The sequence below is a fragment of the Girardinichthys multiradiatus genome, chromosome X (assembly GCF_021462225.1).
Source record: "Girardinichthys multiradiatus isolate DD_20200921_A chromosome X, DD_fGirMul_XY1, whole genome shotgun sequence".
In the NCBI taxonomy this organism is placed as follows: domain Eukaryota; kingdom Metazoa; phylum Chordata; class Actinopteri; order Cyprinodontiformes; family Goodeidae; genus Girardinichthys; species Girardinichthys multiradiatus.
In genome coordinates, this window is record NC_061817.1 from 20,832,052 (window position 1) to 20,883,600 (window position 51,549).

General features: G+C 40.5%; 1 protein-coding gene across 1 annotated transcript; it reads left to right on the forward strand.

Moving 5' to 3' along the window:
• The first annotated feature begins 293 nt into the window (after window positions 1-293).
• On the forward strand, window positions 294-51,102 carry LOC124862693 (delphilin-like). The gene is made up of 23 exons (XM_047356754.1): window positions 294-741; window positions 3,085-3,338; window positions 3,439-3,771; window positions 3,860-4,014; window positions 21,827-22,105; window positions 23,519-23,604; window positions 23,735-23,804; window positions 24,268-24,564; window positions 25,308-25,459; window positions 25,621-25,788; window positions 27,564-27,670; window positions 27,769-27,916; window positions 28,067-28,395; window positions 29,140-31,455; window positions 42,614-42,701; window positions 43,436-43,525; window positions 43,621-43,817; window positions 43,924-44,079; window positions 47,007-47,093; window positions 47,176-47,305; window positions 47,381-47,499; window positions 47,592-47,756; window positions 50,432-51,102. The coding sequence occupies exons 1-23, from the start codon at window positions 660-662 to the stop codon at window positions 50,510-50,512; spliced, it is 5,889 nt and encodes a 1,962-aa protein (XP_047212710.1). The 5' UTR covers window positions 294-659; the 3' UTR covers window positions 50,513-51,102.
• The last annotated feature ends 447 nt before the right edge of the window (window positions 51,103-51,549 follow it).

The window sequence follows — 51,549 nt, forward strand, 5'->3', positions numbered from 1 at the left end:
TAGCAGGAAAACATTGCTCCAGTTGTTGCGTGTAACCTTGAGCCCATCTTGCCGGCGACATCTCTAACTGGTGCTCCAGTACCGAGGTTAACACAGACGCTATAATCAGAAGTGTCCCTGACTGGCTGGTACGCGGCTCAGTTTCTGGGTCACTCCTCAGCCCTCTGAGAGGGCTTCATCCACACAAGCAACAGTGGGAGACAGTGAGAGAGGGTGGGAGAGAGAATGAGAGGGGAAGGTATTTATAGAAAAATGGGGCTTCGCAGTACCTTTCCTTGCAATGAACCATTTCAGGACCAAGTTACAGTGTCCCAGTTTCATGCTTGCTGCTCAGCCAGAGGGTTTGGACCGAGGCTGAGGTTGGACAGCCTCACCCAGGATGGAGAGCCTGACTCTCAGACCTTGTCAGCTCCTCAGCTTCCTACAGCTGCCTTACTGATTCAGGGCGGAGGGAAGAATTGGCCCTCACAATCTACAAATGTGACCTTTTGGGGGCCAGTTTTTGTGTAGGTGGGTAGAGGATTCAGGGAGGAGGTGAGACAGGTCAGGTGGAGGAGCAGCACGAGGGTGTCTGAGGGGCACTCTTTAGCTGCATCGACCCCCTGGCTGGGGGTGCAGAAAGGCTGGCTGGAACGTGCCCTGCCGCAAGCCGGGCAAGGATGAGACGCTTCCTGAGCAGAAAGGGCCGCTTCTCCTTGCGCCAGAGCAAGTCTGGGACACGGAGTGCCGCCAAAGATTTCTGTAAGTATTGTTTCTCTGTCTCGATCTTTTTTGCATGATGATGTTCCTGAAGGGCTTTGTGTGCATGAGAGGAGATAAAGAGAAGCTCCAGTGGAGCACACTATCTGGGACGCAGGGTGGAGAAAACAGAAGAAAAGTCCTGACAATACTGCTTAATGTTCCGGGAAGGCAAATAGAGGATCCTTCCATGATATCTTTATCTATTTTTAAATCAATACTTTTTTTTTTATTCTCTTTGTTGAGCTGACACTAGCTTCTCCAGCACTGATTCTTTGATTTATTTCTTATACAGTCGGTCTGGAGCCTGGGTTACTGCTGAGATCTGTTTTGCCCTTCAGTAGATATGACATTATTTCCAATTGAGACTTCTTTTACTTGACTTTTAAGATAAATTGCTTGTTGCATCCATTTTTAGTCCTTAGTTTTCTTTGGCCAGTTTTCATGTCTGGCTTTCTAAACAATTAAAAAGGAATAAAACAACTTGATGCAGGTTTTACACTTAAGCAATTCTGCCATCATGTTATGCATTCAACTTGTCTGACTCCTTTCATTTTACTTAGGTGTTAAAGTTACCGAATGCACAGATCTAAGGCACGAAATCTGGTTTATTTTAAGCAAATCTACCAGACAAAAATAAAAAACAAGAGCACAAGTCCAAGAGACTAGAACGAAAGACTAAGCATGTAAAACCAAGAAGGCGCTTTATACTTTTAAGGGCTAGATCTAGTCTAGTACACAAAAAAATCTCTAAAATGTACTGACCTTTCTCTGTGCTACACCACATAATGCATGTTTTAATATATCCAGATCCATGTCCTGTACAGATAAAGTCCTGTGTCTCTATTGGGACACTTTGTGCAGCAGCAGAATGAGGTCAGTGACCAGGGGAAGGCCAGAGGTTCAACATGTGGTCCAGATACCGACCGTCACAAATAATCTACTTCTCTTTTGAACTTTTCCTCTTGCTGTGATTTGTTCGACTTACAAAATCCCAGACAGTTCTTGAACATTTTATCTGCTGTTCCAGCAAGTAGACCTGTGTACCTGCTCACCACCCATTAGGATATGTGTCTTAACTGGCATGGCTCCTTAATAATTTTGGTGCAAACAGACATATTCTTAAGGGGAACACTAAACACGATATTTGACACTGTCCTTTACTTAACGTATGGTTTGCTAAAGAACAGTGCTTATACAATGCTGAAGTATTCCTACCAATTGAAATTTTTCACGTCATGTCAAAACCACACATTTCTGGGTATTATGTTGGGATTTAATGTGATATTATTTGAATATGAAGTGCTACATATTTGTAAAGTGGATTTATGAGGTAGAATAAAAATAATTAATGGTCTGTGATTTCTTTTATAAATAAAAATCTGAAAAGTGTGGCATGCATATGCCCCCCTGTGTCAATATTCAGTAGAACCTGATTTTACTATTATTACAGCCGCCAGCCTCTTGGGAGTGTGCCTCTACAAGCTTTGGACATGTGGAGAATATCTTTCTACTAATTGTTCTTTGTAAATGACCTCAAGCTCAGTCAGAATGGATGTAAAGCATCTGTGAACACCATTTTTCAATTCTTGCCACAGATTTCCAATTGGATTTATGTCCAGACTTTGAATAGGCCATTCATACACATGAATATACTTTATGCCTCCTCCCCAGTCTCAAGTCTTTTTCATCCTTAAATGTGTTTTCTTCTATGATGGCTCTGTATTTAGCTCCATCCATTTTCCCATCAACTCTGATCAGCTTCCTTGGACCTGTTGATAAAAAGCATCCCCACAGCATGATGCTGCCACCACCATGTTTCAAATTAGTGTGTTTAGCATCATGTGGAATGTAAGTTTTAGTGTGGAGTGCACAACTACTGTTGTCCTTTTAATAGATTCTCCCAAATGAGCTGTGAATCTCTGCAGCTCTTCCAGAGTTACAATAAGCTTTTTGGATGCTTCTCCTTTCTTTGAACATCAGACGTAGGTGAACAATAAAGCCATTAAAGAACAGTGGGATTTATAATGAGAGTAAATTACACATAGATGGAACGTATTTACCAATTAGATGACTTATCAAGGCAAGCGACTCTGAATAAAAAAAAAAGGGTTAAAAAAATAAAGAGGGCTGACAACAAACCCACGATGTACACAGATTTTTATTTGTAAAAAATAAAACCATGTATCCCTTTTCTACCACTTAACAAGAGTCCACCTATTTGGATTGACCTATAAAATAAAATAAAATGTGAAAATATTTAGGGAGTATGAATATTTTTGCAAGGCACTATACTTAGACCATCTCAGCAACATTTCAGTTTGAGCCTCTCCAACTGTCTTTTAGACCTTGGTCTCCCTGCCACCAACCAGAACTGGCCAGAGGCCTTTGGCTTCAGGCTTGGAGGCACTGGGCCCAGCTACATCCTGTCCGTCATGGAAGGCAGCAGTGCATTCCTTGCCGGCTTGCAGCCAGGTGACCAGGTGGTGGACATTGAGGGCCAGGATGTGACCAACCTCAGCACACCAGCTCTGATTGCTCTAGCTCAAACCCTCAAGACTGTACCACCCAGCATTGGCGTTGTTTCACGGATTGAACAGGTCAGCGGACACCCAAATATTTCAGATTTTGTTTCTACTTTGTAGAAGTAGAATCATTTTTGTAGAATCATTTGGCAAACATTCATTTACTGTTCTTAAGATTGACATCACCCCAGGCCCAGACGGGCGTTTTGGCTTCACCATCGTGGGGGATAGCCCTCTGATGGTGGAGGAATGCATGCCTGGTGGTCCAGCTGCATGCGGTGGCCTCAAAATCAATGACTACGTCATGGAGGTCAACGGCATCCCGGTGAAGCATCACGAAACAGCAGCAGCCATGATCAAGGCAGCGCAGGGCCGACCCCTCCGACTGGGCGTGCTCAGCATGGCCCGCCGACCCAAGCGGCTGAGCAGCAGCATGAGGGTACTGTCACAGAGCGGAGACAGCATCAGGGACAGTCGTGCTCACAAGGCAATGGAATTCAATAAAAAGGTAGGTGTGAAGCTGTGTCTTTCATCCAAGTTGCTCCATTTTTATACTGACATCATGTGTCATTTTAACATCCTCTTCATGAAATCAGGTTGAGGAGGTTCTTGGAGAAGAGCCTGATGTGAAGGAACAGCTGTTTGAGGTGCTCAAGCAGTACGCTGCTGACAGGGATGTGGAGAGTCTGGCTGAAGCCTTGCCTGACATTTTGATTACAGAAGATCATCAGCAGCTGATCGACAGTGTCAGGTAACTACTTACTCATAATATGGTTGGAGGCATCATTCTCCTCCACTACTCTCATTCCTTTTCAGGTTTGTACATTTTTTGTTTTGTTTACATGCCCTATAAACCTAATCTAATTATTACCTTTAATTATCTAATTAATACTATTTTACCTTTAAAAAAAGATGTGTTCAGCTCTGCAGCAATCATTTATTTTAAACTGCAGCTTTTACCTAAGGTGCCTGGTACAATTGCAGTTGGTCCAGAATGCTGCAGCCCATCTTCTGTCATGAACCTAAAGGCATGAACATATTTCCCCGAGGCTTGCTTCTCTTCACTGGCTCCCTGTTCATTTAAAATTGATTTTAAAGATTTATTGTTGACTTATAAGGCACTGAAGGGACAGGGTCCTGGGTATCTGTAGGACCTCCCGGAGCCTTATGCACTCTCCAGATCCCTTAGATCTAATACTTACTTGCTTTTCGCAGTACCAAGGCCAAGGCTGGTTCACAGAGGTCACCAAGCGTTTAGGGTTCTAGCCTGCTCCTACACATCAGACAGGCTCCAACTGTTTATGTTTTTAGGTCTCTTTTAAAAACACATCTCTACTCTCTGGCTTTTATTACAGCATGAGAGATATGGGGAATCATAATGTTGAACCCTAACTCTGACTTTGCCTTAACCTTTAACACAAACTGAAAATAATTTTTAAATGATGTATTGCTGTTACCCCACGTGCAGTCGTTGACCCAGAACAGAACAGAACAGAACAGAACAGAACAGAACAGAACAGAACAGAACAGAACAGAACAGAACAGAACAGAACAGAACAGAACACAGGTTTCCCTTAGTGCATGCTCCAGCCAGAAAGAACGCGGTGCATGAACCCAATGGTATTTCGGACTGTGGGTCCTTAGAGTGCAGTTGGATCTTAGAGTGATCTTGAAAGGCTGAAGCTGTGTATTATTCTAAATAAGTTTTCTATTGCCTTTTTCCATGTCCAGTCAATGGGAATGGGTACCCCGTGTAAGTGTAAGCACTGGACAGTAATGCTGGTGACATTCCAGTTGGGAACTGATTTGTATCCTATGATGATGTGCTAAATTAAAGGGCAATTTCTGTGTTTTTTGTGGATTTAGGTCTTCATTCTTCAGATGCCCACATAGACAAGCCAAATGGCTTCTAGAGAAACATTTCCTGGTCAGGGGAGACAAATATTGAGTTATTTGGGCACAATGACAAGAGGTGTTTATGGAGGAGGCATGGTGAGGATTTCAAATCTATGAACAATGCACCAACTGTCAAGCACGATCGTGGCAACATAACGCTGAGCGCATTGGTACTGGTGCAATCATGCCAGAATTATGGCAGGATCTTTCTGATGGCCAATACAATCATGTGGTTTCTCTGGAACTCCCTAAGGGAGATGAGTGGGTGTATGAACTGTATGTAATTAAGTCTGTATAGTGCTAATCCAGTTAGAATTAGTGAAAATCCATAAGAAATGGTAATATGTGTACCAGGTTATTGTTTTTTCAAATGTATTCAGTCAGTCAGTCATTTTCTATACTGCTTCTTCCATAGCGGGTCGCAGGGAAACTGGTGCCTATCTCCAGCAGTCTATGGGCGGGAGGCGGGGTACACCCTGGACAGGTCACCAGTCCATCACAGAGCAACACACAAACAACCACACACACCTAAGGGCAATTGTTTTAGAGAGACCAATTAACCTAAGATGTATGTCTTTGGACTGTGGGAGGAAGCCAGAGTACCCGGTGAGAACTGGGAAGAACAGGCATGCACGGGAAGAACATGCAAACTTGATGCAGAAAGGACCCCGGCCAGGAATCGAACCCGGGACCTTCTTGCTGCAAGGCAACAGTGCTACCAACTGTGCTGATTGCTTTAATTACTACCAAGTGAGGATTATACCAGACCTGTTAGATATATAAACTGTATACAAATAAAAAATTACGGAACGAAATGAGCCTCTCCATCAAACCCTGTACAGATTATAAGAACTACGTAGTTTGAAGTTACATTGTTGTTTTGCTTCATTTGTTGTCAACAGTGTGCATGAGTAAAGCAAAAATCTATTATTCATGTTTTAGTTATGAATATTTGGCAAAAACTCACAGCTTCCTCTAATAACAGATGTCTTTCCTGGTAATCCAGTGTTTTTTCTGAATAAATGATCAACTGATTTTGAGGTGTATAAAATATCAAAAATATTTTCAACAAACCTGTCTCTTATTTCCTTTGCCTGGACTGTCTAGCATAGTGCTTTCAATGATAGTATAGACACAACAGTGGAGCTCAGTGAAGGCACAAAAACTGCTTAAATCCACAATGAAATAAATAATTTAGACTCACCCCACTCCTTCACGATCTGACTGTGAAATTAAGCTGTCCAGTGAATGAGTTTGCCCACATATAAACCACTCCCTCTTATCCTCACCTTTCAGGAAATGCACAGTCTGATTAGAAATTCTCTGCTGTATATTGCATTTCTTCTTCCTCAGCACTGATTGGAAAACCAAACCCCTAAACACAACACCACTGCTCACGTTTGCAGTTTTTTTGTGTGTTACTTTGCCTCACTCCGTCTTCTTCGCTCTCACTTTGACTTTCTCTTAGTTGATGTCTTTCTTCCCTGTTTCTCCCTGTCAGCTGAGATTCTCTCTCTGTGAAACACTCTAGCTATTTTTTTTTTTTTTTGTGGATCTCATCAGTAGATGTTCATATTCCCTCCTCAGCACACAGCTCATAGCTGCTGCAGCCAGTTTGCTGCTGGTGCTTGAGATGTGCAGACGTATGAACGCAGAGAATTATGCAGATGCTTCTCACACACATGCAGACGTACTGGCTTTGAAGTCCCATGCTGGGAGAAATTATGAACTGCTGCCTCAGGTGAGCACTGGAAAACAGTTTGGCATTGCTTGGTTTCAGTTATACAAGCTGTTAAATATAACCAATCGTGAAATTTGCTGGTAGAGCTTTCTATTTAATGAAGCGGTTTATAGATTTTTATCAAAAAAAGCTGTATTTCTATTTTATGGCTCATTTTTTAGAGAGTAATCTTTTCTATCTTGAGCTGAGGGACATGGTAGCCAATGCATCTCAGTTTCTTACAATGTTCATTGGACTATCCTTTTCCTCATAAAGCAGCCTGCGAATATGGGTTGCGTTCTTTGTTTTGCACATGATTTAATTATGCATAAGCAACACAGGTTTTTTGTGTGTTTTTTTTCGCTCTGTAGGCAGTTAGAAAGCACAGAAACTCTCCAGAAAGGAGTCCCAGTTCCTCTGTAGAGAAATCAACAGTATATTCAAATAGCTTAGTTCTGCTAAAATTGTGTGTTGGTTTGTTTTGTTCAGATGTGCGGGGCCTAATTAGCAATGTTCTCCTCTGTTCTCCCTTTGTGGTTCATGTATTTGTCCCAATTGTCCCAGTTCCAAACTGAGTATGCAGATTTTTAGGATTTTGCTAAATGTTCCAAATAAACAAACTTTATCAGCATAAATTTGATATTGTTGTAATCTGCCATATTGTAAAACGTTAGGATTCCAGGATGCCCACAAGCCTTGCCTCAGGGTATCGTTTTGGTGTAAAGGGTTTCTTCTGCATCTCACACATGTTGGAGACTATAGTGAAATGCTTAACATGAAAGTATTCTGTATCTTGGGGCTAATTACATATATAAAGGCATGTTTCAGGTCTGCTTTTTTTTTTTTTTTAGCAAAAAACAATGTTCTGGGGATGATGTATGTTGATTTGTTGATCACTTTAAATCTGAAGCCTTCAAGAAATGTTATAGAGAAGATTTGCACACAGCTTCCCAAAGAGGATTCCCCAAAAATGATGCTTATTCCCCAAATATTCATCTAGTATTTCAATCCATTTATTCATATATCGCCAATTCACAACAAATGTCAACTCATTAACAGGTCCAATTATGTCCATTAATCTGGAGTCAGATTCAAACCAAATGCATTAATCCAATGGTTTTGCAGCAGTTTTTCATCTTAAGCAAGATGTGGCGACAGTAGAAAGGAATAACCCATTTCTAACAATAATAACCCCACAGAGTAACCCAGGCTCAGTGTGATCGCCCATCAGCTGCAACTGGCTGGGTTGGGAGGACAAGAGGAAATAAAAATCCCCCAAAAGCACTGGTCTTGGATTATTTTTCCTGTAAGAGAAAATGAAACATAACACAGAGTCAATGGCAGCAATTGTTCATTCAGTGGCTACAAGTGTGACATTGTGATATGATACAAAGCAAAGACAGCAGCCACAGCAGCACAGAGACACAGAGACATTAGGGTAATCCTCCAATCGGAGAAATACAATGATCAGCTGAATCTGATTCGGATAATAAATAGTTAAGGATGGTGCACAACTATATTTCTTGTATTTAAAGCACTGAACATATTTGGACAGCCTGCATGAGGTCAGGGCTACAGAACTCAGTCAGATACAGGGGAAGTCCAGCACACATATTTTACACATGTTGGATTGCTGGGAGTTCTAGGCCAAACCGCTTTGATTCAACAATCCAAGCTGCATACTATGAAAACATAGAAAGCCTGTGATCTTGCTGGACTGACGATAAAAAGATCTGGAAGGTGGTGTTCGTGGTTATGTATTTGTTGCTGAACAATGATATGACAGCGGCTATATGCTGTGTTCCATTAACCTTGGAAGTCGGAACTTGGAAGTTGGAGTGTACATCCTCTTCGAGTTGCAGCATTCCTATTCCAGTTTCCTGCTTGTTCTTGTTCGTATTGCAACTGTAACAGCAGTCTTACAACAGCAACAATAACACTGTTCTAAACGGTATTTTGTGCATATAAACAGCACTGAAACATCTTGTTTTATAAACAATGGCAAGTAGTACGTGTATGACTGGCTAAATGTTACATAAATAATAAAAAAATGCTAAATAAAGGCAAAGTAAGAAAGTTTTACTATAATTGATGCAAGTAGCAGCCATCTTGAATGCAGAAGTCGGGTATGGTCATGTTGTCACGACTTTCCGACTCATAATTCTGACTTTCGGTGGTGTTCCAGTTGAAAGTTCCTACTCTGTGATTGGAAATTCTGACTTCCAAGTACAATTAGGACGCACTGTTGGTTTGTGTCATTCATCGCTATGCCAGTTAATCAATACAGGAAAATGACACAGCTAAACATAGATGCAATCAGCCAGGAGTACTTTCTATGCAGAAGAAAAACAAAGAGAGTACACATAGCTAATGGCAGTAATAGCTTTGACTGAATGAATTTGTTAAGCAAAGAAACAGATTTAAACAGAATTGCTGGGTTGTCAGTGGACTACTTTCTCTGGGAAGAAAAACAAAAGGTGCACTTAGTTAATGGCAGCAATAACTGTGTCAATTCATTTGTCCAGGGAAGAGACAGAGCTAAACAAAAAACAAAAGCAAACAGAGTTAATGGAATAGAATAAATCCTTAATCATTTTATATAGAAATGAGACACAGCTAAACACAGAATCAAGTGTATCCTTATTGGAAAAGACCATCATGTTTTGTTCCTGTTGGGAGAGACCATAGAAGATAACAGATGATCTGGCTCAAATTGTTGTGGACCGATGATCCTTAACCAGCAGGTTTAGGTGAAGATCTCTTTAAAATGGTTTACTCCACACCTCAGGAACCTGCGCAGGGAAAAGGAAGAAGCTCACAGCAGTGGAGATTGGGCGCGGTACAGGCAGGCCAGGAACAAACTAACAAAAGAGATCAAAGCAGCTAAGAGAAGCTACAGTGAGAAGCTGAAGAACAGCCTTTCTACTGGTGACACTTCAGCTGTATGGACCGGTCTGAGAAACCTGACTGCCTACAAGAGCCCCTCCACCCATCCTGAACAGAGTCGTCTCCTGGCCAACTGTCTGAATGGCTTCTACTGCAGACATGACAAGAAGCCATTCACACCTCAAATCATCCCCTCTACATCCCATTCAGGAACAAATTCCTCCCATAAAGCAACCAACCCCCCACCATCAGCTCCTCTGCCTGCATTAAAGATCTCCGAGGAAGATGTAAACAGGCTCTTTCAGCGCATGAAAACAAAGAAAGCTGGAGGATCTGATAACATCTCCCCATCATGCCTGAAAGCCTGCACACATCAACTCGCTCCGATCTTCACAAGAATCTTCAACAAATCACTGGAGAAATGTGAGGTCCCCTCCTGCCTCAAACGATCCACCATCATCCCGGTTCCCAAGAAACCCACCATCGTAGGATTAAATGACTACAGGCCTGTAGCCCTGACGTCATGGGGTCATGAAATCCTTTGAGCGGCTGGTGTCGAAGCACCTGAAAGACATCACAGGACCCCTGCTGGACCCCCTGCAGTTTGCTTACCGAGCAAACAGGTCGGCAGATGATGCTGTTAACTTAGGTCTACACTTCATCCTGCAACACCTCGACCGTCCAGGGACGTACGCCAGGATCCTGTTTGTAGACTTCAGCTTGGCCTTCAACACCATCATACCAGACATCCTCCACCAGAAGCTCACCCAGCTCAACGTCCCAGCCTCCACCTGTCAGTGGATCAACAGCTTCCTGACGGACCGACAGCAGCAGGTGAGACTGGGGAGCATCTTCTCCCGATCCAGATCAATAAGTACTGGTGCCCCCCAGGGGTGTGTTCTATCCCCACTCCTCTTCTCTCTGTACACAAATAACTGCACCTCATCGGACTTGTCCGTGAAACTCCTTAAGTATGCAGATGACACCACTGTCATTGGACTGATCCAGGACGGTGATGAGTGCATACAGACAGCAGGTGGATCGGCTGGTACACTGGTGCGGTCAGAACTACCTTGAACTGAACCCACTCAAGACTGTGGAAATGGTGGTGGACCTTCGGAGAACACCACCCCCATACACCCCCCTCACCATCCTCAACAACACTGTATCGGCCGTGGACCACTTCAGGTTCTTAGGAACCACCTTCTCTGAGGACCTGAGATGGTCTTCACACATAGACACTGTTCGAAAGAAGGCCCAACAGAGACTGTACTTCCTGAGGCAACTCAAGAAGTTCAACCTTCCACAGGAGCTGCTGGTCATCTTCTACACTGCCATCATTCAGTCTGTCCTGTCTTCATCCATCTCAATGTGGTTTGGATCATCCACAAAACAGGAAAGGTCCAGACAGCAACGAATAATCAGGACTGCAGAGAGAATAATCAGGGCTGACCTTCCCTCCATCCAGGACTTATACAGGTCTAGGGTCAAGAAAAGAGCTGCCAAAATCTCTGCAGACCCCACACACCCTGCACATAAACTGTTTAGAGTTTTACCTTCAGGCCGCCGCTACAGAGCACTGTTTACTAAAACCAGCCGCCACAGAGACAGTTTCTTCCCTCAGGCTGTTTCTCTGATGAACATTCAATAGAGTACAAAACAACAGCATACAGATGTTGCAAATGCTCCTTTTTTATTAGATATGTGTAAATTGTAAATTTGTATATTCTGTAATGCAAAAACAGAACAAAAGAGCAAAGTGTACCGGAGGCAAATTCCTTGTTTGTATGTACGAACTTGGCAATAAAGCTGATTCTGATTCTGATTCTGAAAAAGGAACTGGTCTTGGCAGGTTAACAGTGGTAAAGAAAATTACCACTGCTAACATGCTAAACCGAGGTGAACCATTTGCTCTCTCTCACTTTGAACATTCAACTAAAGCTCACTGCTTCTAAGTGTGAATTCGCAGACCTCAGATTGTTAGTCTCAATAGTTTTTTATGATCAAATTGCAAAACATTCACTTATAGATCAAATATTGCAACTCCAGCATAATGATTTAGAGATTATCGGGGTGCTTCATCACCATCTGGATGAACTTGTAAGTTGTACAGGTCCTTCTCAAAATATTAGCATATTGTGATAAAGTTCATTATTTTCCATAATGTCATGATGAAAATTTAACATTCATATATTTTAGATTCATTGCACACTAACTGAAATATTTCAGGTCTTTTATTGTCTTAATACGGATGATTTTGGCATACAGCTCAAGAAAACCCAAAATTCCTATCTCACAAAATTAGCATATTTCATCCGACCAATAAATGAAAAGTGTTTTTAATATAAAAAGTACAGTTACAGTTATGCACTCAATACTTGGTCGGGAATCCTTTTGCAGAAATGACTGCTTCAATGCGGCGTGGCATGGAGGCAATCAGCCTGTGGCACTGCTGAGGTCTTATGGAGGCCCAGGATGCTTCGATAGCGGCCTTTAGCTCATCCAGAGTGTTGGGTCTTGAGTCTCTCAACGTTCTCTTCACAATATCCCACAGATTCTCTATGGGGTTCAGGTCAGGAGAGTTGGCAGGCCAATTGAGCTCAGTGATACCATGGTCAGTAAACCATTTACCAGTGGTTTTGGCACTGTGAGCAGGTGCCAGGTCGTGCTGAAAAATGAAATCTTCATCTCCATAAAGCTTTTCAGCAGATGGAAGCATGAAGTGCTCCAAAATCTCCTGATAGCTAGCTGCATTGACCCTGCCCTTGATAAAACACAGTGGACCAACACCAGCAGCTGACACGGCACCCCAGACCATCACTGACTGTGGGTACATGACACTGGACTTCTGGCAATTTGGCATTTCCTTCTCCCCAGTCTTCCTCCAGACTCTGGCACCTTGATTTCCGAATGACATGCAGAATTTGCTTTCATCCGAAAAAAGTACTTTGGACCACTGAGCAACAGTCCAGTGCTGCTTCTCTGTAGCCCAGGTCAGGCGCTTCTGCCGCTGTTTCTGGTTCAAAAGTGGCTTGACCTGGGGAATGCGGCACCTGTAGCCCATTTCCTGCACACACCTGTGCACGGTGGCTCTGGATGTTTCTACTCCAGACTCAGTCCACTGCTTCCGCAGGTCCCCCAAGGTCTGGAGTCGGCCCTTCTCCACAATCTTCCTCAGGGTCCGGTCACCTCTTCTCGTTGTGCAGCGTTTTCTGCCACACTTTTTCCTTCCCACAGACTTCCCACTGAGGTGCCTTGATACAGCACTCTGGGAACAGCCTATTCGTTCAGAAATTTCTTTCTGTGTCTTACCCTCTTGCTTGAGGGTGTCAATAGTGGCCTTCTGGACAGCAGTCAGGTCGGCAGTCTTACCCATGATTGGGGTTTTGAGTGATGAACCAGGCTGGGAGTTTTAAAGGCCTCAGGAATCTTTTGCAGGTGTTTAGAGTTAACTCGTTGATTCAGATGATTAGGTTCATAGCTCGTTTAGAGACCCTTTTAATGATATGCTAATTTTGTGAGATAGGAATTTTGGGTTTTCATGAGCTGTATGCCAAAATCATCCGTATTAAGACAATAAAAGACCTGAAATATTTCAGTTAGTGTGCAATGAATCTAAAATATATGAATGTTAAATTTTCATCATGACATTATGGAAAATAATGAACTTTATCACAATATGCTAATATTTTGAGAAGGACCTGTATGTGTCTGCTCCTGTCACTGTATCTCTGTCTTATTTTCTCGCTGTCTCCTCCTCGTATTAATGGATTCCAGTCTTTCACCATCTTCCCCTCAATCACTGTCACTTCCCGTGACAGTCTTCAGTGACACGCTCTGCACAGAGCTGTGAAAGCTCTCCCGCCAACCTCTGCAGGAGGTCTCATATCAAAACAAGTTATGTGTGTTAAACAGCTTATATCAAGTTTAACTTCTTGTTTTTAGTGTCTCGTAAGGCCCTGACCAGCTGGGCCACGCTGTGCTCCGTCTGCCGCTGCCTCCCACAGGATGTTTTCTATTTTTGAGCAGCCTACTTCTTTGAATAAATTCTCTTTTAGGTTTCTGAGTCACTCACTGGTGTCAATTCTTAAACTGTGGATGAGCTCAAAGGTCATTGATGGTCAGATCCACACGGTTGGAGTATGTGCAGAGGCATTAGAGGAAAACCTGAAAGAATGATGAGGTCTTTTACTATAGTTTCATAACCTTGTGGTGAATTTCATGAAAATAGGATGAAGTAAATGCTTTAGTCTGACATTGTTTCTATATGTGATGTAGTGTTGATAAGGTATTATGAACATTATCAAAGTTCATAAATAAATCAGTTTCATATTCTCTCAAAAAACTGTAGAACTGATGATTTCCTTCCCTTCCACAAAAACAATTTCCTTAAAATAATTAAAGAAACAAGGAGATTTTTGTATATGTCTCAGATTAAGATTTATTTCTCATCAATCAAAAAAATAGCTAAACTTCTATTAATGATAAAAGGAAACACCACTGGATTGATGATGAACACATCCAGGGCATTGAGCTGGGAGGGGGGACAAGGCAAAACCTGCAGGAACCTTACACAAAATTTGACAATATAGAAACATGTATGATGCGAACAGATTTATCATTTATTACAACTGAATCTCTAGAGGGCGATCAGTCTTGAATCCGACATGGGTAAGCAATGCTATGTGATGGGAGTACTGGTTCTTTGTTATTCTCTTTCTGAGTCAGAACCCATCTCAGTTAAAGGTAGTCAGAGATCTCGGGGAAGAAGATATCAGAAGGACTTATCACCCAATCAGAAGAGTACTTGGGGAAACGTGTTGGTTAGACAGTCAATAACAACAACTGAGTCTACTATTTTTTAACCACTTTCTTTAGACTCTCGTAGATGCCATCTGCTTTGGACAAGAAGTTGTTATGACTATATCTAAACGTTTGTAGAGGAAAGCAGTTTTTGCTTTAGATGATGAAATCTGTGTTATCGTGTACGCTAAACTGGCTTGAAGGATATAGCCAATGCATGCCACATGCTTGGTTTTCCCTTCTGATAATGTTAAATGTGGTTGCATACAATAGAAAATGTGACTTAAGATTTGGCAGAGAGAGAGAAAGCTTTCAAAGCTCCTGTATGTCTGCTTGGGAATGTTACTGATTCCTGCATGGATCCAGTCATTGTGCTGACCTGCCTATAAATTCCGCAGGGACTCCTTTCTCTTTTTCACTTCTTTTGTCTCTCCCTCCCCACTTCTGTTCATCTCATTCCTTCCTTCCTCCTTTAAGGGGCTGGAAGATTTGTCACTTACTACCTCTGCCTGCCGAATGATGGACAACCTAATGAGGAGGATTATCTTTGAGCTGTTAGCGAGAGGATCGGCCCTTGTTGATTCTGACCCTTACCTTTCTGTTCGAAAGCTTAAAAATGGGACAGCGTAAAAAGAGCTGCCCCAAACGTGAATGTGGACAAAATTTGAAGATGCTGCATGAGGATGTTTTGGAAGTGTGACTGGATGTAAACTAGAGCCACTCTTCTGGTTTTCTCCCTCCCTGAGTCCCACCATCCCCTCTTTCTTCATTTGGCTGCTCTCCAAGCCTGCAGCGAGTGCTTTTGAGATCCAGGACACCTTCCCACTTCTCCTTTGCCTCTTCTTCTTCCTTTGTCCGGGAGAGTTGTTCCAACTACATGGAGAGTCTCTGGGATACAGAAGAGGCATTTGCATTGCTCAACTAAATTCAAGCATTTCCTCATAGCCCTGAGGAGCCATGGGAAGGGATAGGAGCCTTTCTAGACACTTTAGGTACGACGGCTTTACTTTGATCTAAGCAATGTTGACTGTGCTTTTTTTGGTTTGTTATGGGGTGTATTTGAGGTAGCCGAGCACTATTATGCTACTGCATTTATCAAGGCATATTTTGAAGATACATTTTACACTTTGTTTGTATTCAAAAGTATTTGTTTCAAAATTAGCAAGAAGAAAACTTTGCCATTCTAGCAAAAATTATTAACCCTTCTATTTTGTAAGATTTTACATAAATCCACTCCTTAGAATTTACTTCTTTGTGCCTTATAATGTGCTTTGCATTTGCAAACTCATGCTTGGCCCAGCTGTCAAACTGGCTGATCAGAAGTGGGTCTGCTAATAATTGGTTGTGCAATGAGTTTCCCAGCTGATTGCAGTTGTCATTCATCCCTCTGTGCATCGTGTCCTTGATCCACCCCTCCCACAGACCCAATTATAGACTCCTCTCGGCCTCCTTATAATTTAGGGCATCCCGAAGCCTACATCCAACTTTAGTGAGAGAAAATGCTAAAGTTTAAATTTATATTTTTTCATACTATATTAATCCATATTAATACCTGCAAGTAAGTTTCCTTAGTTTAATTATTAGCAACCCTGCTTTCATTTCTTTGTACGACCCCCTTTTTGCCAGTAGAACATTTCACAAGGTTGGAACTTAGAGGAATCTTTTGCATTTCCCATTCACAAAAATCTTCTATACTCTTTAGAGCCGTGGTTCCTCTCCTATGATCTTTTCTCTTCAATTCATTCAACAGGTTTTCAACAGAATTTAGGTCTGGGGGCGTAGATTACCGTAGAAGAAGATTGAGCTTGTGTCTGGTAAACCCATATTGATTTGTTCATGAATTTTGGATTGTTATTGTCCTCCTGCCGGGAGAGTTCACCAGATCTTCTTTTAATATTTCCTGGTATTTTAAAGAGTTCATGATGTGATGCTCTCTAACAAGGTTCATCTGGTTCTTCAGAAGAGAAACAGGCCCACAGCATCACAGATCCTCCATTGTACTTTAAGTTTTGTACACATTTATCCTTTATTTCACACTGAATCCACCTGGGTCGTTTGTTCCCAGCAAGTTCAGCCTTAGTCTAATCTGATCAAGACACACAGTAGCATTTGGCAAACTCCATGTGTTTACGTTTGTGATGGTAGGACAGAAATGGCTTTTTTGTGGTTCCCATATGACCGGTTGCAGAATATCTAATGGTTGGTAATCTAATGTCTAGTAGTTGCATACTTGGGTCTTTTTCACAGAGCTTTTTGAGTCAAACTTATCTTCCAGGAAACAGGGATTCATAATTTAGTAAAAATTTAAAAAGTAACTCAGAAATTTCATTGTAAGCTTATTTAAAACAATTATTTCTTAACATGAAATTTCCTCCCCCCAACTGAATGAATGTAATCAAATTACAGGCTGTTTTTTTTTCATTTTTCTGAGTGAGAAAGTGCCACTTGTCTATAACATGATTTTTTGAAGGCTTTTAATATCTTTACCAAGGGTGCCAATAATTCTAGAGAGTGCGGTAAAAACATCACAAAAGTAGAAGGAGTTAGAGAAAGCTGGTAAACTAGCTCATAAACACATAACAGCTTTATCCAATGTTCTGGTGTCACTTCTAGTCTTAGATTTTGTGTGTCAACTTGATTATTCGTTTAAAATCAGGATGGTTAGTATTTAAAATAATCCACTACAAGCGCTCCTTTAAGAAACCAGAACACTTTAGATGGTCTCGGATGTATTTTGCATGATAAGTGGCGACATGTTTTTTGTTTCAATTTATTTTAAGTCGTCTTGCTTGCTGCACACATTGGCATTTTTGATGCTTGTTAAAGAAGATAATGAAAGCATGATAATAGTAAAATATGAAACTAGGCATTATAATTTGTTGTTGCGACAATTAAACATTTTTATCAGAGAAGGTACTCGTAATACAAAGTCCATGTGCTACCAGATGCCCCTCTTATGTTCCCCTTCGTCAAATGACTGTACACAACATAGGACTAAGATTCAGTGTTAGAGGCAGGAGGAAGAAATGAAATCCCCCATTAAATGACCTCATTCAGTTTATTTCTGCTGTCCATCATTTTAACCAAGCAGCCACAGTGATGTGAATGCTTTTCAGGAAAGTTATATGGCCTACATAAACTGTAAACTATGGACGACGCAGATTCATTTCTGATAGTTACATGACCCTGGCCTAGAAAGAGCTCTAGTTCTCTGCTGTTTCTCTTTGTGCTCTCATGGCTCCTTCAGATTGTGCAGCTTGTGTCCCTTCATCTGTCTGTCACTGAGATTAAGACGACTTCCTCTTGTTACATAAAAACAGGTCATGAAGACAGTGGTGCGACAGATGACTACCCCATCGGGGGAAGTGTTGACGGTTTTCCTGCAAGAATGCACAAAACACTTAATCACTGTCACCTACTTATACACCATTTCCCTTGGTTTGTGATTTACAAGGTTTTGTTGCAATGCAACAGAGAGCATTATCCTGAAATTATCAAACAGCACATACTGTAGATTACATTATATGTTTTTTTTGGATGCTGTATGTTGTTATAGTAAGCACGTCTGCTGCTGAGTGAGGCTATCAGGAAAACGTAGATGCCAGTCAGCTAGCAAAAAATAATCCTGTGAATCAACAGTTATTTGAGGATTCCCTCAATTGTGTTTGACGTCGTAGGCCTGCAGACTGAGACAAAGGGTGGAAGTAGACAACTGTTGCTGCCAAACAATATGTTTTTATATGATTATAGCATGAATGTTTTGCACTTATTGGAATGAAGCCTTAAAAGAATAAAATCAAGCTTTTGGAAGTTTTACTTTTGCAAATGTGGTAGAGATGTTGAAAAAAACTGATAAAACATGCAATAAGTGATTTATTCCTGAAATTAAGATGATTTGAATGTAAAGTGGATCTTAAAATTGTATACACCCCCGTTAAAATGCAAGGTTTTTGCGGTGTAAAAAAACTTGACAGTGCTAAATAATTTTAAAACTGTTTCCACATATAATGTGACATTTATCCTGTACAATTCAACTGAAAGTTTTAATATGTTGATGTTTGGTCAATACTGTCTGATATCCTGGATAAGAACCTTAATTCAATCTATTCAATCTAAAGAATAGTAACCCCACAGCATGATCATGCCATCACCGTGTTTCACAGCGGGAGGTATTATTTTGGTGATATTTACTGTTGTTTTTGTGTCAAGCAGATTTTTGGAATTGGTGCTCAAATCTGTTTAGAACAATGACATTTGTGGTTGAAAAGACGTAAGAATCCTTTTTCAAGTTTCGTACATCTGCTCAATATAAACTGTGTTCTTAAATGTCATGACATTTTTTTATGGTCTGTTTATGCCTATTTGCTTAAATCTCTTCTGGCAGACAACACGGTTTGTGTTGATAAAATACCTAATGAGGCTTTATTCTGATTTCTCTTTAACATCAATAATATAATATGATATAAGAACAGCATTATAAACAATTTTTCTAGTCCTGCTGACATGAGTGGTCATTAATTAATTAGCACTCACAGCGTGGCTATCCCTTTAGTTTAGCAGTCTTACAAAAGGTAAAAAAAATATTTAACTAACCAGTAATAAAGCATTGGGATCTTGCAAACATAGAACCCAGACAGTTCATCGTGCAGCAGAAAAAAAATCCATTTCAACACCATGGTTTAAATGAAAAGTTGTGTCTGGATTTATCTGCTGTTTTGGCAATGAAACAACTTAGCTGTAGTTTCTCAATGACTTCACCGAAAGATCTTAAAGGGGGGATATATGCTTTTAAATCCTTCCTTTTCACACTTAAATCATTCAGTTGTTGTCTATATAAAGTGAAAATGCAATGCTTTGGTCTGAACTCCTTGTTATTGTACCCCTGTTCTGTGGTGTGTCTGAGAGCAACTCGTTTTGGTGCCGTCCCTTTAAATGCTATTGAGGCACTACACAACCCGCCCGCCCCTTCCAAGTCAAAGAGCGTCCAACTGCACCCCGTTTGGCCATTTTTGTAGTTTGATAGCAGAGATACAATTATCTAGCAGCACAGAAACAAGACACAAACGGCAAAAATAACACAAAACTGTAACAATACTATTCAAAACACTCAGTACGGTTCTGTCCTCAAGGAGCTAAAAGCAGTACACAGCATTAACATGACCAGAAGGCACAATGCTACTGCTATCAAAACAATGGCTAGGACGTCATATCAACACACAGAAATTCATGTCTAAAATAAAGTTTGTTGTCATTTTGGCATTCATTGCAGCTTACCATTTTGCTGCGTTCGTTGTTTTCAAAGATTTATAGAGCTAATCCCTTAATCAGATGAAGTCTTTCAGCAAATCCTTCTTGATACTGGCAGAGATTGCTGAAAGCACTCTTCCTTGCGCAAACGAAGATAAATTTCCATGGAAACTAAAATTTAACCAGGCACTTTGAGAAGGTTCTTAAGCTGGGGGACAGTGTAATGATATGTGTGGGTAATTAACCCAACAACCGAACATTTAGACTTATCTACTTGCAGCTTCAGCGTATTTGAGCTTAGACTACAAAATCACAGCTAGAAATAATAATAGTGGACACGAATTGTTTAGCCGGACATCCGTGATCTTGTTTAGTAGTTACGCAGCAAATAATGTGAAGTCATAGTTTAAAAACGTAATAGATAATAGACAAAACTCAACAGATTAAAAGATATGACTCAAACAGAATATCAAGATATCTACGCTGAGATTTCCAGATGGCTACAAATATTTCCAAGTGCAGCATCTTCTACAGACAGAGGTTGAAAGCTCTAAATGATGAAACAGCAATTTTACTTTTCAGCCTTCTAGGTATCCGCTTTAAGTCTTGCTCTCTCTCACTCTGTTACAGCAAGACTTTGAACATTTTTGTAGTCCATCTGACTTCCTTGTAAACACCCCACTGATGCTAAAAATACCTAACTTTTTTTCCACTCAGTGACAACGTCCACACTGAAGAGTTTTGTTATCAGTGTTTTCACAAATCAGACAAAGGTCAGATTTTTTAATTTTAGGATGGTTACGGTACAGAGACGATTATTTAATTCATCACAAAGTTATCAAATATACATCTAAACTGATATTTACGTCACTGATGAACCTGAATAATGAGTTGTGCTGTGTATAATGGAGGCACACTGGAAATGGTGCATTCTGCGAAACTAAAAGCTTATTTTCCTCCTCCTGCACAACGGAAGCACCCAAGAGACACAAAGACACAGACAGAAGACAGAGCCATGCTGATGATTGAGGCAGCACCATTTTTCAGGTGGGATGAGAAGGAATGTATGCAGAGATAAAAAGAACAAGTAAGGAGTGTTTGCCCTTCTTGAATAAAAAAACACACATGCCCTGTAACTCTTTTCATCATTCTTTATCTATGGCTCATGTCAGATGTTTTGTTATATGCTGTTAATGCTCTTACAGATATTTGGTCAAGGAAAACACACATGCAGCAGACACCTGAGCTACGAGGAAGTTTAATGGAAGCAGACTTCACTGGCAGATGTCAGCCTTGACCTTGGATCCCTATGCTTTGAATAGCTTTTTTTTTTCTATTTCAGCTGTTGGGAGATGATGAATTGTCATCCAGGGAGGAAATCATCATAAAAGTGGTCTGATGATTCCTTTGTTAAGTTTTTTTTTCTGTGGAAATAATTAGTTGCAAACTCCTCTTATCTCTTTGCATTTTAGGCTTCATTTTTTTAATCAACATAAATGGCCTTAACTGCATAGGAAATATATGAGATGGCTCGTGGAAGCATCAAATATCAGAGAATAAAACACACTCTTATTGGTTCAGTTATTAGTTTTCTTTGCTTTAAGAGGAGCCAAATGTTGGATAATAAGAGTAGGAAAAACAACTTTGGGGTGAGTGGAGTGCTTTCTCCCAGAGATAACTCTTACACTGAGCTCCCTCCTTTTCGTTTATTGGCTGTGAGCTGTCACTGATTCTGAGCACTCTTATCTACAGCTGCTGTGATCTCACTACAGAGCTCATCTCCCGCAAGCATAGGCACTCTTATTAAATTGTTGGACCAGTTTCATTTACGTGTTTCTGTTCTCCCATAAAGCAAATGGAGTGGTCTGCTTCTCACGGAGGCCCGGAGAGATTTGGATGCAATAACTTGGACTCTAGATGGGATTTGTGCTGAAATTATAACATGTTGTGAGCTGTTTAAGCTTTTCTAGTCAGTTTGTGATTGTTTGTGTGGTTCCACCATGTTTGCCAGGATCTTCATTCCCAAAAAGCACCGGGAGCGTTTCGACGAGGTGGTTTCTCAAAGCCTGATGAGCAGGCTGAAGGGCCGCAGCTTTAGCGACCCCAGCCGTAGCCACCTCCGCCGCAGCCGTAGCGAGGACCACCCCGAGCGTCTCCTTGTCTCCACACGGGCCAGTTCGGTACCACGCACCCACGCAGAGGAAGGCGTGGTGCCCCCTGCCAGAGGCATGCGCAAGACTACCTCCCTCATAGCTGGCCATTCGAGTTGTACCACCACCACCAACTGCAGGTCTGTAACAAGTGACAATTTGGGCTTTTTGTGGCAATCAGTGAAGGAGGAAAGTCTGGCTACCCAATTACAAAAAAGACAACATTATTGCTTCAGGCGAGGTTGGTTTGGATAGCTTTTTTCTATTTATAAATGAAATCATTAATTGAAATCTGCTTTTTGTATTAGCTCAAGCTATCTTTGTCTGATATTAAAATTTGTTTGATGATCTGAAACATTTAAGAGTGATAACTAAGCTAATTATAAAGTGCAAAAAGTTAAAAACTAGAGCCTGTTGCGATAACACGTGCCTTTTTAGCAAACCATCAGTGTTCTCCTGCACTTCTTTTCAATCATGATGGTCCAAATATCATATTCATCACTGCATAGAAAGTAGACTTCTGGACACATTCAAAAATATATATTTTTAACCTCCATCTAAACATCCTGTTACCCTCTGTTGAAAAACCGCCTCAGTGAAATCTTTTATCTAAGGCTTTGGCATTGTTAGGTTTTATTGAACTCTTAAGAGATATACTGTCTATATTTAGTAGTAGTATTCATGGCGGATATAACATAAAATGTGTTTGTTTTAAAAAAGGGATAAAACAAAACAAATAGATCATATATCGTCACATCCAAGCTTATGAGGTCATGACAAAAAAAATAGGACACGCAACAATTACAGCAACCAATTAAATCAGTTTTGTTTTGTTTTTTGCCTTAACTTAGATTAATTTAATAAAAACATTTAATTCAGAGGTGCCCAAAGTTGGTGTCCTGAATGTTGTAGATGCTCCGCTGTTTCAGCACACGTGATTTCTATCTATGGCTGATTTACAGGCTTTTGCTGAACTGTTAAAGCCGGGAAAAATCTCAAACATGCAGGACACGGGCCCTTGAGGACCGGCTTTGGGCATCTCTGATTTAAATGTTTTTATTAAATTAACCTAAGTTTAGACAAAAAAAGAAAAATCAAAACAAAGCTATAAAGCAAAACCATGTTAAGTTAAGATGTATCAGTAAATCAGTTGTGTATGGTATGGATGTTTATAAAAGAGTAAATGTGCAAGTGGTGTATAGTTTTAAACAAACAAGCCAAAACTAAGCAAAACCAAAGACATGACAGCCTTGGGTGTGGGGAGCAGCCACATTTAAATAGACAGGGAACATTGGACTCAGGTGTTCTCAGTCTACAGCTGATTCCAAACCACTCTCATTTCACCAGAAAGAATGCCAACAACAGGCAAATACAAATAGATTTTAATCTAAAGCATTTCAGTTTCTTGATTCTCTAGTGACACATTACAGACAACATAGTAACGCTGTCAGTCTATAACATCATAATATAAGATGACCTTGAGTCTTGATTTTTTTTATTTCTTGCATCTGAAGGCCTCGGTTATTAATCTAACCTGAAATCTGTCTCTGCAGGACAGTCAGAGTTTGTAAGGGCAACATGAGTTTTGGCTTCACTCTTAGAGGCCACGCGCCAGTATGGATTGACTCCGTGATCCCTGGTAGGTTTTAGTGTTGTAGTTTTTTTTACACTTCAATAACAGTTAACAGAACTTGGTGACACATTCATGAAGCTACACATCTGTTGAGCAATGAGAAATCTTACCCCTGGTATGTTGCTTTGCTCTGCAGGAAGCCCTGCAGACAAGGCAGGTTTAAAACCTGGAGATCGGATTCTGTTTCTGAATGGGCTGGACATGAGGTAAGGTTCCTGCTTCCCTTAATTTAATAGATATTATCCTTATGCACAAGCAGCCTATTGTATATGAACAAGTTTCTCTTAATAATAACAGAAAAGATCAAGTGCATTAAATACCTAAACATGTAGTGTGACTGTCGAAGATTTTCTGTTCGCAGGTCTTACACTTGCCACACTACATATTCCCATTTGTGTCTAAAAATAGCTCGACTTTTAAGACAAGAGATGAAAAGAACGTAGATAAAAGAATGTAGAAGTGTTTGTCTTCTGAGAGAACAGTGCATGTCAGTACTGGGTTGCTATTTCAAGCATAAATAAAGCAGAATAATCTGCTACTTCTTCAGTGAACTGTGTTTTTTTTTTTTTTTTCCAGTTTTCTATGAAACTGTTCAAATCCACACAATTCTAAAGCAATTTCTTAATGTTTCTATCTATGTTGTTTTGTGTACAATGTCCTGGTCTACAGGACCTCTTCTCATGAAAAAGTTGTGTCCATGCTCCAAGGAAGCGGAGCCATGCCCACCCTGGTTGTAGAGGAAGGTCCGCCTACTTTTCCTCTGGCCGAGCAGGACCTCCCCGGGGGTGGCGCTCCCACTGAGCGTGCACGCTCTCCAGTGCTCAGCTCCCTGCAGTGGGTGGCTGACATCCTGCCTCCCAGCATCAGGGTCCAGGGGCGTACTTTTGGACAACAGCTGGAACATCTCCTGACCATCCAGGAGAGGTATACCATCTGCAAGGCTTTGGAGAACTTCTTCCAACACAGGTGAGCTGAAAGTGCGAGGAAATTGTGAGTGGAGAGAGGAAGAGTGGGAGGTATTTACACAAATAGAGTTTTAGTGTATAAGTGATCCAAAACGATAAATAAACTTATTTTTAAATGTTGTCATGGAAGATTCAATTGAATTGACTTTGTAAAGTGCCTTGAGACAACATGTGAATTCATGCTATATAAATTAACTGAATTGAATGTTTTTAACAAATATTTTGGTTTTTCCAGTTTTTCCTTTCAGATGTTCAGATGTTCAGATTTTAGTAATTTTTCACTTTTTTGGTTTTCTGTAATGTTTGCTGAATAATTTTCTTTATTTTCAATTTATTTTCTTTACAGTTGGAAAGATTTATAATTTACTATTGGAAGTCAGCCCACACATCTTATTTAGTACTTATTATTTTTACATTGTATTTAATTTGGTCTTTCATGTCTTTATTTTAAAGATTTAACTAAAAACACTTTATAGGCCACTCTGTTGTCTTACATGATAAAAATAATTCTACAAATCAAAAGTTAGGACATATTAATTAATTTGGAATAACGCAGGGAATTCTAATGCCAAAATTAAGAAAATTTGTATATTTGTGATATTTGTTCTGTATATCTTCGCTCACATCTGGAGGGTAGTCCCAACACTTAAGCTGAACTTTCCTTATTTTCCTCTTAATCAGTGTGACCTCTAATTGGACAGCCAGGTGATCTCTGTCTTGCTGCCTGTGTTTCCATGGTGACAGGAATGTTGACACGCTGATTGTGGATGTGTTCCCGGTGCTTGATACTCCGGCCAAACAGGTCATCTGGCAGTTTGTTTACCAGCTGCTGACCTATGAAGAACAGGAACACTGCCAGAACAAAATTTCACGATTTCTTGGATATAAAGCACCAGGTTTGTGCACATGTATCATAACATATACTGGTTATTTGACTCATGAAGACTGTCATGAGAATGTGATGGGGATCTTGAGGTAAATCAGTGGTTTACTGAGCTGCTGCGACCCTTCACACTTTGTTTCCTCTTCCTCTGCATGACCTGTATGTGTGTTTCAGTTCCACCACCTCCTCCTCCTCCTCCCCCTCCTCCTCCGGAGCCCGAGTCTGCTGCCCCTGAGCCCCACCGCCGTAGCAGCTCCATGAGGGTGACAGGGACCACATACAGAAGTAGTGTTAGGGGACGTAGCTCTGATGACCTGGTCATTGGCACACACTTGGGCATGGGTACTGAAATTCTATATCTCTGCATCAGGAGCAAAACTAACAATGAAACCACTTAAGCAGTGTCAGGTGTCTTCACTGTCATCATCTTTGTTAACACAATTGCACACACCCATGTGTAAAATGCCAGGTTTTTGTGACGTTAATGAAATTGAGAAAAGTCATTTAAAAACTTTTATCATCACTAATGTAATGTATATCATCAACAATTCAACTTTAAAACTAATTTCTTAAGGGCAACAGAAGCAAAAACCTAAAAGGTACATTAACCTGGTTGCTAAGTGTACACAACCCTTAACTAATGTTTTTGTTGAAACACCTTTTAATTTATTTTAAGCATTCAGTCTTCTTTGGTAGGAGTCTGTCTATGTGTCACATCTTGACATAGCATATTAGCCAACTCTTCTGTGCAAAAGATTCTTCTTCTTCTGTGAAGGTCATGGTGATCAGATTCAGGAGATCATTGAAATGCTTCTTCCACTGCCAACAACATTTTCAACGTTGGTCAGCAATTCCCCTGCCAAATCAAACAAAGCTAGGGATTGCACCTGCTGACATTACATCATCAAGTCCTGAATCATTTTTTTCTGCAGCTTGACGACTTCTGGCACCATTGGTGTCCACCAGTGAGTCCTCTGATTGCCATCATGAAATGCACCAATGACCTGTAGCCCACAACTCCTGGAAGACATCCTCAATAGAGGTCCTGAAGATGGCCTATTCTGATTCAATGTGAAACTTACCTGAAAGTCTCCTGTACGTGTGAATTAAAGATCTTTTGAATGGCATCCTCTACTAGACATACCCTGTTCACCCTCACCACTTCTGTAGGTTTCCCAAGTCTGACTGGCAAACTTCTCTGCCACTGAACGCAATTTACTACCAGGTGGTGATCAGCTGACAGCTGACTTAACACTGTGGTTCAGATGATAGCACTACAAAATTGATTAACAACCTTTGGCTCGAAATTGGCTGCAACCAAGCAAACATATGGACTACCTTAAGCTTGAAACATGGTTTTATTAAAGACATTCCATTCCAAGCATACAGATTCAGTGACAGAATACTGTCTCCGTCACCTACCACCCACCACATGGCTCATATGGCAACAGACTTTGACTTGCAGGTAGTGGTTCAACATGGATGTGACCTGTTGCCTTTCTGGGTTGAGCCTGGTCATGCCCTTGTAACCAATGATTAACCACCAGGTGCTCACTGGTAATCTCTGCCTCCTTGGCTTACACACCTAGCTCCAAGAGTGTTCCCTGGTCTCTGTAGTCCAGATGAGGTTCGCCAGTTGATATGGTCTCCCTTCAGCTCTGAATTTCTTTGTAGGACCTTAACCGTGAGACAGGTTTGCCATGGGAGATCCTACCAGGGGGTGAAACGTAGCCCCCAGGATCAAAGGATCAAAGAGGTACTAAAAGCCCTTCTCCACCTTGAGATAATGATTGTACAAAGAGGGCTAAAAGATGCAGCTGAGCAAATGGAAGAAATTCTTATTAAGGCACCTGATCTACATTTCAGGACGATCAGAGTCACTGAATCTGTTGGCAGATGTGAACTTAAGAAAACTGAATGCTCATTTTTGTTTTAGTCTATGGTTACCATTGTTTTCAGTTGAACTTTCCATGTTGTCAGAATTGTTTCAGCTAAAACTGGGACGCGGTCACCTAGAGTGTGTTGCTGAAATGGTTACACCAAAGTTTGCACATTCAGCCATATTACCAGGAGATGTGGGTTGCATTAAAGGTATTCTAATAAGTTTATTAACATAGGCGTCCGTGGAGAGCCAGGACAGGAGACTGGTATGAGGTTGGCCCCAGGAGAAAGACAGTCAGGAGACGGAACATCTCTTCCTGAGACTCCCAACAACCTCACCAATGCATGTACCAATGCCAGGTTTTATTCTAGAATATACACTGTTTACAGTTCATTGAAAAAGTCTCACTCCAGTTTCTTTGTATGTTTCCCCTATAAAAGCTGTCAGCTGTGTACGCTGAGCTGGAAAATATGTACTCCGCTAAGAGGTCCAAGTCATTGAAGAGTCGTCCTCCTCCTGCTCCTGAGAGTTTGCTGGACCTGGAACCTTTATCCTGCACAGGGTCTCCTACAAGGAATGCTAACACAGGTAGCCACAATTTACACTGAATGAGTATTTGTAATTTGGTCCAAGAGAAGATAGAATAATTTATCAAAGTAGCTATTATCTGAATCCAATAAAGCCAACATAGCTTAAGTTTAACTCTGTGTCTATATGAATAACTATACTTTGTCTCAGGGGCCCACAAAAGCTCCTCGCCCCATTCCTCATGGCCAGACCCTCTTCCCAGTCCCCCCTCAGCCGAGTTCTACCCACCCGGCTTGACAAACCAGAACAGTGGGGAGTCTAACCCCTACATAAGCCTGGACAGCCCCCCTCCCTCACCTCTCGAACAAGACTTTCCGTCCAGTCCACCTGTTTACCGCAGCAACAAACGGCGGTACACCTTCTCCAAACCTCCGCGTTCAGAAGACACAGATCGCTTTCTGGATGCGCTGAGCGAGCAGCTGGGACAGAGGGTGGCGATTGTCGATGATTTCCTGAACCCTGACAATGACTACGAAGAGGTAGAGTCAACACAGGTTACAGGAAGGACTTTCTCTGTAAATGGAAGTTAATCTTGTTCCTTAATAAATCAGTTATCAATAAATGATGAAATGCTTAACTTACCAGTTATCTCTCAACTAATCTCAGATTTGTCTCCAGATTAAAATTAGGGCAGAACTCCTTTACCCACAAATGTACAGAATAAGCAGAGCAGACTGTTGAACAATGAAATAAATTGATAAATAATTTTTCAAATTTATAGTTAAAATTTTGTTAAAATTATAAAGAAATGCAAAGTATTTTCATTAGTGTTCAATTATTTAAATCTGATTTGATAATAGTACTTTTATTGACAAAAAGAACATGATTTCTTCACTATTTTTAGTTACTAGTTTTATAGGATTTTAGGTCGATATTCTCTCTTTACATTAAAATGAAACTACGGTAAAAATTACTATTCTTTTGTCTGTAAGTGAACAAACTTACGAAATCGAAGGAAGAAATCGCCACACATTTCTAGTGGTCCATGTTTAATGACTCAGATTACTAAGGATGCATTACTTTATTTATAGACCTTTTAATGTGTATTTTTAGAGAATGTTCAACTTAATCATAAACCTGAATCAGAATCAGAAGGGGAATATCGTTGGTGCAATTACGTAGTGAACAGTTAACAGTTGCCAGTTCAGTTTAATATCTCAAGTTTTCCACAATTCCACTCTGACATTAAAGATCTAATGGCGTGTACTTGGTGTTAATGTCAGGATGTTGTGCAGATGGGCTTCCCAGATGAGGACGATGAAGATAATGAAGACGAGCTTGGTGTGGACGAGGAAGAAAATGGAGGATTCTTAGCTCCAGAGCTAAGCAGCCCAAGTGATGTCCAAAGCAGCAGTGGTGAAGAGAATGCCTCATCCCTCACATACTCCTCTTCCTCTGATCACATTCCTCCTCCCCCTATGACACCACCTCCACCCCCACCTGTTCAGTTCAACGACCCACCACCTCCTCCTCCGGCACCCCCACAGAGTCCACCTCAACACCAGCTACAGCAGGAATCTAATAGCTACACTCCTGAGCACATGCCAAGGGCATACGTGCCAATCCGTCGGAAATCTGGCCCCCCTCCACCACCACCTCCACGCAGTAATCCACCACCAAAACGCCACTCCTTGCATAAAGTCCTCCCTACAAGAGACGATCTACAGGTCCAAGCCACCTTACAGGAGCTTAAAGCATTCCAGGAGAGACAACAAGCTTACGAGGAGAGGCAAGCATATGAGGAGCAAAAAGCCTACGAGGAGCAACAGCTTTATCAGGAACAACAGGCCTTTAAGGAGAAAATTTTCAAAGAGAGACAAGCTTATGAAGAGCAGAAGGCTTACGAGGAGCAAAAAATGTACGAAGAGCAACAAGCCTACCAAGACAGACAAGCCTATGAACAGCAACAAGCTTACCAGGAACAAAAAGCACACAAGCAGCATCAAGGCTACAAAGAACAGAAGGCGCTTCAAGAGCTACACGCCTACCAGGAGCAAAAAGCCTATGAGGAGCGTAGAGTTTACGAGGAACGCCAAGCATATCAAGAGATGCAGCAGATCTACCAGAGCCACCAGTCTATGCCTGCTCAGCCAACACAACAGAAGGCCCATTCACCTCTTCCTCTCCAACAACCGCACCAGTCCTTGCCTCCGCTCCCCTCCCAAGAGACCACGCATCAACATGCTAACCACCCTCTTTATATGATGCGACAAGTACAGCAGCAGCAACTGGCCCACCAGAGTCACCACCACAGACGCTTGTCTCGTTCAGCGCCTCCACCACATCAGCCATCACCCCACCAGCAAGTCCGCCCCAGGCAGCAAGGTCAGTTTGCAGAGGGAATCTACCAAAGTCATCAAGGCATAAGACCCCAACCCCACCATTCATCAACGGAGATACTCCACCAAGGTCCGGTACATCATTCCTCCACTGAGATGCTCCATCAGCTGTCCCAATCCCAAGCCCACCACTCATCAACTGACATGCTCCTGCAAATGCAGCAGGTCCAAGCTCACTACTCGTCATCAGAAATGCTTCACCAAATGCACAAAGGCAAGGCCCATCACTCCTCAACTGAGCTTTTACAGCAATCTCACCAAATGCAGCAAATGCAGCCTCACCACTCCTCAACCGAACTTCTCCATCAGGCTTCCCAGATGCACCGAGGCCAAACCCACCATTCATCAAGTGAGCTCCTCCATAAGATCTATCAACCCAAGCCCCATCACTCATCTACAGAACTTCTTCATCAAGCCACTCAAATGCACCAACCCAAGGCCCATCACTCCTCCACGGAACTTCTGCATGAAATTCAGCAAGAACCTGCCTCTCTCCCGGTCCAGTTTACGCGTGAGAGCCAATCGCATCAGAGTCGCAGGAGTGTTAAAGGTCATCATCAGACAGATATGTCATTGCAGGGAAGACACAAAGACCAGCAGATCCAACAAATGCACCAACCCCAGCCCACCAAACCTTCTCCCCAAAGACCCCATTCCATCCAGCAGACTCACCACCATTCCAGTTCACCTCAGATCCACCACATCCACCACATGACCCCACAGCCGCCTCCTCCCCAGAGCTACCAACATCAAATTCAAGTCATCCATCCTCCTCAGCAGCCCCACAGGCCACAGCCGCTTCTTTCCACCTTTCAACCCCTTCAGCCTCACCAGCCCACCCTCTCCACCTTCCAGCCTCTGCCCCAGCTCCACCAATCACAGCATCAGGTCCAGTCCGCCACCCAAACTGGTCGTCCACAGTCACAGCCCTCACATCACCTTCTGCAGTCCCAACAACAGCATCAAGCCCAGGCTCACAACAAGCAATCTCACAACCAGAGTCAGCCACAGTCCCTTCCTCACTCCATATCTGATCCCACAGAGCTTCTGGGACCACCTCCTCCTCCACCCCTCCCACCCCCATGCTCCCCTCCACCACTGCCAAGACCCAGTCTGTCCCGAATGGACTCACATCACATGAGTGTCAAGAGGCTCCGATGGGAGCAGGTGGAGAATTCAGAGGGGACCATATGGGGACAGGTACATTTGTGTGTCTGTGTGGTTGTGTGTGTGTGTGTGTGTGTGTGTGTGTGTGTGTGTGTGTGTGTATGTATATACAGTATGTACACTCACCGGCCACTTCATTAGGTACACCTTGCTAGTACCAGGTTGGACCCCCTTTTGCCTTCAGAACTGCCTTAATCCTTCGTGGCATAGATTCAACAAGGTACTGGAGACATTCCTCAGAGAGTTTGATCCATATTGACATGACAGCATCACACACATGCTGCAGATTTGTCAGCTGCACATCCATGATGTGAATCTCCCGTTCAACCACATCCCAAAGGTGCTTTATTGGATTGAGATCTGGTGACTGTGGAGGCCATTAGAGTACAGTGAACTCATTGTCATGTTGTGGAATTTTCTTATCAAAGTGGGTAAAAGTTGACTCATAACAAGAGAAAATCCGGACTTTGTCTTTATAAGTTTTATTCAAAGGCATTCAGCGTTTGAAGACCCTGACACTGAGGTTAGTCAGTGAAACAGAGCCCCGATCAACATTTACACACAGTATTTATACCAGAACATGACAGTGTTATCTCAACTGCAAAGAGTCTGTGTTTTATGACCCAAACCCTTCTTGAGTTCAAAGGTGACAAGGTTATCTAGGAACAGACCTAACTGCCCTTCCTGACATTGTCCTAAAAGATGGGTCTGAACCATAAAACTTCTGATAATGGCTTTTACAGCTTCTTCCTCTAACACAGATGTTCTGAGGAGTAAGATAAAAAAGGTCATACACTGTGGAATGCTTACTGCAAGACTTTCCATCACATTCCCTCCTTCTGATTACAAGATAATCACAACTAAAGGAAAATTCTTCAAAACCATCACCCCTCTCAGCTAACAGATAATCCAAAGCCATTCTAGTTTGCAAACTCTTAGTTCTGATAGCCTGCTGCTCCGTAGTTAGAACAGTGAAACCTTCCTCAGATAAAGCTGTAAGATTAAAAGTTAACACAAAGGGATCAGGAGCCAAAGATCCTGAAATAGTAGAAGGATCAGTTCTGATAGGACATGACTCAAATTTATGTCTGTTGATTAAAGCACATAAAACAGATATAATAGCTTCGCAACCTACTGTCTTCCCAAGGAAATAAGGTGTACTTTCCTCCTGTGTAATACAAATATCTGGATCTTTAATCGGATTTCTAATACCCCAAATTCTATAAAGAGTTCCTGTAGACGCACACGTTAAATTAATCTCACTAGAAAATCTACTAACATTTCTGCTTTCTCTTACACTATAATTCCTCACAGTTTTGATGCATCAGTTGCCACAAACATTATCAGCATGATCATAGTAGTCAGAAAAGTGATGAATCTCTCTTCGAATCCGCTGATGAGTATTATTAGTCAGATTAACCACACATTGTCTTTGCTGTACCTTTCCCAAAATGAACACAAGAGTTATAACAATACTTGCAATACCAATCATTAGCATCAGAACAGACCATCTTCCATATAGCTGCATCGTGACCTTGTAGTGGAATGTCCTTTCTTCTGGTACTGAAAGCAAACAGTTTTTTCCAAAGAAAACAAATTATAAACACAACTTAAAAACTAAAAAACAAAAAATCCTGCTGGAAGTTAGGCTTCCATAGTCCAACTAAACAATGGTGGAAATGAACACATTTCAAATTTCTACCATAATGATAAATATCAAGCAATAAACATAAAAGTTAGATAAAAGCATCCGAGATTTCCTTCTCAGAGTCAGTTTCGCTGTCAAAGTGGGAGGAAAGAATTTGGCTGACCCTTGCTGTCCAGGCAAAAGAGCCCCTAGTAGCCACCAAATGTTAAGAAATTAAGGAGAATAAGCATCATGGCGCATATTTGACTGTCTTTCTTTTGCAGACGTCACCAGTCCATCATCCAGAGAAAGGTCATGTGCAATGTGTAGAGGTCTTCCCTCTCACTGTGGTGTGTGTGCAGTGAGGCAAATGACCTTATGATTTCTAACTTTCAGGCAATGCGATGGCCTTAAGTAGATTCTGAAATAACGTTGCACTGCCCAAGAGATTATTGTGCCCTTGTAAGAACAGTGTTCTTCAACCACCTCTTCAATCACTCGCCAGTGATCAGCTTACAGTTCTTTGTCTGGTGGTGGTCCGCTGTCCTCACACCTTTCAGCCGTGGATGATCCAGTTGGAAGATGACTTGTGTCCTGGAAGCCAGATGAAGCTGGAGGAGCTGGAGCTTTCCTGCAGCTTTCCTGGGTGTCTAGTAGGATCTGATATGGGCCATTCCAGCCCTGGACTTCCTGTGTTTTCTCCTAAATTTTCTGAGCAGAATCCAGTCGCCAGGAATAAAGGACTGGAGGGTGGAAGTGGCTGTTTCTGGTAATGCAGCCTTCACCGTCTGTGAAACTTGAGAAAACACAGTGGACAGGTTTTGACAGTAAAACAACATCCTATCTTCACACAAAGATGTGGAAGAAAATGATCTTGGCAATATCCCCATGTCCAAATTAGGAGACCTGCCACACAGCACTTCAAAAGGACTGAGATTTACCTGTGTCCTTTGTCTCAATCTCATATAAGTGAGAACAATAGGCAGAGCCTTCACAACACTTGGCTAATTTTCAATTCAAAGTCCCATTCTCAAACCTAAGTGCTTAACTACATGAACTTCATCAAAACATCCAACAAAATCCAAAGAATTGATCTTCTGACTTCACCTGATATACTAGCAGTGACCATCAGCTAAATATTCTGAATATCAAAAATGTGACATGATGTTTGAGGAAGGTCTGATTACAGGTCAATATTTTATAGTTTCAGAATACCCACAAAGAATTTCAAAAATGGTCTAATCTGTGGAGATATAAAATTTCACAAAAGAATCAACACCATAATTTCAGAGAGGTTTTCAGAATGTGGTCTTAGGGAGCTATGCACCATTTATATAAACAAAGTACAACGTCTCTCTCACATTGTCACTAAGTCCTCACTGGAGGTCTGAGCTACCCTTTTTCCATGAGTGCTAAAACGTTTGGAACCCCATGTTACTTTATTCTGACATTCCCCTCTTCTGGCGCAGGGTCCAACCCATGCGACAATCCAGCAAAAAGTTTAAAAAAACGTCTAGTAACCAAGATCATATTACATAGAACCAAAGAAATGAATTCTGACATAACTATGTGTCTCTATGAATTTAACGAAAAGCAACATAAAGAAAATCCAGATGTTTTTAACTGCAATTCAGTTCCATTAACAACTAAACACAAACTTTAGTTATTCAGTTCATCAATATTTCACTTAGAAATTAGTCACATATCATCCTGATTTGTCTTGTATAAAGATGAGTATTAGATTAATGGACATCTAATGTAATTCAGATGCATAAACCCTACAAATTTGAATTTAATAAATAATTCCCACCAAGTATGAAATCATAACTCAGATTCTTTATCAAAAATATATTCCTTACTTTTGACATATCTTGAACTGTCAGTTAGCTTAATGGTACCAGGGAAAACTTTCAATCTAATAAATCACCAATGATTCTGCATGCAAAACTAATTCTTCAAACTAGTTTAAACTATTTCATTAACCTTTTAATAGTAAAACACATAAATCTAAATTTTATGCTACATCCTTAATTATTATACAAAAAAAAACAACATGTTTTTAAGGCAACAATCACTACAAGCATTTTGATTCTATTGTCTCTTAAACAGTGTTAAAACTCAGGAAGGGAGGTGCTGAGCGTTACCATGACAACAAAGGCATGAACCAACCTAGTAGGTGGGCGGAGTCAGGCAGAACTAACCTCTGATTGACAGCCTATGGGCGGAACCACAGTTTCTTCATTCAAACCCATCTTAATGAACCTTAAACTACAAAACTATTAACATGCACCTACCTCAGAAACAAGCTGCTTCTTAACTCTCCTGAAAACTCAAAGTTTTAATCAATCTGGGATTTAGAAACATTATTCTAAACATGGATTATTGTTTCATGCAACATATAAACAAACATTCATTCTAATAAAACAAACACAAAACATCAAAGACAGACAAATGGCCAAATTTGAAGCTTCAAGAATTCAAAGACATTTTTAACAATCTCTTTTCAGAATATGTTTTCTCAGCCATATCTTTTAATGCTATAATTGATCAATGTTGTTATGACAATCGTCAGGATCCTTTTTTAAAAATGAGTGCACATAGTCCACAGAGATCTCAAAGTATTTAGAAGCACAGCAACAGTTTTCTCTTAAATGAATCCAAATTTACTGATGCTGAAACCTTTTGCTAATTCTTTGTACTGTAACTCTGTAATAATAATAACTACAATCCTGAGAGTTATTGTTATAATTCTCTTTTTGTTTCTCAATTTGATCGCAGCTGTATTGCAGAATTTCAAGTTAAATGCAAAGAAGTATTTTAATTTAATTCAATTCAAATTCAAAGATACTTTATTGATCCCCGAGGGGAAATTAGAAAAGTCAGCGTTGACATTTTTATGTTATACCCAAACTAAACAAAACTGCAGTGTTTGACTTAATCAGAAATTAAGATAAGAAGCTTGTCTCCAAACTGGACTTTTTCCCACATAGTGTTTCAAAAAAGAACAAACATCATTTTCTTTAATTTGGGCTATTTAAATTTTGAGAGTTGGGGAAAACTTATTACTAGAACCCCTCTTTTACAATCCAAATGCTGATAAATGTTCCAATATTTTATCTCTTAGTAATCTGAAATCACCTTGTGTACCTTTCTACTCATATGTATTCTTTTAATCTTTAAACCCTAAGAAATCAAACAAGGAGACTGGAGTTTGAGCCGACCATCCTCTTACTGTTAAGAGAGCCTTTATTTCTTTTCTTTTCCTAAAATGAAGGATTTTACTTGTCTTGATTCTGTTATAAAAATCCTAACCTTGGTTCCAAAACTAAACTCTTCAACCCCAATCTGTGTCCCCAGAGTAGAAATTTTGAGTATTATTGCATTTCAAAGCCACCAAATGACTGGAACTCATCATTGGCTTAGATCTGTTTTAATAAGTAATCAGCCTACCTTTAATTAAATATTATAATTTTATGGACCCAAAATCTATGGCTCACGGGCTTCAGGAGTCCAGGAACCACAAGTTGAGTACTACTGCATTGAACAATGATGTTAACTTTCTGCAGAGATTGAAGGATTGGCTAAATATATTATTTCTGCTTGGACCATAATCAGATTTAAAATCATTAGTTCACAGCTCCTAATTTACCTCAGATCATATTTGCTTCTAACCCAGTTCATAAGAAGCTTCAGACAAACATTATGCTAAAAAGCCAAAAACAAAACAAAACCCAGATCTGTTTTAAAATAAAGAAAAAGCATCCTTAAAAACTTGATACTGTGGTGGAAAATAACTCCACGGTTCTGAAGGCCTTTTCATGCAGAGTCTTTTAGGAAACATGAGATTAGTTTAATTTTTGTGTGGTACCACTGTCCAATCAGATTCTTTCTAAATAACCCCATTTTTCATTCTCATTTTAAAGGTTTGTTTTACCAAGGAAAATGTGTTTAACAAAACCAATTACTCTCAAAAGTTTTAAAAGTTTTTAGCTGGTGATATCTTAGAAAACAACAAGTGTTTTAATATTTCTGTGCAGCACAGAACTGATCAGGTGTCCTTTCCTTCTCCAAAGGGAGAAAAAAGGAACCTGCAGAACCAAACCTTTCATAGTTTTTGTCAGGACCTGATATAAGGTACAGTGTAAATAAACACGCTGCATGAATCAGAAGAGGAAGAAAAACCTAATATAACCTCATCCCAGCAGCTGCTGTGAAAAACAATGAATTTGTACTTTTCATAAGCGTCAGTTAACACTTGCGGACAAAAACTGCACCAAACTGTAAATACTGTGTCAGAAACTGTATGAAGACCATCTGCAGTAGAACTAAGCCTGTTTTAATGAGGTCTCTACCCATTAGATTTATGGGATACAAACTCTGACAACAGAAAATAATATCTGAAGGAGAAACCCTATCAGGTTTTACGCATGCGCTGGGTTTTAAAAATGCTCCTTCATGAGATCTGTCCTGAGAATAACATAGAAACACTTGGTTACTGCTGAGTTTTGGAGATATTGTAACTTCCTCTGCTTTTAATAACTTTTAATAACTAGAATAATTGACCCTGAATATTCCACGATGAAAGAGAACTTGTTTCTCTAAAAGAATTAACCGGAAAGTATCAAATGAGTTAAGTTATCACCCTTTTAAAGATACTTTTCTAACCCTAAAATAATATTTTAACCCGCTATATCTGTCCACGTCAAGCAAGCGTCACATGAGCAGCGGTTAATAAGCGTTCTTCATTGCAGAAAATAGGAAAAGATTTATGCAAATGTGTGTGTGTTTGTACGTTACCCCCATCAGTTTCTAAATCGCTCCAGAGTCAGACTGTCAGGCACACAGTCCTCTATCAGTCCAAAAAACAACCAGGCCCTTCCCAGGTCTGTTGGTGAGACATTCAATCATTCTTTGTCCACTTTAACTTCTCCAGGAGGGAGAAAGAAGAAACTTTGCTCCGGTTTCTCTTCTGTCCACATAAGATGCTTTCAATATAAATCCAGTGTATCACTCTTCTGGCTCTTGCAAACAGCATGGATCGTTGTCCATCTCAGTGGGTCCAGATTTCTTCTGAGTTTCGTTTTTTTTTTCTTGTAGAAAGTCACACTGCGATTTTCAACATGCAGGAAGGCAGATCTCTCTCTTTCAGGCCGTTCTGGAGAAGCGTCTCTGGTGGAGTAGCCATGGAGAAGGGCAGGTTTCTAAAATCCAGACTCAAAAACGCAGATGTTGAACTCAAATCCCATATATGTGTGTATTTGTGTGTGAGAGAGACAGAAGAAAAGTTTAGTATAGGTTCAGATTTTGGACACAGAAATATTATCAGTCAGTCAGTCAGTTGTCCCCCTGCCTGTCACTTCCTTCCACAACATGAACTATACTCCTTTCTAAAACAACTTTCTTTTCGCATCTCTAATGTCCCTTTTCACTTTTACCTTCTTTCCCGACTGATCGCAATATTTAAGACAAACTAAACTTCCTTCAGGAATGTTTTAACTCTTTAACTCCTTAATTGATGCACTCTGTGCTTTTTAATCTTTTCTTATGTTTTTTTTTTATTTTTCCATCAACTGTTTTACTTGAAACTATTTAAACTATTTAACTTATTTACACTCAAACTTCCACGCTGTGAAAACCCAAACTTATCTTCCAAATTAAAGCACATTTAACACAATCATCCCCACTTTTTCCTTTCATTATTTTATAAATCAGAGTATGAAGAAGGAGACACCCCTGATGCCTCAAGGTTCAGGAACCATTTTTTTTTTACCTGTTCAGCGGCACGTCTGCCCACTGGCTTTTCTCCTTTATGAGGTGTAGAAAATTGCTAAAAACCACCCGCAAAACCCTGTGTTCTGCTTTATCTTATTGTTACCAATGAGAACCTCCCTGCCATTCCTTTTGCAGGGTAACCGGGCCCTCAGCTGATGTCCTCCCTCTCGCAACTCTGGAACCTAATTAATAGTTAGGAGATGATGGTTAATGTGTAATAAAAAATAATATTATACATTATATCATACAGAGCAACTTCTCACCCAGATATATTTGACGACAAATAGTTCGGATCCAATCGGCCAGAAGCCGCAGGCGGGCACCAGAACTCCCCTCCGTAAAATGAACTGAGAACAACTCTCAGGCTGGCCAGGCGTCCGTGTCCCATCCTGCGGTCTCCTCTGGCACGTTAGATCCTGTTCGTGACGCTAAAATTGTTGTGGAATTTTCTTATCAAAGTGGAGAGAAGTTGACTCATAACAAGAGAAAATCCGGACTTTGTCTTTATAAGTTTTATTCAAAGGCATTCAGCATTTGAATGACTCTGTCACTGAAGTTAGTCAGTGAAACAGAGCCCCGAACGCTATTTACACACAGTATTTATACCAGAACATGACAGTGTTATCTCAACTGCAAAGAGTCTGTGTTTTATGACCCAAACCCTTCTTGAGTTCAAAGGTGACAAGGTTATCTAGGAACAGACCTAACTGCCCTTCCTGACATTGTCCTAAAAGATGGATCTGAACCATTAAACTTCTGATAATGGCTTTTACAGCTTCTTCCTCTAACACAGATGTTCTGAGGAGTGAGATAAAAAAAGGTCATACACTGTAGAATGCTTACTGCAAGAATTTCCATCACAGTCATGTTCAAGAAACCAGTCTGAGATGATTCATGCTTTTTGACATGGCACGTTATCCTGCTGGAAGTAACCATCAGAAGATGGGTACACTGTGGTCATAAAGGGATGGACATGGTCAGCATGGTAGGCTGTGGCGTTGACATGATGCTCAATTGGTACTAAGGGGCCCAAGAAAATATCCCCCACACCATTACACTACCACCAGCCTGAACCGTTGATACAAGGCAGTATGGATCCACGCCAAATTCTGACCCTACCATCCGAATGTCGCAGCAGAAATCGAGACTCTTAAGACCAGGCAATGTTTTTCCAATCTTCTATTGTCCAATTTTGGTGAGCCTGTGCGAATTGTAGCCTCAGTTTCCTGTTCTTAGCTGACAGGATTGGCACCCGGTGTGGTCTTCTACTGCTGTAGCCCATCCGCCTCAAGGTTTGACATGTTGTGCGTTCAGAGATGCTCTTCTGTGTGCCTTGGTTGTAGCGGGAGGTTATTTGAGTTACTGTTGCCTTTCTATCAGCTTGAACCAGTCTGGCCATTCTCCTCTGACCTCTGGCATCAACAAGGCATTTGTGCTGGATATTTTCTCTTTTTCGGACCGTTCTCTGTGAACCCTAGAGATGGTAGTGCGTGAAAATCCCAGTAGATCAGCAGTTTCTGAAATACTCAAACCAGCCCGTCTGGCACCAACAACCATGCCACATTCAAAGTCACTTAAATCACCTTTCTTCCCCATTCTGGTGCTCGGTTTGAACTGCAACTCACCGTCTTGACCATGTCTACATGCCTAAATGCATTGAGTTGCTACCATGTGATTGGCTGATTAGAAATTTGCGTTAACGAGCAGTTAGACAGGTGCCCCAATAAAGTGGCTGTTGAGTAGGTGTATATATATATGTATATATAAATATATATATATATTCACACACACACGTGGACAAAATTGTTGGTACCCCTCGGTTAATGAAAGAAAAACCCACAATGGTCACAGAAATAACTTGAATCTGACAAAGGTAATCGTGAATAATAAGTCTATGAAAATGAACAAATGAAAGTCAGACATTGCTTTTCAAACATGCTTCAACAGAATTATTTAAAAAAATAAACTCACGAAACAGGCCTGGACAAAAATGATGGTACCCTTAACTTAATATTTTGTTGCACAAGCTTTTGGGGCAATCACTGCAATCAAACGATTCCTATAACAGTCAATGAGACTTCTGCACATCTCAGCAGGTATTTTGGTCCACTCCTCATGAGCACACTGCTCCAGTTGTCTCAGGTTTGAAGGGTGCATTTTCCAGACGGCATGTTTCAGCTCCTTCCAAAGATGCTCAATAGGATTTAGGTCAGGGCTCATAGAAGGTCACTTCAGAATAGTCCAATGTTTTCCTCTTAGCCATTCTTGGGTGTTTTTAGCTGTGTGTTTTGGGTCATTATCCTGTTCCAAGACCTATGACCTGCGACTGAGACCAAGCTTTCTGACACTGGGCAGCACATTTCTCGCTAGAATCCCTTGATAGTCTTGAGATTTCATTATACTTGCACAGATTCAAGACACCCTGTGCCAGATGCAGCAAAGCAGTCCCAGAACATAACAGAGCCTCCTCCATGTTTCACAGTAGGGACAGTGTTCTTTTCTTCATATGCTTCATTTGTCCGTCTGCCAACATAGAGCTGATGTGCCTTGCCAAAAAGTTCAATTTTTGTCTCATCTGTCCATAAGACATTCTCCCAGAAGCTTTGTGGCTTGTCAACATGTAGTTTGGCAAATTCCAGTCTGGCTTTTTTATGATTTGTTTTCAACAATGGTGTTCTCCTTGGTCGTCTCCCATTAAGTCCACTTTGCCTCAAACAATGTCGGATGGTGCGATCTGACACTGATGTTCCTTGAGCTTAAAGTTCACCTTTAATCTCTTCAGAAGTTTTTCTGGGCTCTTTTGTTACCGTTCATATTATCCATCTCTTTGTTTTGTCATCAATTTTCCTCCTGCGGCCACGTCCAGGGAGGTTGAATACAGTCCCATGGATCTTAAATTTCTGAATATGTGCAACTGTGTGGTCACAGGAACATGAAGCTGGTTGGAGATGGTCTTATAACCTTTACCTTTAACATGCTTGTCTATAATTTCTTTCTAATCTCCTGAGACAACTCTTTCCTTCACTTCCTCTGGTCCATGTTGAGTGTAATACACACCATGTCACCAAACAGCACAGTGACTACCTGTAACCCTATATATAGGCCCACTGACTGATTACAAGGCTGTAGACACCTGTGATGCTAATTAATGGACACATCTTGATTTAACATGTCCCTTTGGTCGCATTATTTTCAGGAGTACCATCATTTTTGTCCAGGCCTGTTTCATGAGTTTATTTTTTAAAATAATTCTGTTGAAGCATGTTTGGAAAGTAATGTCTGACTTTCATTTGTTCATTTTCATAGACTTTTTATTCACGATTACCTTTGTCAGATTCAAGTTATTTCTGTGACCATTGTGGGTTTTTCTTTCATTAACCGAGGGGTACCAACAATTTTGTCCACGTGTGTCTGTGTGTGTGTGTTTGTATGCTTTTACACTATATACAGTAAAAGGAAAACCTTTCCATTGACCTCTTCTCAATCCTGTATTTAGGTCTCTTTCTTTGTTGCCGGTTTTAGAGGGCAAAGTGAGAGGCTTGACCCCTCTCTTGTCGTCACATAACTAATGCTAAATAACCCTTAAAGGAGGCTATTTTCAATGAGAGAGCTTGCCTGAAAATGCACAGCAGCACACACAAAATTTAACAACCCAGATTATCTCATTGTAAGCCAAATGCCATGTTTCTGTTATTAGTTAAACAAAAACAGGAACAAGTAATGATTTCCTTTTTTATTTTTTAGATAAAACTTTAAAGTTTACATATGTTTTCCTTTCTCTTCTTTTTGAAGTTGGGAGAAACTTCCGATTATGACAAACTGCATGACATGGTGAAATATTTGGATCTGGAGCTGTACTTTGGGACACAGAAGAGCTCACGTAAGTACATTTAATAGGATGTTTTCATTGTGCTTAATGTGTGAGTGAAGCCAAATTATGTTAATGTTTGGTCCTACTTCAGCTGATATTCATGCAGACTGATTTCAAAGAAACATAACAAAATCTCAAAACTTATTGAGTTTATTTGTCACACACTTTTTTACTTTAAGAATCTACTCTGACTTTTTTACATTAATTATTGTATTTAAATGGAAAGCTCTTAAAGCAAGGTTCTAATAAAATATTATATGCAAACACTATATTAACAGCTTTAGACCATAACCACATTTTCAGTTGGTGGTAATATATAAAGAGATTGATGATTATTTTAACATGAAATGGTTAAGAGGCTGTGCACCACCAATAATTGTCCTGTGTGAAACACTGACAGTGAAACATGCAAAGATTTTCCAGTGCAAGAGTGACAACAACTTAAAGGTTTCCAAAATAGCATTTGCATGAACAGCTTATATTCAGATTGATGTTTTAGAGACTGTAGAGATCCGTTGTGGTCGTGGCCCCTCTGAGGCTAGCCATTAGCTTCAGCCTTAAGGACAAACTAATCTGAATAAAGACACCATGAAAATTTCCACTGGAGGCATTTTATTAATTTCTTATGTCTTTTAAATGGAAACTCATTAAAAAAAATCCTAACTATCCATTTAATGTTACCTTGCAAATTTAGTTTCCGTATTTCTTCCATAAGAAATGATAAATTTTGTCAACAATTATAGTGCCTGCTCCAGAGCCTCTTCCGCACCTGGAAACCTTCAAGAAGAAAGATGTTATAGAAATTCTGTCCCATAAAAAGGCTTACAATGCCTGTAAGTATAGTTATTCTGTTCTAAAGAGCAGTATTTATAGTTTTTACATTTTAGTTTTCTATCCAATCTTTTGCTTTCTGTTTGTCATCTTACAGCCATCCTGATAGCCCACCTGAAGCTTTCTCCTGGGAGCCTGCATCAGGTCCTGATGAACATGGCTGCAGACAGACTGGAGGCAGCCCACATCAAACAGCTACTGCTGTACGCTCCCGATGCTGAGGAGGTGAAAAAATACGAAGAATACAGAGAGGACCCCAGCAAACTCAGTGAGCCAGACCAGTTCATGCTGCAGGTACAGTCCTGGTACACAGGTGTTAGTTTTGTTGTTGTTGCACAGGTGTGAACGAACAGAGCATCATCATGTAAATGATCTGAGGGTTATTGTTGATGTCTGTCAGATGTTGTCTGTACCAGAGTATAACACCCGTCTGCAGAGCCTCCTCTTCAAGTGTTCACTTCAGGAGAAGACGGAGGAGCTAAGGGGAGCCTTTGACTGTATCATCAAGGCCTCAATGGAGCTGAAAACCAGCAGGAAACTGGCTAAGATACTAGAGGTACCCTTCTTCCCAGAGAATTAAGTAAAACTAAAAACAAGTTATAAATGTGTGAAAGAGTTAGTGGTGCGTCTAGGACTGGATGAATAGGGCGGCACAAGAAATGAATAAGGGAGAAGAAATAGTCACACCCCTTAAACCTTTTCCAGTGTGTCAGGTTACAACCACAAACTTCAGTGTGTTTCATTGGGAGTTTATATAAGACATCATTTTGAATGGAAAGAAAAATATTATGTTATTTTTTGTTGAGACCCCAGCCATGGTTACAAAATGAAAGGCTAGTACGAGCCTTTCTGGTACTTTCAAAAATAAATCTCATTAACCTACTTTCAGCACAGCCAGAAATGGAATAACAGCGGACTTCCTGTGATGTCACTGTCCGAATAAAAACACAGCTTTTGCAACAATCTGACCTCCCCAGAGGAACTGGACGGAGGGACACAGCGCGCTAATGTCTCTTTGCAGGCAAACAGACATAACTCTTCAAACTGGATCCAAGAGTGTCATACGATCACGCGATCATATGCACTAAGTTAAGTAGGAATTAATTGCTGTTTTTGTATCCAGTATTCATTCATGTATGGGGTTAATTAAGGTACAAGCGTGGCCTGACTTTCTCTCTGAGGTCTACATAAGCAAACTGAGTTCCAGAGAGTTCCCAGCACAGAGACCCTGTCTCTACGACGCTGAGTGGAGCAGTTTTCCCGGTCTGAAGGACAACGGGACCGCATCACCATAGTTACAGTAGTAACGTGCAGTTTGGCCGGGCGACAGAGCGAGCCACCCCACAGCCACGGAGGTTAGCTGAAGCTAACCCTTTGTTCACTGTGGATGCTTTCTACAACTTCGTTGCTCAGACAACTTTTCCTCAGCACAGTTCACGTAAGAGGTTGTGTTGGGCAGAGAGTAGTAGTTAGAATGAAGTAATCTAAACCTTTTTCGTTTTATGACGTTTGGTTTTGTTTGTGTTGAAACTCAGCCATCTTAGTGCTAGCAGATTATCTGCTCAGCACATGTGCTCAATTTGTGTGTTTCTGTTTTTTTTTTTTAAGTTAAGACAAACTTTATTTAAAGGGTGATTTTAAACACAGAAGATCGGCCACAGCGCGCCATCCACGTTTATGCATTTTAACCCTTTTATTAATGGTATTTTAAAGGTATGTGTTTGATTCTGATGATAAGCTATAAGCTTATTTTGTTAGCTTCAACTGCTAACAGCTAAGAACACGTGTTTGCCTGCTAAAGATCATTTACCCAAAAAGGTTTAGTTTTCAATCTAGTAAAATATTCCCTTAAATATTATTTTACTAAACTTGATAACTAAGTAACACAATTAAGCCCATTTCTCAAAGATTTGGTTCTTATTCAAAATAATATTTCTTTAAATATTATTTTATTAAATAAAGGCAGCTAATTAAACACCATTGAGAACTGGTCATCCAGAAGGTTGGTTTTATTCAGCAGATCATTCTTTAAAATATAATTTTTATTAAAATAATATTTGATCTGATCTTGCATTATGAATGGCTAAAGGTATACCAATTATTGCTTAAGTTGGTTCCAAGACTAACTTAACTTCACTTCCAGATTCTTCAAGATAATCCTTGGTTCTCAAACATAAACATTGCATGGTAATATTGCATCACTCTTTCAGTCATGGTTCTCAATCATCTTTAATCAACTTGTTTATATTGTACATTGCCCATTAGTCTTCCTTATTCTTTAATTCTGCTTGGTAGTTAGTTGGATTGTTTTAGCTTAGTAAAGAGTTTGTTGATTGAAATATGTTTGACTTTGAGTTGACTTATTTTTGTTAATAAATTCTTTTATTTTAAGAAATTGTGTGAATTCATTCCATGTGTGTGCAGAATTTTACTGTTCAATAATGTCAGAGCTTGGCTCATCCCTTTCAATTTTGTCCTAATGCCACCGCTTTATTGGGCTGGTATTCACAGGACAACCCTTAACAGAAATATTAAAATAGTATTAATATTAAATAATATATTCATAATTACAACATTTTTATCATTTTATTCAGGCGTCTTGAGTCAGTACTTTGGAGAACCACCTTTTGTTTTGTACATATATGTCTCCACCTGCTTTGCACATCTACACCGAAAGTTTGAATTTGTCTTTGTCTGCCCAGAGGACCTTCTTTCACATGTTTGCTGTGTTTCCTACATGGACTAAAACAAACTGCAAACAAGACAAAAGATTTGTTTTTTAAAACAATGGCATTTTTCTTGCCACTTTTCCATAAAGGTGAAACTTCTGGAGGAGACATTAATAGCAGCCTTGTCATCAAATTGCCCCACCTGAGCTCTGGATGTCTGCAGCTCCTCCAGAGTTACAATGGGCCTTTGGGCTGTTTCCCTGATTAAGGCTCTTCTTTCCCCACCTGGCAGTTTAGGTGGATGACTCCATCCTTGTTGGGTTGCAGCTGTGCCTCATTTAATTTTCACACGATAGAACGTTACCCCTGACCTGTCTGCTATGTTCCTTGGTCTTCATGATGCTGCTGGTTCACTAATGTTCTCTAAGCAAACCTCAGAGGTCTTCGCAGAACAGCTGCATTTATACTGAGATTAAAACACACATGTGAGCTCTATTCAAGTATTAGGTGACTTCTTAGGCAGTTGGATGCTCAGGATGTTATTTTGTAAATGAAAGGTAATGGGGCTGATTACAAATCCCCATCACACATTTCAGATCTTTAGAATTAATAAATTAAAACTTTTAGGTTTACTATGCCATAAAATCTCATTGCAATACTTTGAGGTTTGTGGTTGTGAAGTAACTAAATGTGAAAAAGTTGAAGGAAAGCATGAATTTTGTACAGCACAGTTGGTATATTCAGTTTGTTCTGCGTAGTTGAAAAAGCATTTTGAATATCACTTTTCCCCCTTGGTATTAATCTTCTTTTTTAGTTTGTGCTGGCAATGGGAAACTATTTAAATAACAGCCAACCTAAAACCAACAAGACCACAGGCTTCAAGATCAACTTTCTGACAGAGGTACTGTACTTCTAGGAAATTTGTTTGTTATAGGCCTGAAATCTTCCTAGTGTGTTAAACATCCTTCCTGTGTCCTGTCCAGCTAAGCACTACTAAAACTGTTGATGGAAAGTCAACGTTTCTGCACATCTTGGTCAAGTCGTTGTGTCAGCACTTTCCGGAAGTGTTGGATTTTTCCAAAGATCTTACCATGGTCCCTCTTGCAGCAAAAGGTAAAAAGACACAGTAGATTTTTAACTTTTGTGAAAAAAAACTTTCTACACACACAAACTTGCACACCTTTTCAGTGAATCAGAAGACTATCTCATCGGATGTGAATGACATCCACACAACCATCCAGGACATCCGCTCAGCTTGCCAGAAGATGCCGGTGACTGCAGAGGATCGCTTTGCCATCGTCATGAGTGTATCCTTCAGAACAAAAGGAAAGCAGCGGAGAGAATTATTATCTACTTGGTGAAATGAGATACTGTAGTTCCTTGACTTTAATGTGTGCAGAACTTCCTGGAAAATAGCCATCCAGCGATCCAGTCCCTGGAATCGCTCGAGCAGAGAGCCATGGAAGAATTCAGCAAAACAGCCTCATACTTTGGTGAAGACAGTAAAGCCACCACTACAGAGGCTTTCTTTGGTATATTTGCAGAGTTTATGAACAAGTTTGAGGTAAGAGAGTCAATTTTAGCTGTTAACTATTTAAATGATTTTCTAATTTAAACTGGATGCAAAATTTTGTCCCCTTTTCTTGTGCTTTCTTTTTCGAATGAGAAATCCAAAACCTATAGCTTTCTCCCCAATGAATGAGATGAATAACTAAATAGTGTGATCCAAACAAAACACAAAAAATGTGTAAATTGATAATTTTTTTCAATAAAAAAAAGCACCTTGCATAAGTACCACTTGAATTTATTCACCTTTTATCACTTCAATGCCTTTTTATTTGAATTCTGTGTAGTGGACAAACACAAAGAAGTTTGTAAAGCTTTTTAGATTATTTTACAAATGCATTCCTTCTGATAAAACTTTTTGTAGAATCTCCTTTCACTGCAGTTACACTCTTGTAAAGAGAACATTAGTGAGCAAACGGTGCCACAAGGACCGAGAAACACATCAGACAGGTCAGAGAGAAAGTTGTGGAGAACTTTGAAGCAGGGTTAGGTTAGGTGGCAGCATCATGCTGTGGGAATGCTTCTCTTCAGGTAGGACAGGGAAGCTGGCCAGAGTTGATAGGAGGGTTGATGGAGCTAAACACAGGGCAATCTCGGAACAAAAACCTGTTGGAGGCTGTCAAACACCAGAGACTGGGGTGAAGGTTCACTGTCCAGCAGGATAACCACCCTAAACATACAGACAATAGAATGGTCTAGACCACTGAGCTATTTTGAATGAGCTAAAACTTGAGTCTCTAGATGTCCAAGGCTGGAAGAGACATACCCCAAAGCAACTGCAGCGGTCACTGCAGCAAATGACGATTCTACAAAGTACTGACACGGGCCGGCTGAATATACAGGTCCTTCTCAAAATATTAGCATATTGTGATAAAGTTCATTATTTTCCTTAATGTCATGATGAAAATTTAACATTCATATATTTTAGATTCATTGCACACTAACTGAAATATTTCAGGTCTTTTATTGTTTTAATACGGATGATTTTGGCATACAGCTCATGAAAACCCAAAATTCCTATCTCACAAAATTAGCATATCATTAAAAGGGTCTCTAAACGAGCTATGAACCTAATCATCTGAATCAACAAGTTAACTCTAAACACCTGCAAAAGATTCCTGAGGCCTTTAAAACTCCCAGCCTGGTTCATCACTCAAAACCCCAATCATGGGTAAGACTGCCGACCTGACTGCTGTCCAGAAGGCCACTATTGACACCCTCAAGCAAGAGGGTAAGACACAGAAAGACATTTCTGAACGAATAGGCTGTTCCCAGAGTGCTGTATCAAGGCACCTCAGTGGGAAGTCTGTGGGAAGGAAAAAGTGTGGCAGAAAACGCTGCACAACGAGAAGAGGTGACCGGACCCTGAGGAAGATTGTGGAAAAGGGCCGATTCCAGACCTTGGGGGACCTGCGGAAGCAGTGGACTGAGTCTGGAGTAGAAACATCCAGAGCCATCATGAACAGGCATGTGCAGGAAATGGGCTACAGGTGCCGCATTCCCCAGGTCAAGCCACTTTTGAACCAGAAACAGCGGCAGAAGCGCCTGACCTGGGCTACAGAGAAGCAGCACTGGACTGTTGCTCAGTGGTCCAAAGTACTTTTTTTGGATGAAAGCAAATTCTGCATGTCATTCGGAAATCAAGGTGCCAGAGTCTGGAGGAAGACTGGGGAGAAGGAAATGCCAAAATGCCAGAAGTCCAGTGTCAAGTACCCACAGTCAGTGATGGTCTGGGGTGCCGTGTCAGCTGCTGGTGTTGGTCCACTGTGTTTTATCAAGGGCAGGGTCAATGCAGCTAGCTATCAGGAGATTTTGGAGCACTTCATGCTTCCATCTGCTGAAAAGCTTTATGGAGATGAAGATTTCATTTTTCAGCACGACCTGGCACCTGCTCACAGTGCCAAAACCACTGGTAAATGGTTTACTGACCATGGTATCACTGTGCTCAATTGGCCTGCCAACTCTCCTGACCTGAACCCCATAGAGAATCTGTGGGATATTGTGAAGAGAACGTTGAGAGACTCAAGACCCAACACTCTGGATGAGCTAAAGGCCGCTATCGAAGCATCCTGGGCCTCCATAAGACCTCAGCAGTGCCACAGGCTGATTGCCTCCATGTCACGCCGCATTGAAGCAGTCATTTCTGCCAAAGGATTCCAGACCAAGTATTGAGTGCATAACTGTACATGATTATTTGAAGGTTGACGTTTTTTGTATTAAAAACACTTTTCTTTTATTGGTCGGATGAAATATGCTAATTTTGTGAGATAGGAATTTTGGGTTTTCATGAGCTGTATGCCAAAATCATCCGTATTAAGACAATAAAAGACCTGAAATATTTCAGTTAGTGTGCAATGAATCTAAAATATATGAATGTTAAATTTTCATCATGACATTATGGAAAATAATAATCGTTATCACAATATGCTAATATTTTGAGAAGGACCTGTAAATGCACGGCATCCTTTTCAGATTTTTGTTTTCAAATATTCTGAAAGACATCATTGATTTCCATGCACTATTTTATTTACAACCCCCATAAATGCATTACAGTTTGTGTTTGCAACCTGACAAAATGTGAAAAAGCTCAACAGGTAAAAATTCACTTTCATGGCACTGTACATACTATGATTTAATATAAATAACAGATAGATTTTTTTTTTTTCACTGCAGAGAGCTCTCAGTGATCAACAGGCAGCGGAAATCCCAAAGAGCCCCAGAAGTCCTCGAATGGCCTCCCCGCAGGCCTGGTAACACACACATTAACATGCAGATGAGACTGAAACATTTCGCACACAGATACAGACCTGAGGTATGCATAACATGCAAAACATGCGCACACAAGCTAAATGAAAAAGGGAAACCGAACGATGGATATTTTTTTATGTTGAACCCATAAATGTCAGTGTTGTTCATGTTCTATCCTGCAGAGAAAACAAGTGTCGTGATCAATAACTTTATTATGTTTCAACATATCTTTACTGTCTGAAAGCTAGATACTCGGTAAAATACCTTTAGTTTAAGTTTTATTTCTCCAAGAATCAGTGTATTACGGTACAACAATGATAAAATAAAATAAAATCTTGTAGCATATCTTTAATTAAGACACATTTATATATTTAATCTTCAAATAGATATGAGCTTTAATCAAGACTTGTTCACTGCACTATGTGGTTCTGCAGAAATCACAGAAGCTGTGGAAATAGTTGACTTGTTCTTTACCTTTGTCAGATGCCCACCACACTGAATGTACCACAGGCTCTTTACGTGTTTTCTTAAGTAAATACAGTGTCTTGCGAAAGTATTCGGCCCCCTTGAACTTCTCAACCTCTTGCCACATTTCAGGCTTCAAACATAAAGATATAAAATTCAAATTTTTTGTGAAGAATCAACAACAAGTGGGACACAATTGTGAAGTGGAATGAAATTTATTGGATGTGTCAAACATTTTTAACAAATAAAAAACTGAAAAGTGGGGCGTGCAATATTATTCGGGCCCCTTTACTTTCAGTGCAGCAAACTCACTCCAGATGTTCAGTGAGGATGTCTGAATGATCAAATGTTGTCCCAAATGACTGATGATGATAAATAGAATCCACCTGTGTGTAATCAAGTCTCTGTATAAATGCACCTGCTCTGTGATAGTCTCAGGGTTCTGTTCAAAGCACAGAGAGCATCATGAAGACCAAGGAACACACCAGGCAGGTCCGAGATACTGTTGTGGAGACGTTTAAAGCTGGATTTGGATACAAAAAGATTTTCCAAGCTTTAAACATCCCAAGGAGCACTGT

Coding starts and splice junctions, on each gene's coding strand:
- LOC124862693 (XM_047356754.1), top strand. CDS start 660: ATGAGACGCTTCCTGAGCAGAAAGGGCCGCTTCTCCTTGCGCCAGAGC. Junction 28,396..29,139: donor CTGACAATGACTACGAAGAG/GTAGAGTCAACA, acceptor TGTTAATGTCAG/GATGTTGTGCAGATGGGCTT. Junction 44,080..47,006: donor AACTGGCTAAGATACTAGAG/GTACCCTTCTTC, acceptor CTTCTTTTTTAG/TTTGTGCTGGCAATGGGAAA.